Source organism: Castanea sativa, chromosome 10 (genome assembly GCF_040712315.1).
Source record: "Castanea sativa cultivar Marrone di Chiusa Pesio chromosome 10, ASM4071231v1".
In the NCBI taxonomy this organism is placed as follows: Eukaryota; Viridiplantae; Streptophyta; class Magnoliopsida; order Fagales; family Fagaceae; genus Castanea; species Castanea sativa.
In genome coordinates, this window is record NC_134022.1 from 40,345,163 (window position 1) to 40,417,251 (window position 72,089).

General features: G+C 41.2%; 2 protein-coding genes and 1 long non-coding RNA gene across 4 annotated transcripts; 1 reads left to right on the forward strand and 2 right to left on the reverse strand.

Annotated features, from left to right (window-relative positions):
* The first annotated feature begins 3,551 nt into the window (after positions 1–3,551).
* On the forward strand, positions 3,552–6,191 carry LOC142613730 (transcription factor bHLH3). The gene is made up of 2 exons (XM_075786202.1): positions 3,552–3,690; positions 3,788–6,191. The coding sequence occupies exon 2, from the start codon at positions 4,238–4,240 to the stop codon at positions 5,756–5,758; it is 1,521 nt and encodes a 506-aa protein (XP_075642317.1). The 5' UTR covers positions 3,552–3,690; positions 3,788–4,237; the 3' UTR covers positions 5,759–6,191.
* Positions 6,192–24,815: 18,624 nt separating this feature from the next.
* LOC142613815 (uncharacterized) lies at positions 24,816–26,914 on the reverse strand. The gene is made up of 4 exons (XR_012840312.1): positions 26,779–26,914; positions 26,410–26,482; positions 25,387–25,452; positions 24,816–25,090 (listed from the first exon to the last, which is right to left on the reverse strand). It is a non-coding gene; the product is annotated as an uncharacterized LOC142613815 (long non-coding RNA).
* A 311-nt stretch (positions 26,915–27,225) lies between these two features.
* On the reverse strand, positions 27,226–31,458 carry LOC142613814 (F-box/kelch-repeat protein OR23). 2 transcript variants are annotated; one of them, XM_075786321.1, is made up of 2 exons: positions 30,384–31,458; positions 27,226–27,805 (listed from the first exon to the last, which is right to left on the reverse strand). In XM_075786321.1, the coding sequence occupies exons 1-2, from the start codon at positions 31,379–31,381 to the stop codon at positions 27,514–27,516; spliced, it is 1,290 nt and encodes a 429-aa protein (XP_075642436.1). In that variant the 5' UTR covers positions 31,382–31,458; the 3' UTR covers positions 27,226–27,513. The 2 variants fall into 2 exon arrangements, with proteins under 2 accessions (XP_075642436.1, XP_075642437.1); XM_075786322.1 differs by having other exon boundaries at positions 27,226–27,777; positions 30,384–31,442.
* Between the last annotated feature and the right edge of the window lie 40,631 nt (positions 31,459–72,089).

Sequence of the window (72,089 nt, forward strand, 5' to 3'; positions counted from 1 at the left end):
GAGTTAAGTAATTTAAGACTTCTCTCATGATTAGTTGTTTTGTTGTGGTTTTGTCACGAATTGTCAAAGGGGGAGATTGTTAAGGACATATTTTATATAATTGGCTAATCCTTTGACAAAATGTACTTTACTTGTAATTGGATAGATCTAGAATGAGTTTAGTACTTCAAGAAACATGTTGTTCAAGCCAAGTATTAAAGCCATGAAGATTGGACCAAGAAACAAGTGAAGAAAAGCTATTTATTAAAGCTTAACAGATACCTCAACAAAAAATCTATCGAGACTTAATGAAGGAAGCTCGACAGAAGCTAAATCTATCGAGACTTACAAAATCAAAATTTCCAGATCTGATTTTCGGCCTATGCATGTATATTTGTGTAGGGTTTTTTTTTCTCACAAGCCTAAACATATATAAGGATTATTTTAAATGGTGTCACATATACATTGAGTGAATATACAAGGAGAACACAAGCAAAAAGTGACCTAGTGCCTAATTCTCTCTGCAAGAAGTTGCAGCATCTTTTGCGTCTTAGGGTTTTGTAACCAAGTATTTCTTGATTTTCATTGTTGATGAAGTGAAGAACTTTGCAGCCAACAACATCTTCTTCAAGTTGCTGGAGTTAGTCACCTACTGGATTCGTGTATCATTGGTTAGTCATGTACTGAGATTCATGCAAAAGGGTGGTGTTCATATATTGAAGAGTTCAGAGGTTTTGAAGTAGTAGAAGGTTTCTGTCGTAAGTTCATCTACGAGGATTGTAGAGTCTAGAGACAAAGGTTTTGTACTAAATATGAAACTTATCTTTACTATAGTGAATTGCTTTTTGAGAAGGTTTCCCCCCCAGGTTTTTTTTACTGCGAAACTAGTTTATTTCATTAGTTTTCCTAGGTCATCATATCTTGTCTTATTTACTATTCCGTTGTGCATGATATTGATGTTTGTTTGTTTTAACAAGGTTTATTCATAATAAATTTAATTAACAACTTGGGTTTAAAACTTGTTAATTCTTTTAATTAGGGTCTAAATTTCCTAATAGGTTCTGGTGGTTGGCATGGGGGTGGCTATTGTGGTTATGATGGCTGATGTGGTTTTGCGGTGGCGGTGCTAGCCAATGGTCGGTAGGTTTGCTGGGATGTGAGTGGCGGTGATTGCTAAGTTTGAAGTTTGGTTGTAGGTGGTGGTCTCTTATAGGAGGAAGAGAAAAAGGGATAGTAAATAAAATAAAGAAATATTAAATAATGAATATAAAAGTGTTGAGGTCCAAAATGTTACAAGTATCAAAATCCAAAGCAAATGGGCCTTCAAAAATAAAGAAGGCCCAATCCATGAGCCAAGGCCAATTTAAAATGGGCAAAAGGAAGTCCAAACCTATGAATGGGTAAGCCTTGGACCTTAGAGAAGAAAGAAAAAAAAAAGCAAAAGAAGTTTGGCCTATCCCTTTGTAAAGGGGGCTCTTAGGGAGCCTAGAGAGAAGAAAGGGACTAGACTAGGATATCTTGGAATTGCCCAAACTATGGAGGAGATTGTCGGGAAGTGCAGGAAAGAATCAATTAGGATTTGGATAGCTCAAGGAAGCATGCTCATGGACACAAGAAACAAAGAAAGCCATGTCTCATTAAGCGCCCACAACTCAGAAGCAAAGTCTTGAAAATAGATGTGACCTAGGAGTCAGCACCTGATAAAGGGAGCTTAGTATCTCGGGAAAAGCAAGAAGGTGAACTATGAAGGAAGGTGGCTGAGGATCTTTCAACATAATAGGGAAGAATCTGCCTATTTAAAGAAAAAGGATAAAGGGTGAGATAGCCAAAAAAGGGCTCTGATAAGTCTCTTTAGAAGCTTTGGAAAAAGGGATAAAAATCAGCCCCATTAGGACCCCCCAAAAAAGGATGGTTAGCTAGGGACTTTTTTGGAGGGTAATCTCAAAAAAAGAATGCAATGAAAAAAATAGGGAAAGAATCGGCCACTAATGTTGCTGACACAACATTGGTTCTGATACCCAAAGCAGCAAAAGGAGGGAATCAATGGCATACCAAAAACCCGAGGAATGTACTATAAAAGGGGGATTAAGTCATTAGCAAAAGGCATTGAGCAACTATTAATTAGAGCAAAAAAGAGCAATAGAAAGACTCATTAAATCTTAGAAAAATAGAGAAAATAGAAAGGCATTGTGAATGATCCTGTAATAAGTGTTGGAGGATACACTTGTATTTAAGGGGATTCAAACCTCATAAGTCTTAGAAGCCTACAAAGAATTATCTAAGTCTGTGACTTTTGAACTTATTTGAACTTTGTGGCATATCCCAGTGAGAAATAGAGTCCAATGTACCAAAAAACTTAATATAATGACACATTACTCTATTTTTTGAGAATCACTGATGTTCTTACTTGCATTTTTTAAAAATAATTCTTTAATTGTTCCTCAGCCACTTATTTTATAGTGTGTATATATTTGCACATATGAATGTATATGTGTTGTAGGACCTATGTTTTGTGCACAAATTGGTTTATAATCAGCTCAAATATAACTGCGGTGAACTAAACCCTGTCCATCGACCAACAAATATAATTTCTTTGGAGGCCCAAGATCCTCATTACCATTTGGGCTTGGGTACTGTCCAAAACAAGAACCCACAAAAAGAATATTTAGATAAAGTTGTAAAAAATAAAGCTTGAGATGTTAGGTGTGTTGTAAAATGATATAGTATAATAGATAAAGATAAAGTAGGTTTTTAAATAGTAAAATAACAAATTTTATATAATCTTGGATGCTAATGCTCTTATACTACTAATTATTATTAGAATAAGATTTTTTGATATGTACTATTTAAATTTACTAAAATACCGTTTATCCCTAAAACATTTAAAACATCATAAAAATGTAATTGCTTTAAAATTCTTTGCTTTTCTTAATGAATTTTTCTCATATTGTTCTATAATTCTATTATCACTATTTATTTTTAACATTTTTAAACTTTTCAGGTTTCAACATGCAACCCACTCAGAACCAGCTTGTACAATCAAATTTGTACTTAAATTTTGTCCTAAAATAAAAAGACATTATTTTTGTCAAAAAAAATTGCACATTTTCCAATAAACACATATTCATACCAAATAATCAACGCTATGTTTTCATTTATGAAAAAATGTTATATAAGCATGATACCAAACATTTTTGGTATTCAAAACACATGTTTTCAGCCTGCACACACATGTTTTAGATCACAATTCTCACATTGTTTTGAAAACTAATACCCCAATACTACTACCAAACCAGCCTTAGTTGAGTATAAACTTGACCTTGAGATTAGTTTGCTTACTAAACAAACGCATAAGCAAGTCACTTCACGAGATAAAGCTCGAGAGGTTGATAGACGCCTTGGTCCATTTACCGTGTGGTTTGTGGCACTTCCTTTGTTCATTTTGTTCACATCCGATTTTGTCGAGCTTAAAACGGCGACACATTAAAAAATAAAATAGAAATTATAGGACCATGTATAAAAAAATTTTAAAAGTAAAATAAAACATAAGAGGGGAAAAGACATGTGGGGCTAAAATAAGAAAGAAAGAAAGAAAGAAAATAAGCATTCAGATCTGAAACGAAAAGAATCCATGCTCCTTGTCTGGTGCGTTTGTGGCAAAACTGGAGGATCCAGATGCTTTTTAATCTCGACCAGCTCGTTAATTTTCAGGTAAAGTCTATTACTTCTAGTTAGAGCCCTCTTCAGAGTCTTGTTTCAAACTATTTCAGTTTGAAACAATCACAAACTGACTAGTTTTTGTATATAGGATCTCTTTTGAAAGATTTGTTAGCTGGGTACCACGCGGATTCCTGAATTTTGTTGAATTTCTTTGTCTTGAATTAAGCTTCAGAGAGAATTTTTTGTTTTCTTTAAGAGATTGTTTCGAAGGTCTGCTAGATGGGTAGAGCTAAATTTCTGAAATTTGCCGAGTTTCATATGGTGTGGTAATTTAGAAGACTTTTTAAGTGTAGAAGAACTGAAAATATTTGTTAACAGAAGCCCTCAAAGATGTTCCATCTGGGTAGACCTCAATTCCTGATTTTTGCTTAATCTCAGTGAAGTGTTTGTAGGAATTTGCTCTATAGATTTGTCTTTGTAAGGCCTTCATGTATTTATTTAATTGGCTGCACTTGACTTCTCTAAAGTTTTTTTAGTTAGTTTGAGAATTTGGGGGTGAGGGTTTGTGGAAGCGGAAGATAGTTGTAGAAGAAGAAACATGGATGACAAATTTTGGGTGAATGAAGAAGACAGGGCCATGGTGGCGTCAGTATTGGGTACAGAAGCATGTGAGTTCCTGGTTTCATCAGCTTCTGAAAATGTGTTATCAGATTTAGTTACACCGCGCAGTGAATTGGGTGTGCAGCGGGGCTTGTGCCAACTTGTTGAAGGGTCCTGTTGGAATTATGCTATTTTCTGGAGGGTTGTGAGCTTGAAATCTGGTGGGTCTGCCTTAATTTGGGGTGATGGGCACTGCCGAGATCCAAAAGGTGCAGGAGCTGGAGACAGGAATAGTAGAGGGGATGGAAGTTTGGAGGGGGTTGAGAAGGAGGAGGAGGTGAAGAAGCAGGTGCTCCAAAAGCTGCATGCGAGTTTTGGTGGGTTGGATGAGGATAATTTTGCAGCAAGGCTAGATGGTGTGTTGGATGTTGAGATGCTTTACCTCTCTTCAATGTATTTTACTTTTCGGTGTGATTTGCCGTGTCGCCTTGGGGAGTCATATATGTCTGGTAAATCAATTTGGGCTTCAGATATGCCTAGTTCTTTAAATAATTATCAACAGAGGTCATTTCTGGCTGGATTAGCTGGATTCCAAACTGTGGTGTTTGTACCAGTGAAATCTGGAGTTGTGGAGTTTGGGTCAATCAAATCAATTCCAGAAGAGCAGACTATCTTGGATATGGTTAAAACTGTATTTGGGGAACCTAATTATGCACAGTCAAAGGTGTTTCCGAAGATTTTTGGACATGAACTTAGTCTGGCTGGTACAAAATCCCGATCAGTCAATATTAATTTTTCCCCCAAGGTGGAAGATGATACAGGTTTTGCTTCAGACACTTTTGAAGTACAAGCAATAGGTACCAATCATGTTTATGGAAATTCTTCTAATGGATGTCAAAGCGATGAGAATGAAGCAAAACTGTTTCCGCAGTTGAACCAAATGGTTGTTGGGGGTTTTAGTGCTCAAACAAGAGTTTCTAGTTTGGAGCTGTCTAAGGATGACTCATCACCTCAGCCTGATGAGCGGAAACCCAGAAAGAGAGGGAGAAAGCCTGCCAATGGGAGAGAAGAACCATTGAACCATGTGGAAGCTGAGAGGCAGAGGCGTGAGAAGCTTAACCAGAGGTTCTATGCATTAAGAGCTGTTGTTCCCAATATATCTAAGATGGACAAGGCCTCTCTGCTTGGTGATGCCATCACCTATATCACTGATCTCCAGATGAAGATCAGGGTTTTGGAAACTGAAAAGGAACTAGAAAAAAATAAGCACAAGCAGTTACCTGCATCAGAGATTGATTTTCAGGAAAGGCCCGAGGATTCAGTTGTGAGGATGAGCTGCCCACTAGATGCTCACCCGGTTTCTGGAGTCATCAAAATGTTTAGGGAACATCAAATTGTAGCTCAAGAGTCTAGCGTTTCAATGGAAAATGACAAGGTTGTTCATACGTTTTCCATTCAGACTCAAGGTGGTGCTGCAGAGCAGTTGAAGGAGAAGCTAGTTGGCGTCCTTTCAAAGTGAATCGACTTAAGTTTGAGTTTAGGTGACCCAATGCATCTCTTTGAAGAAACAAATGGAATTTGTTGTTCTTGACTGACTCGTCAGATTGTCCTCTGCCATTAGTGAAATGTAATCTAACTTCAGATGGCTGAATGATGTTGCTTTGTTAAATTCATGGAGAGTTATTCATGTTCTGAAATTTGTTTTTGATTGCATAAAGACCACGAGTCAAGTAGGTTGGGGATTCGGGCTAAGCGAACTATTAGATGGCAAATGTTTGGTTTTTTTTTTTGGTGTACTATTAGATAGCAAATGTTAACCTAGTATAAAAATGAGCTAAAAGATAGAACTGTACTCATATATGATAAGTTCTCTTGTACACTACTTTTATTTTAATTTTTTTGGCCGAGTCTCTTGTACTCGTATTTTAATTTGTATATATAAATTCCAAGAACGTGATAGTGCTCAAACTAAGGAAAATTAATAATTTTGGTGGTTCTGGGACCATCTAGAGCCCAGACCATGACTCCTGACGAACGTGGTGGTGGGTGAAACCAGTTTGCTCTGTGGGACTGTATCTTGCTAGTTGGGTTTTCATCAATCTCTCGAGCAAAGATACGAGCGCCTTGGGAGGCACAGTGGTTTCATGGATCTCACTGCAGATCTGATGCAGAAAGTGGACAGTCCAGAAATGGAGCAGTTTAATAAGTTTGTACACGGGGACACTTAGAAAACCCAAGCAGCATTTTAGAGTATGCCACGTACAAACATGAATATCAACAAATCAAACCAAATTACACTTGGAATGTTATTGGTAGCGATGTCAAAAATACAGTTCTAGTTTGTTTAAATATCCGGGCGTCTTTAGAAAAATAAGTTATGCCTATATTATTCTGGTTCTAAGGGTTTGTTTAGAACTTGCTTATTTTGATGAAATTGAAAATATTTTATTGAAAATATTGTAGATAAAGGTAAAAGTTAGCTGAAATATTACAGTGAGACTTATGAATAGTGCCAAAAAATGCAGTGAGACTTATAAATAGTAGCAAAAATAAGCTAAAAAAAATAAGTTTTCTAAACGGACACATGATTAATTTTGCCAACTTATTTTACTATTCAGGCTTATTTTTACTATTATTCATGATTCTCACTATACTATATCAGCTAACTTTCACTTTTATTTATAGTACTTTCAGTAAAAAAATTTCAATTTCAACAAAATAAGCGGATTTCAAACAAATCCTTGGTGAAAAATCTTAAGCTTGTCATTGAGCCAATAAATCTCAATGTTGTTATTTTGATCGATCCTACTTTTTCTTTGTGTTTAAGGACGCGAAACAACCCCAACCTGCTAATTTGTAGGATTTCTTCAGAAAGCATTACTTGCAGCCAGCCTACAAACCTTGGGTTAATTATTCTGGATTTTGTGGCAAATAAAGCAGGCCAGATCAATTTTTTTATTTGTATTTGTGGTCAGCACATGGCCATGGGCTTGCTCATGGACCTTCATTTTTTTACAAGCGTTTCTAACTCACAATGAAAAGCCTAGGTTTGGGTTCATGGGTAAGCCCAAATAGGCTCACTCATTACCCTCTAAACCACACTCCTTCATAGCTTGTTTGGATGTAAGGGGAGTAGAATAGAGGGAGAGAGAGTAAATTAGTTATTTTATTTGGATGTTTTTAAAGGGATGAGGGGGAGGGATTTGGGGGGTTTTGGAAAGGTTCTAACTACTTTTAACCACTCACTTTTAGTTCTCCTAAATTGGAGAGATTTGGATGGAGAGTTGAGCATAAAAATACTTGACCAAATGAATTACTAAATTTACCCTTACCATATTAACAAAATTACAAACTATGAAAATGCTAATTATTCCCCCCCCTTAATTTTAAAAGCATACAAACAAGGTAGAAGATAACGATTCCCCTCTACTCTCCTTCTCACTACTCTCCTCCCCTCTACTCTCCCTCCCCCTACTCTCCTCGCTTTCCAAACTTCCAAACATAGCATTAATTCCTCAAATAAAATATAGGAAATGCTAACAGATGTTTTTAGGACAATGGTTAGCAATTTATTTAAAGAAGTTTTTAGGGGGAAAAAAGTAATTATGTTTTGACAGCTTTTTTTTATTTTCCATAAAAGTTGTGTCAAAACTTTCCTAAAATGAATTGTTAACCATTGTTCTAAGGGTACTTGTTAGCATGACATATAAAATATAAGGGGCTTGGGAAATATATGAAAATAAAATGCTGTACATAGAGATATTAGGCTTATAAGAAATTTGGGTTTTGCCTCATGTGAGCTTGTAGGGATTTTAACAAAAGTAGTCATTAACCCACTCTAATTCGTTCACTTCTATAAATAACACCCCTTTCATCAAATTGGGGACTTTTTGAGGGAGAATTCCAACCCATTTATCATATTAACAAAGTGGTGCTAAAATTTCTATTAAAGCTTAAGAGAGACATTAGGTTGCTTCATGCAAGATCACTATTCTTAAGCTACAAAAATCCTAACAAACTTAGTCTACATCCATCCCATCTACAATCATCCATCTCAACAACCATCTTTCTCAAATCAGACACTACAATCTCCTACATACATCACCACACACGACTCCCCTAAAAAATCAAGCAGAAGACTCATGGATTAAGGAATCGAGCACATTGAAAGAATTTCATTTTGATAGAAGAAATATGACATCACACCATTTGAAAAAAAAAAAAAAAATTATTCATGAAATTATAATTTATAAATCCCTAATCCTAACCTGATGATTTTCAACGATATGATTATTATTACCATGCATATAGTTATATGATCACGCAATTGGATGCTACCTCGTTTTCCAGATAACTATGTCGGACTGCGGTGGGAGTGAGACTTGTCGCGTGAATGAGTCCAACGCTCTGCACGACGATCTCGTGCAACTTGGAGTGCCTCTTGTCAATCATAATTCGCTCACTCTACCACGGCGAAACATGCACCAATGTAAGCGTGCAGTGACTAAAAAAAAAAAAAAAGAACAATCTTATGATACTTCGTAGGTCTAGGTATCACATGCTACAACTGGCGGAGGAGTTGGCCGCCGCAACGAACAGGCAACTCACTCCATCATAACGTAACAATATCCTCAACTACGAGGACTATATGTCAGAATGAATACCTATGTGGTGTGTGTCTTATGTCTACGGGTTAAGTTAATAATGTTAGTAGCGTTAGTGTTCAATATGCAATGCATGCATATTGGTGGCATCGTGTAAGAATATTTAAGTTTTTTGTGATGTCGTAGGTGCAGTCGCCACAGCCAACAGACAACTCACTTCGGCGGAATGTAACAATGTCCACAACTACGAGGATTACCTCTATGAGTGAATGCCTATGTGGTGTGTGTGTGTTATGTTTAGGGTTAAGTTAATAATGTTAGTAGCGTTAATATTCAATATGCAATGCATGCATATTGGTGGCATCGTGTAAGTTATTTTAAGTTTTCTGTTTTATGTCGTAGGTGCTTATTGAAAAACATCATGTGTGGGAATATTTAACTTTTATGCGTTATGTGGAAATAATCTAGATTACGAATAACGTGCGTGCTCCTCACAATCAATAATAAGGTTTACATGGTACAAATGCAACAACAGTGACACACATACATATAAAACATAGTTAAGCAAAATAGTTCTCCAACAAAGTCTAACTACACCACGACACGATTACTTTTCATCTGACATCTCCACGTCTAACTAATAAATGGGATTAGCAAGAAGTGATTACATGAATTGTGCGTGCTCGTACCACCCTCCCTCCACTAACTCTCGAATATCGACTTAGGTCCGATATCAATTAAGACGTATCTTCATTCGATTATTTTCTTCTCTTATGCAGTTCAATGCTTTACGAAGTTTGGTGATCGTGTCTCTAGGCATCTGCGATGCGAGTCGCCGAGGCACTGGTAACTTAAAACCAACCAACTCATCATAAAACATTTGTTGTTCACGAAATAACCAAGCCCACTCCTGTCTCATGGTATTGTGAACGTAAGCACTATTTCGCAGATTCAGATTGATTGGAAAGCTGAACACATCTTCCAATACTCAGCAACGACCCATAGCAGTGAACACATCGTGAGGCCTATAAAGTTATGGATTGCCAAAACCAGACATTGACGTTGAATACAATAACATCAAATGATCAAGTTAACAGTGTGCATCAACTATTGGTAAATAATGTAATGCTGCATAAGATGGTACACGACAAAGACATTCATAAATTTGTGTATTATTACGTGCTAAAAATGAAATACTAACACTAAAATTTGACCATAAACATTAGACGTTGTTGTTAATGTCTACACATTGTGTGTAATACAAAATGTTGTTGTTAATGTCTGACCAATGATTATGTACACGCCCCTATATGATTATGACCAATGATGATTATGTGCAATACAAAATGTTGCTATAGTAAAGATTTCATTCTCTTGTGACCAACGTTTACTACAACAAACAATCAAAATGACACCAATGTACGTACTTCACACTCATTCAACCAAAAAAATAAAAATTCAGTATAATATCAAATGAAAATACCATTGCCATAAAATTTTGGTGTGAGTTTTTTACTTGAGGTGATACAAATTTCAGTTGAGTATGGAAGCGGTTGTGGATCTGTGGAGCAGAGTGGAATTCAGTTCAAACGGAAAGCAAGCCACTCTGAATGGGAGGAGATGTGCAGCTATTATACAAGAATAACTCGATTTTATGGAGTTCGAGTACGATTTATAACTCGACATTCAAGTAATCAACTTATATTAAAAGACATGAACCCGTACACCTGACACCAAGACAGTCTGAAAACAGCTTTAACAAGAGTATAACTCAATATCTATATAGTCAGTTACATAACTCGATTTTAGAATAATCGAGTTATTCAAGGATTAATAAAAGAAAATGCCACGCTTGCTGTCTAGCCTGGCACAAAGCTAAAGCTAACTCAACTATTGTATGATCGAGTTCTTTGCAAAACTTGATTTTGCCATTTTCGAGTTACAAAAGAGGGGCATTTTCGTAATTAGTTTGGGAAAGGGGGCAAAAATCTGCTTTTTTTGCACGAAAAGGGCATTTGCCCATTTTGGCCCACTATGACTATTAGACTGGGTGCTTTTTACACACTTCACTTCACCTATCCACTTCACAAGTCGCACGGCATGGGCATCATTCTTTAGCATTTTTCTTTTCTTCTTTTCCTTAAGCTTTTCTTCTTCACTTAGCATGTCCCACACGCATAAGGCCACATCACTGACATGAAGTAAAGCTTGTGAGACAAGCACCTTAAATGAGTCTTTGACTTGTCGGTTCTAATGACCACACTTACTCCTAAAGGATGGTGTGATTTGACCAGTTTCAATTGAGGCTTGAGTAAAGACAATGAAATGGGAAAAGAAAAGGAGAGGTTCAAATTTTTAAAGTAACTCGAGTTTCATATTATAGGGAACTTGAATTCTTAAAACTTGAGTTTCACGTAAACTATCTAGACTCATAGCCCCCTATGCTGTAAGTGGTAAGGGGAGAGTCTTACTTAGATAAAAAAAAAAAAAAAAAAAAAAAGAAGAAGCCCTTTCCCTTTTCTCTATAAGGTAAGCTTGTTTCACCCTTTCACGAATTCTTTTGCAACAGCTTGAACTGAACCTGGGATATCAACGTGAACGAGAGAAAAACAAACCCCTTTTTCTCTCTCTAAAGATTTTTTCACGTAAACTTCTAAATTATAAAATGCTAGATCAGCTTCTACCACCGTGTCACATTTTTTTGGAACTCAATTTTCATAAACTCGAGTTCTATGTAAAACTCAAGTTTCATGAACTTGTGTTTCAAAATAGTGGTAAATTGTTAAATATTTCGTAAACAGTGATAGATTACTAAATATTTCAACAAAAGATGGTATTTGACCATTTTAGCCCCTTCCCATCTTCATAACCTAGCATTCATATTAAAATCTTAGTCTGAAGACCAAGTCCTTATAATTTCTTTTACTCTTCTCTTAGATTGTATCTAGGAAACAGATCAATGTATGAAAGATTGATTTACAGATCGAACGGATTGGGTGCCTGAAAATTCACATGTTCTTCTTACTTAAATGCTTTAATTTCTTATTGCAATAACATTCTCTTTAGAGCTTGACAGGTTTCTATTTAGTATATACATTGTGAAGCCAATAAATGTGCTTGAAAGTCAAGCTAACTTGGGAACCATGCTTTTCTTAATCCTGTTGTTTGTTTGGACAAACCCCATCTATACATTTTGTGTACTTATGCTGAGTCCAAGGACTATCAAGTCCTAGACTTATTACTACATAATTTGTGTTGTTCTTCTCTTTGTACTCATAAACATACACACGTACTAGAGTTTGAAACTTGTAGCATTTGCTTAAAACGTGATAATGTTTGACACGACATACGCACATAAAGCAAACATGAAACAATTTTTTACGGAAGAATTTTTAGATGTAAATCGATTCGTGTCAAAATGAGTAATAATGCTTGTAACAACATCAAAATCATTTTTAAATAAATTTTTAAATACAGACTATATCATAAATGATATAAAATAAGAAAAATGAAAAGTTAAATGATACAAAAAAGAATTAATTGGACACTTGGACTGTGGGGAGTAAAAAGATCCAAGTGGGCATATGAGCCTTTGGACTGTAGCAAGGAGGGCCGACCTGCTCTTGAGCTAAGAATTTGTTAGTACTGCGAATCGGCCCATACGCTGAGGATCCGAGGACACATCCGAGGGTAAGTTTCTCCTCGAATAGACCCAGGAGAACTCGGAGCTTCATTATGAAGGTCAAGGCAATATTCCGGAAAGACTGTTGGTTAAAAGGGGGAAACCCTGAACCTTCGAGGTACACCAATGTTAGAAAAATACCAAAAGTAAAGGCTGCCACCTCCACATTAAAGACTCTACACCTACCTCCCTGGCCGCATTAATGGGGAAGTGACCCCTGAACAGTAGAACTGAAACTTCTGGTCACTATTCAAAGGCACTAAGAAAAGAAATATCTAGGAGGGAGGGGCTTGGAGCAACACGTGGATAAAAGCATCAGGAAAAGAAGTATTTAAGGGGGATGAACGCCAAAGAAAAGGGGGGTGGGTAACTAAGAAAGAAATTAAGAATTGTAATCTTTAAGAAAGAAAGAGAAATAATACAGAAGTAGTCCTCGGCTTACGTCCGAGGAGGTTTATTTGCAATTATCGTTTGTTATATACAAGTGCTTGCACATCTTAGCCTGTTATTAAGTTCTCAGTACTTCTAATCTAGATTTCGAGCCCACACTCTACACATTTCATTGTTTAAGGCTCATTGGGCCTGAGCCCGTAGTTGTCTTAGGGTCCAGGTGCAATTGTGCACTTACAATTGGCGTTGTCTGTGGGGAATCTAGTCTGGAAGGAGCTGGGATACTATGGCAGGCCTAGGCTCTCACCATGCAGAATCACAGGGATCACAACCGGAGGATCATTTCGAGCGTCTTGAGCATCAAAGGGATCGTGAGGGAAGTGTTCATACAGAATACCCCAGGGCTAGCCATACTCATGGTGGGGGTAGCACCACCCACGAGGATGGTGCTAAAGCCATGCAGAGGGAGATTGGTTGTTTGAAAAGAAAGCTACGTCGCACTAGACGTAGGCCTTCACCGTCCTCATCTAATCCTTCCTCAAAGGAGGTCCGGGGAGGTAGTTATAGCTCAAGGTCATGCTCACCCCCCAGCGCAATGTCCTCTTGTGAGGAGGATGACCTGCCAGCTCGTAGACGCAAGAAGCTTCCTTCTAGGGGCTTGGGGAATGATGCTATGAGTCAGGCATTGCACCAACTCTCCAAATCTCCATTTTCATGGAGGCTTGAGAAAGGGAAGCTTCCCAGGAGGTTTACCCAGCCCACCTTTACCATCTACAATGGCCGGACTGATCCGGTGGAGCACGTGAGTCACTTTAACCAGAGGATGGCGGTGCACTCTCATAACGAGACCCTGATGTGTAAAGTGTTCCCCTTTAGCTTGGGGCCTGTTGCTATGATGTGGTTCAACGCCCTTAAATCAGGGTTTGTAGGTTCGTTTGGGGAGCTTACTAGAGCGTTCGCTTCGCGGTTTATCACATGTAGCAGAGTGCCTCGACGTTTGGATTCGCTGCTATCCATGACCATAAGGCAAGGGGAGACGTTGAAAGCATACTCCGACCAGTACTAGGAGATGTTTAACGAGATAGATGGTGATTTTGATGAGGTGGCACTCGATACCTTTAAGGTAGGTCTTCCTACTGATCACGATTTAAGAAAGTCTTTGACCAAAAAGCCCGTCCGTGACGTACGTCACCTCATGGATCGTATTGATGAATACAAAATGGTAGAAGAAGACCAGCAGCAAGAAAAGGGTAAGGAGAAGGTTATCCTACAAGATAGAAGGGATTTCAGGTTGGACAGATATCACAACAACAAACCGAGGAGAGATTACGTTGGGTAGTCCGGCTCGGCAGCACCTCAGGCCGTGAATACTGTGTTTCGAGAACTAGTACATCAGTTGCTGGAGAAAGTTCGTAAGGAGCCCTTCTTCAGATGGCCTGGTAAGATGGCAGGAGGCCCCGCGAAGAGGAATCAGAATCTCTTTTGTCAGTACCATCAGGACGTGGGTCACACTACCGAGAACTGTCGGACCTTTTGGAACCACTTGGAGCAGCTTGTCAGTGAAGGAAAACTGAAGCAGCACTTGTGTCAACTTAGTGGACAGGGCAGTCAATCTGGCTCGAATAGTCAGAAGAATAATCCATCCCGACCGGCATTGGGAACAATTAATGTTATCTTCGCTGCACCTGGCAGGACTGGCTCAGGTCCCACTAGGGTGATGGCAGTTTCCCATTCTCAGGCCGAGGAGGCAGGTTGTAGGCCGAAGAGGTTGAAGGTGACTTTACCCGTCTTGGGATTTTCAGAAGAGGATAAGGTTGGTACCATTCAACCCCATGACGATGCTCTTGTGGTCACTCTCAGGATAGGGAGTTATGATGTGAGGAGGGTGATGATTGATCAGGACAGCGGTGCAGATATCATGTACCCTGATTTATTTAAGGGGGCTAAGGTTGAAACTGGAAGATCTTACTCCTTATGACTCGCCACTCATAAGCTTCGAAGGAAGGGCCGTTGTGCCGAAGGGACAGATTCGTTTGCCCATTCAATCCGGCTCAGAAACGGTTGAGGTGGATTTCATTGTGGTCGACGCGTACTCCCCATATACAGCCATCCTCGCCAGGCCATGGTTGCACGCTCTAGGAGCTGTCTCCTCTACCTTGCATGTTAAGGTTAAGTTCCCCTCGGGGGAATGTGTTGAAGAGATCCTCAGCAGCCAATTGGTGGCCAGGCAATGCATATCGGCCACAGTGCTTCATCAGACAGAGGCTGAATCATCGGTTTTGCTCATCAAGGGTTCATAGTAATTAACAGCTCTGGATGTACCTGGAGCGGTGACAGAAGAGGAGGCTTTTTGTGAGGAGTTAGAGAAGTTTTTGATAGCGGATGACCCAGAAAGGTTCTTCCAAGTTGGCATACGTTTGCCGCACCAGGAGAAGATGGAGTTGTTGGAATTTCTGAAAGGCAATATTGATGTTTTTGCGTGGGATCCTTATGAGGCTCCAGGCGTAGATCCGAGCTTCATTTGTCATCATTTAAACGTCAACCCTGCCATTGTTTCGAGAAGGCAGCCACTTCGGCGTTCTTCCAAAGAACATTCCGAGGTTGTGAAGCAAGAGGTGCTCAAACTCAAGAGGGCTGGGGCTATTAAAGAAGTTTTCTACCCCGAATGGTTGGCGCATACGGTTGTTGTTAAAAAGAAGAATGGAACGTGAAGAGTATGTGTGGACTTCAAAGATTTGAACAAGGCTTGCCCCAAGGATTCGTTCCCAATGCCGCGTATTGATCAACTGGTGGATGCCACTGTCGGACATCCTCGGATGAGTTTTTTGGACGCCTTCCAGGGTTACCATCAGATTCCCTTGGCGTCGGAGGATCAAGAGAAGACTGCTTTCATTACTCCAATGGGTAACTACCATTATAAGGTCATGCCATTTAGGTTGAAAAATGCTAGGGCTACTTACCAAAGAATGATGACCAGGATGTTCGAACAACAACTGGGGAAGACCATTGAAGTATATGTGAATGATATGGTGGTGAAGAGTAAAATAATACCTTCACACGTGAAAGATCTGGCCGATACCTTCCAGATGCTAAGAAAGTACAAGCTGCGCCTTAACGCCTCAAAGTGCTCTTTTGGCGTGGGGTCTGGAAAGTTCTTGGGATATATGATTACTCATAGAGGTATAGAGGTAAACCCAGCGCAGGTTAAGGCTATTCAGGATTTGCAGCCGCCTCGGAACCCAAAAGAGATCCAGAAATTGACCGGAATGATTGCTGCATTGAATAGGTTTATCTCTCGGTCAGCTGACCGATGCCGTCCTTTCTTCCAATTGTTGAATAAGTGGAAAGGGTTTCAGTGGACCGAGGACTGCGTGTTAGCTTTCCAACAGCTTAAGCAATATCTTTCTCGGCCACCCACTTTATCTCGCCCCAAGGCAGACGAGGTCTTGTTTGCTTATCTGGCAATGGCCGCCCACGCAGTCAGCCTGGTCCTTATAAGGAATGAAAGCGAGGTGCAAAGACCGGTCAACTATTTTAGTAAGTCTTTGAATGAGGCCGAGGTGCGCTATCTGCTCTTGGAGAAAACACTTCTGGCCATAGTTCATGCCACGCGCAAGCTTCCTCATTATTTTCAGTCTCACACTATGGTGGTTCTGACCCAATTGACTCTTAAGGCGGTGTTACGCAGCGCCGATTACTCTGGCAGGGTGGCAAAGTGGGGAACCATTTTGAAAGCCGTTGACGTTAAGTACAGGCCTCGCACCTCCGTGAAGGGCCAGGTCCTTGCTGACTTAGTGGCAGAGTTTACCGAACCCTTGCTAGAAGAAACTTTGAAAGAAGCACACCTAGGTGGAAAATCAGTTGGCGTGATCGCAACCGCAGCACCTCCAACTTGGAAAGTCTATGTGGATGAGGCAGCTAATCAGAGAGAGTCTGGTGTAGGACTTGTCCTAATGTCTCCTGAGGGAATTGTCTTCGAAAAATCTTTGAGATTGGCATTCTCGGCCACTAATAATGAAACCGAGTATGAAACAGTCTTGGTGGGCATGAAGATGGTACATAGGATGGGTGAAAAGGAAGTCCATGTGTTCTCGGACTCTCAGTTGGTGGTCAGCCAGGTCACGGGGACCATGGAGGCTAGGGACCCCAGAATGCATGAATATTTGGCCCAGGTCAAGCGTCAGCAAGCCGAATTTGACTCCTTCGTCTTAGCTCACATTTCTAGGAGTGGAAATACCCATGCAGATTCTTTGGCTACGTTGGCAACGTCTTCGGCTCAGGGTTTACCCAGGATTATCCTCGTGGAGGATTTGCTAGAGCCAACTCTCACCATAGTTAGCGCAGTTCGCGTTCATCTGATAAGGCCGGGACCTAGTTGGATTGACCCGGTTATATCTTTTCTTAAGAATGACATCCTTCTTGAGGACAAATCTGAAGCAGATAAGATACGTTGGAAGGCGCCACGTTTCTGGTTGTCCGAGGACCAGAAACTGTATAAACGGTCCTTCTCAGGACCATACTTGTTGTGTGTACACCCTGAATCAACGGAAGCACTTCTGGAAGAATTGCACGAAGGGATTTGTGGGAGCCACACCGGGGGAAGGTCCTTAGCCCACAGAGCTCTGACTCAGGGTTATTGGTGGCCCAATATGCAGAGGGAGGCTCAGGATTATGCTCGAAGGTGTGATCAATGCCAGAGGTTCGCCCCTAATATTCATCAACCTGGAGGGGCTCTCAACCCTCTCTCTAGTCTTTGGCTTTTTGCACAATGGGGATTGGACATAGTGGGGCCATTCCCGAGGGCTGCAGAAAAAAAAAGATGGCTTCTCGTAGGGACAGACTATTTTACTAAATGGGTTGAGGCTGAGCCTTTAGCAAATATTAGAGACGTTGATTCTAATAATTTTGTTTGGAAAAACATTGTCACTAGGTTCGGAATACCACATACACTTATCTCAGACAATGGCGTTCAATTTGACAGCAAGGCTTTTAGGAAATATTGCGGTGATATGGGTATCATAAATAGATACTCCATCCCAGCTTATCCTCAGGGAAATGGGCAAGCTGAGGCCGTTAACAAGGTCATAGTTAGTGGGCTCAAGAAAAGGTTGGACGATGCGAAAGGCAGGTGGGTGGAAGAACTCCCACATGTTCTGTGGACGTATCGGACCACACCGCGCAGGTCTACGGGAGAAACGCCATTCTCTATGACTTATGGAGCCGAGGTGGTGATACCTCTGGAATCTGGTTTTCCCACCCTGAAAACAAGTACTTTTAGTCCAGAGAATAACGATGGCCTCTTGGAGAAAGGTCTTGATTTACTTGAGGAACGACGCAAGACAGCTATGGTCCAGATGGCTTATTACCAGCAGAAGCTTAAGCGAGGATATGATTCCAATGTGAAGCTAAGGCTACTTGCACATGGGGATCTTGTACTGAGAAAAGTTGTGGGCACTGCTAAGAACCCGGCTTAGGGTAAGCTAGGACCGAACTGAGAAGGTCCCTATCGCATTGTTTCAGTAGCTGGCATAGGGTCGTATCGTTTAGTTGATCTAGATGAAAGAATTGTATCACGTCCCTAGAATGTAAATAACCTTTGAAGGTATTATTATTAATACAATGTACTTTTGTCAGTTACCGATTCAAAGTTATTAATACTTCGTGGGCTTACAGTTACTATTTTTAAGTGTCAAACAGAAACTTGGTTAAGTATGGTCCTTAGACCACAAACCCTGTGAAAATTGATATCTTATTATTTGTTAAACAGAACCTTAGTGCTGGTTTGGATCCAGCTTATTGCTGCGTCCACGTTTTACTTTTTTTCTTTTTTTTTTTCTCTGCTGCAGGGGACAAGCGCTCAGTGCGCGCACTGTGCGTGCACTGTGCGCGCACTGTTCATGTACTTTTTTAATCATTTTTTATTAAAAATGGGTCCCGCAATACTATTCACACATTTAAAAATTATTTTGCTACAGTGTTTTCAGTTTTCAGCAATAAGTTCTATCCAAACGGACCCTTAGTTATGCCGGGTCCTCGGACCTTCTACTTTGGGAAAATTAACATTTGAAGTTACTATCCTTAAGTGTCAAACAGAAACCTGGTTAAGTATGGTCCTCAGACCACAAACCTTGTGGAAATTGATATCTTATTATTTGTTAAACAGAACCTTAGTTATGCCGGGTCCTCGAACCTTCTACTTTGAGAAAATTAACATTTGAAGTTACTATCCTTAAGTGTCAAACGGAAACTTGGTTAAGTATGGTCCTCGGACCACAAACCTTGTGGAAATTGATATCTTATTATTTGTTAAACAGAACCTTAGTTATGCCGGGTCCTCGGACCTTTTACTTTGGGAAAATTAACATTTGAAGTTACTATCCTTAAGTGTCAAACAGAAACTTGGTTAAGTATGGTCCTCGGACCACAAACCTTGTGGAAATTGATATCTTATTATTTGTTAAACAGAACCTTAGTTATGCCGGATCCTCGGACCTTCTACTTTGGGAAAATTAACATTTGAAGTTACTATCCTTAAGTGTCAAACAGAAACTTGGTTAAGTATGGTCCTCGGACCACAAACCTTGTGAAAATTGATATCTTATTCTTTATTAAACAGAACCTTAGTTATGCCGGGTCCTCGGACCTTCTACTTTGGGAAAATTAACATTTGAAGTCACTATCCTTAAGTGTCAAACAGAAACTTGGTTAAGTATGGTCCTCGGACCACAAACCTTGTGGAAATTGATATCTTATTATTTGTTAAACAGAACCTTAGTTATGCCGGGTCCTCGGACCTTCTACTTTGGGAAAATTAACATTTGAAGTCACTATCCTTAAGTGTCAAGCAGAAACTTGGTTAAGTATGGACCTCGGACCACAAACCTTGTGGAAATTGATATCCTAGTCACTGTTCTTATTCTTATCACATGCTTTGTGGAAATTAGTATCTTACCATTCATTAACTTAGATCTTAAGTTTCATATCTTTAAGTGTTAAACAAATTTTTGTAAGGAATAACCTTCGAACCTTACATCCTACTGAAAGTAATACCTCAAATTACAAAAGTTTAACTATCATATGAGTTGTTTTTTAACTAAGGCATTGTTTAATATCCAAACTAAGTCAATCTCTGTCAGGTTCTTAGGTATTCTACTTTGCAAAGCAAATATGAGCATGGCTTTATGGTGGTTATAATTGTGCAACTCCTAGAGTTAGATTTGTTTGTTTTGTTCTTCCTTTAACTATGTATTCATGAGAACTTTTACGACAAATACAAAAATAGTAAAGTAAAACAAATACAACATAAAAGAAAGTTGTACAAAAATTGGCTTTCATTAATAATTCTGGCATATTTTACACGCCAAGTTCGGATTACAAAGAAAGAGAAGTCCTACGCTGGTCCCTAAACTCTTGGAGGGGGGTTTAGCTGAGAAGTACTGGTTGCCTCGGTGTTTCTTAGCTCCAACTCAAAGGAAGACAGAACTTGCTTCCCTTTGTCTGCTACATTTGTTGGAGGGACATTGGGCTCCACAGTCTGGCTCAAGACTTTCTCGGCATCCCCACCCCCTTCCATCTCTTTGTTGGAACCTGAAGGCTCTGTAGGATCTGGAACGAGCTTTGGGGCCATAGGAGGAAGAGCAGGAAGAGTTACCTCAGGGGCAGGAGCAACAGCAGGAGCTTCTTCTATCTCCTGTATGTCCAAGGGAAGCCAAACGTTCTCGGGCTTTCTCAGCTCCGAGGCTGAAGGAATCCTTGCTACATTTAGAGCTTCCTTCCAGACTTGCTGACAGTACTCCCGGCACAAGGCAGCGAAAGCCTCTGTCAGCTACTCTTCTGTTGCAACTACCCCTTCCTTATAACTCGCCTGCTTGGCGGCCTCCAGAGAGTGTTTGAATGCGCCAGCCTCCTCCTTCATTTGCATAAGCTCCTTCTCCAAATCCGAGCGCTCCTTCTGGGCTTGGGAGAGCTCGTCATCCTTTTGGTGGAGAAGCTTGCACTGCCCTTCTATTTGGGTCTTCATAGTTTTCAGGTTGGCCTCGACACCGTTTCTTTCTCTTTTGAGATCAGCCACCTAAGAGACGAGTTTCTCATTTTCAGCGAGGGCCTGACCTAAGGACTTCTCAGTCTCCATCCGAATGTCTGCCTCCATTCTGGCCTTCTTCCTAGAGTCCTCAATGAACTTCTCGGCTACAAAGACTTCTTGGACAGCCTACCATGAAGTGTTAGAGAATTAGATATAGTCTAACACTCATTAATAATTCGATGTTACGAAAAATGAAATGTACATAAAAAGTTAAAACTTACAAGGGCCAGTTCCTTTTTTAAAGACAAGAACAGTTGAGGTTGGCTCATTTTTTCCAAGGTTTCCATGTCCTTGGGTAGCAAAAGAGGGCGTTCCAACACCTCGGCCAAGTGGTGGGCATGGCCTTGTTGGATTGCCCTAATACTGGACTGGCAGGAGATTGGTGCGCCATCCAGTCTTAAGTTAGGAGACCAGGTAGCTGGTGCTCGGCGCACTTCGGCTACGTCTCTGATCTCCCCACTCTCTACTGAACGAGCCCGTCCTTTGCCCTTGTCCAGCTTCTGCTGCTGAGCTGGTTGTGGTTGTTGTCGGGGCTTCTTTTGTTCTTTGCCGCCAGTCTCCTTGGCCTCCCCCTTTCTTTTCTTTTTGGGCTCCTCAGCTGGAAGTTTGGGCTCGGCTGGAGGGGGGGGGAGGCGGCAAAGATGGAAGAGCTTGGGACCCTCCCGCCCTCTTCTGAGCGACTTTTTCGCCTCTCTTATTTAGAAGGCCTTGAAGCTTGTCCATGTCCTCCTCGGAGTCGTCTTCTAGGTGGGCAACAACTAACCCTGCAATTCCGGAGGCCTCAGTGGGCTCTTCTTCCTTGTCAGAGAGTATGACGAACTGGTTTCCTTGGGATCTGTCGACGTCCTCGAGCTGGAAGTTATCTATTTCGTCGTCTAAGGTGTGTGAAGAGGACACCTGCTCCTCCGGGACAGCAGTTGCTTGGAAGTGTGTTGAGAAGGGGATCGTCGCAATAGGACGGCTGTACAGAATGGTGTTGGGGTCATCGGGAAGCTTGTGGTCGGCTAAGAAGTGTGGCCTGGCTACGTGAATCCTTCTTCGCCTCCGGTCACCCGCAATTATTGCGTTCTCGATCTCCTGGAAGTCCGAGGAGATGGGGGTATATCCTAGAATCAAATGAGCCGCCCTAAGTTGTAAGTCTTCGCTGACGAACACCTCAGAGTGTAGCACTCAATTCAAATCTGCAACGTTGCAGTGGCTTAAGCGTGGGCGCACGTGTTCTTTATCTGTAAAGAAAGGACACCAAACCAAACAAACGTGGTCAGATTCGGTGAACATGTAATAAACGAAACTCAAATAGTTTGTAAAGGCAAATAATATTTTAAGATGTTCAGATGGAGTTATAGGGCGGGAAGTTAGATCCTAAGGTGTCGTACCTGGATCTCCCCACTCAACTGGGCAGTGGGGTTCGTCGTGCCAGTTGCCTGAGACAATGAGGTAGTCATCCTTCATGCCTTTATTGGACTTGGGCAGACAGGAGATTAACCTAACTACGTTAGAGCGGGATTTGATATAGTAACCTACTTTAGTGAGTTTGTGGCATTCGTACATAAAAGCGACATCATGCCAGGTGAGGTTCAGACCCATCTGCTCGTTTAGAGCATCGACGCTTCCCAAGACTCTAAAAACGTTGGGAGCGCATTGATCGGGACACAACCGATGGTTACAGAGGTACTCCCTGGTTATAAGTTTCATTGGGAGGGTCATCCCACCTTCTACAAAGGCGACTATTGGGATGATGACCTCTTCGGTGTTCCTAAAATTGGCCACGGCTTCCGCCGAGCAGTATTTTAAACCTACATCACTGGGAATGTGATATTTGGCTCTAAAACCCTCCATCCCAGAGGCGGTATCAACTAGACACTTGAACTTTCCCATGGGAAAGGAATGAAAGACTAAGTTCTAAGAGGGAGAACAGTTAAGAGGGGAGCTGAGGATAGGGTCCGAGGAGAATGGGTTAAGGAAGAGAATAAGCACTTACAGATCTGAAGTTGTGCGAATTTCCACGGATTTCTACAGAGAAAAGGTGATTACTGATGTTTTGATGGGATTAGCTTCTGAAGAAATAAATGAAGGCGCAGGTTCCCAAAGCGTCACGACGTGCGGGAAAGCGGTCTCGAAATTGCATTCGTCCTGCCCAAATTTTCAGGGGGTAACAAGGGCCGTTGGATGCATATCTCACTGTTGAACGTGGGAGATAGGGTGTAACTTACGGTAATAAATGCGCGCGTTTTTGAAAATAAACCGCCAAGTGGCATCCTCTGGAACACGGAACGGTCTCCACACATGCAATTATTTGCAAAACGTGTGGGGTAAAGTCCTCATTGGATCAAAACCCTATTTTTCTCCTCGGATGATGAAAAATAGAGTTTTGAGGGGCTATTGTGGGGAGTGAAAAGATCCAAGTGGGCATATGGTCCTTTGGACTGTAGCAAGGAGGGCCGACCTGCTCTTGAGCTAAGAATTTGTTAGTACTGCGAATCGGCCCATACGCCGAGGATCTGAGGACACATCCGAGGGTAAGTTTTTCCTCGGATAGACCCAGGAGAACTCGGAGCTTCACTATGAAGGTCAATGCAATATTCCGGAAAGACTGTTGGTTAAAAGGGGGAAATCCTGAACCTTCGAGCTACACCGATGTTAGAAAAATACCAAAAGTAAAGGCTGCCACCTTCACATTAAAGACTCTGCACCTACCTCCCTAGCCGCATTAATGGGGAAGTGACCCCTGAATAGTAGAACTGAAACTTCTAGTCACTATTCAAAGGTACTAAGAAAAGAAATATCTAGGAGGGAGGGGGTTGGAGCAACACGTGGATAAAAGCATCAGGAAAAGAAGTATTTAAGGGGGATGAACGCCAAAGAAAAGGGGGGTGGGTAACTAAGAAAGAAATTAAGAATTGTAATCTTTAAGAAAGAAAGAGAAACAATACAGAAGTAGTCCTCGGCTTACGTCCGAGGAGGTTTATTTGCAATTATCGTTTGTTATATACAAGTGCTTGCACATCTTAGCCTGTTATTAAGTTCTCAGTACTTCTAATCTAGATTTCAAGCCCACACTCTACACATTTCATTGTTTAAGGCTCATTGGGCCTGAGCCCATAGTTGTCTTAGAGTCCAGGTGCAATTGTGCACTTACATGGACTATTCATGAGAAATTTAAATATTAAAATCACAATACAAAAGTAGACGAGCTAATTGAGAAATATAGCATTGTTATGGTACGATTGAGACACTGCTTGCAACACAAATTAGAAACAACTTCATGTTATTTGTTTCAAGTTACCAGAAGATAATAGAGCATGCTAAAGGAGAACTCATTAACTAAAAATATAAATCATGCAATGAAAATCATCTTGGCAAACTCTATCCTCTTAAATATTTTAGATCACCAAATATAGAAAAGTGCAGTGTTAATATTCTTACAAATCTTAATATTATTTTAAGAAAATTTAGTTTAATTTAATTTATTTTTTGAGAATAAGGCCAAATATTCCATTAATAAAAAATCATATAAGTTATTATTATAATATTAAAGTGTGAAAGAACATCTTCCATCCACACCAATCTTCTTGTGACATGTTTAGCATATCTAACAAGGCTGTGAGCCGCAAAGTTATCTTGTCATCTAACATGTAAGAAATTAATTTGCCTAAAAGACTATGCAAAAATCTTACCATCCTGAATCAAAAGACCAAGCGAAGCAAAAGAAACCTCATATGATATCAGGGAATTTATAATAAGCTGTGAAGCTCCCGCAACTATCACCTTGGTAATCCCTAAGTCTAGAGAAAACTGCAAGGCACATTTTGAATCATAGAAGCAATATTCAAACCTCCTTTTTTTTGGTTAACAACAAGTCTTATTAAAGCTAACCCGAAAGAGTGCGGGCATTGGATACAGTAGTTTCAGTAATTACATTAGGAGCGCTTCTACTAGCGCTATAAAAAGATAAGACATTCAACATAGATAGGGGAGGGGTTACATTAATAAACAAAAGCCTCCTGCTGCAAGCTACCCATCTTAGCTGAAGAGTCAGCAGCTTGGTTAGCAGTGATTGAGATGGACCTGATGGAAAGCTTGTAGAATGTCCTGCATTCAGCTACCAAAGGCTGGGTTAGTCTATTAGTGGAAGAAAGCGAAGTTATGAGATTAACTACTTTAGAGGAGTCCACATTAACTAAGACTGAATATTAAGTTGTTTTGCCATGCAAATCCCATCTCGCAAGGCCCAGAGTTCAGCCATTAAGCCTAAATATTCAAACCTCTACTATCTCAGACAATGACCCCTATACCAACCCGCTCTTCTTCCTTAAATACAATTCCATCATTTGCTCAAAAAAAAAAAAAAAAAAGAATTCCATTAAAACTTATTTTAAAGCAATCACCTGGGGGGATGCCATAAAACCCGAGCTCTGTTTTGAGGAAGGGAGAGGATCAGCAGATGTCCTAATCTGGTTCAACAGAAAAATAAAGAAAAACATATGAAGTTTTTTGGTTTGTTTTTTATTATTTTTTACATAAAAGAAAAACAAATAATTATCCAAATTGCTTTGAGGCCATTTCTCTCTGTAATGATATGCAGCTAAGAACATTCAGTCATTAATCTGCCAAGTAAAATATTCTAAGAACATTGAAAGCAATGGTCATCATCAATTAAACCTATAGACACCGCACGTATCTTTTTATCATGATTCAATAGACTTAATTCATTATTTTTGTGCAGTCATGGACCTTCCATCATGAATGCATTCAGAATATTACAATTCAGTATCACCACAATAGGTTAGAATGTTGAAGAGATACTGTGGCATGTATAAATTCACGTTAGTCATGTTCTCTAATAAGCTCGTCATATTTCTTCATTCATTAATGCTATTGCCGGAGTTCAATAAAACCATTGAGAGCTGAATTGGGATTTGCATTCACAAATACACAATGGTTAATTAAGAAAGACATAATACAGGGAAAACAAATAGAAGCATCACAGCCTACAAAACATTCCAATAGAACAAAATTTTAAAGCAGATCAAATCATTCATTAATGCTATTGCCATTGCATAAACTATAAAGTGCTCTGGGGTTAATAAACCCTGTATTGATATCTGATTAAAGCATGAAAGAGAAGAATGGAAGCTAATTAGGTAAGACTAAATGGTAGAATAAATAGCCATGTTAGTAGTCGTCACAATAATTCTGTTGTTGAAGAATGGAAGCTAATTAGGTAAGACAGAAGACTTGAGAGTAAGAGTAATTAAGGAAAAAAAGGAACTTTCTTTCTGGCTGAAAAACATAAATAAAATAAAAGCAAGTGGTCTTTAAAAAAGGCAAATCATAACCATCAACAAAACAACCAAAGAAATGACGGGAGGGAATTCCAGCTACTAGCATACAAAGGAATGGCATTTTACCATAATAATGTCATCATGCATGCACTTGAAAACTTCAGAAGCATCACAGTTCTTTCTGGTTAACAACAAACACCTGAAAGCCAGAACAAGAAGATCACAACGTTCAAAACTATTCCTAAATCTAAATCTGAATTTGTAAGCTTAATCCTTTCTTTCCGTACCTTTTTTCAGCTACCAAACAAACTTTAATGTAACTAAGAAAGAAAATTATTTCATACGAAGCATTTTATTATCATATAAATTACGAAGAAGAAATTCTTTAAAAAAAATCTCCAACCCAAGACACCAAAAGGAAAGAAAGGAACCTAAACTGGAGCTGAAATCTTGCAAGGGATGGAGAAAAAAAAGAAAGAAAAAGAGATGATTCACCTGTTGTGTTGAGCCAAAGTACCAAGAACCACAGAGAATCCCCTTTTATCATCTGCTTCCCTCTTTCACACTCTAATCTCAAAACCCATAAACAAATACCGAGCAGGTAGAAATCCACCTGCTTTTTGCTCCTATCATTTCAATCATCCTTGTGCCCTCAGCGACTCACTGTCCTTGCCTTCTCTTTCTCTCTCTCTTAAGTCTCAACGCATCCCCTGCTTGACATGTCTATACTCTATAGCAGAAAACCCAACACAAATGCAATAGATCATATATTTGAAATTAGTCAAAATACAAACTTACCTCCAGTTGTTTAGGCTTTCTAAAGCTGTTTCATTACACCACAAACAAAGGCCAAAACTAGACAAAATAAAAGCATAACTAGAAAAAAAAAAAAAAATATATATATATATATGTACAGAAAGTCAATAGGACTGAAAATTTACATAGACAATTGTTTTTTCCTGGACTGAATGAGTTGTTTACTCTATTAAGGTTACAACTGAGACATTATATAGCACTTACATCCATTCAAACAAACACGTAAAGCTGTACATTGAGGTCTATATAAATAAGCCAAAGGCAAACGACCACATCAATTAACATCAATCACTCACACATGAATCATTCTTTTTTTTTTTCCCTTGCTTTACCCTCTTTTTCTATCTGCTGAGATAGAGTAAATTTGTGGTTTGGTAAGAATACTTGCAGCACACAAATGAGAATTACTATAGTTCACAATCGAATGCTGCACATTACTGCAGTATTAAAATCTAAACGGTGAGGGAATGGTGACTTTGTAATGAGAGTTCTCCAGGTCTTCTTCTTGGGATGGTAGATCTGGATGTAAAGTGTTCCAGCCCTCTTATGATGTCGCTTCCTTCGGGTTTCTTGTGGATCAAATGCATTCAATAGGGTCAATACATGCAATTCCCCATCCAATTCAACAAAACCAAATGCTGAGTTATGAGGATTTTTTTTTGGAACATGCGACTCCTCCTGCCAACGGTTTGAAGCCATGTCATATCTGTAATGCAGTAAAGATAAAAAGAAAATGAGTGTTTCCAAGTAGATCAAAAAATGACTCTTGTTAATCATGTGGAACTAACAAAAAAGTGAAAACCATAAATGCAGGGTTCTAAACTGATCATTAACATATTAAAGGGAACAGCAATAGTTATAGCTACCATATCCCTAAACTTTGTGTAAAGAGTTTTTTGAATAGTATAGAGACAAAAATAACGATGAAAAAAGAACTTTTTCAATAGTTTAGGGATGAAAAACAAAACTTTTGTAAAGTTTAAGGACATAAATAGAACATTTTCAATAGTTTAGGGACGAAATATGAACTTTTCAATAGTTTAGGGACGAAATATGAACTTCTTAAATTTTAGGGATGAAAAACAAACTTTTGGTAAAGTTTAGGGACCAAAATAGTATTTTACCCAAAATAGCAAGTCCACAAAATCAGGTAAAGGCAAAGGAATAGAAGTGAGCACACCAAATGAACATGCAAGGATTTGGGTGTACATGGCTTATGATTTAAGAAATTGTATATTAATTACATTCAAAATGCTACCTTAAGCAAAATTAATCAAATAATGTAGTATGAAGTCCCATAAAATTGTGCCTCTTCTTTTCTTAGGTTATTTCAGGCAAGATTCCACTGCCATTGCATAATTTTGATTTTATTAATCAGTCAGATGCAAGACCCTAATAGATACAGTTAAAAAACTATCTTAGGCACAATAGGCCTTATAGTCCAATGGAATATCCACCAGCCAAAACACAATATCACATCCAGCACAAAATACGTCCAAACTTTTAACTCAGAAGTGACATTTATCTCTTTGGCAACTCATAAAGCTTGGATTCCTATATTCAAGAGAAACTAAGTCCATGGCATCAGGATGTCTATTTAACATTAGATTTAAATTAAAGCCACTTTAAAACTTTAGTAGCAATTTAAATAACAGTTATGAGAATATTTCACTTTCTACCATCCAGAGAGTGGGATAGTGAGTGAGAACAAACACATGTACTTGCATGCGTGCACATGCATGAGAGAGAGAGAGAGAGAGAGAGAGAGAGAGCTATTGTTTTGCATTTTTATATCTACACTTGATGGAGGACCATGGCAGCGACCATTGAAGACATATAAAAGGCATCCTAAGACTTTTAATTAGTTTTAAGTGGTAGGGGTATTTTAGTAATTTTCTGTATTCTGGAATGGGCTGTGTTATTAGTCCATCGGGTTTTGTTTTAGTTGTATTTAAGTTTAGTTATTTAATTTGGGTTTAGTATTAAAGCCCAAGGAGTATCAGTGTATCACAGCAACCAAAATCTTGATTTTCACCTTTGTTTCATTCCTAAAGCCCTATTAAACCCTGTTCCCCTTGTCCGACGTCAATACCCCTCTCTAAAACAAAATGATTCAATTCTCACAAACTTCAAAAGTTGTTTCCATTTTCAACACAAATCTTGATTATCACTATTTTAAAATAAAATAAAAAATTTTCAAAAATAAATAAATAAACAGAAGAAAGAATAGTAGATTAATGCTAAACAAAAGCACCTTTACAACTCCAAATTTCAAATTCCTTTTGCTTCTTCCATATTTTTACAAAACCATAGGTAGTAATGATAATCTCATCACCACATGTGCCTTAGTGTACAGTACAAGTATGTGATGAATGTGAATATATGGTTAAGAGCATGTAATATAAGCCACCATCCACTTTCCCAATATTTTACATAAATTTAACATCCTCACTTGCAAGCCAAAGAATTCTGGAACATATAAGAGAAAAGGAACAGATAAGGATTTATGGCAACCTGTTCTAATACATCAGTTTCTATCAACAATTTGAAGATCCAATCCAGTACCAAAATGATGGAAGAAGCGAGGAGGGGGTAAAGAAAAAAGGTACACTCAAAATAGTCCATTAAACTACGTTATGTAAAGACATTTAGTCTTCTGAGAAATAATTCAAAAATGTGCTCTGCTCTGTGCGTTCTCAATTACGTGGACTGGAGTATTTATTTAATTAAAATAAATTTTCATTTGAACTCAAATAATCAATATATTATAGGTGGGAGTGAATGATATAGACCAGAAAAAAAGGGGAATGAAATCATTAGAACAGTAGCTCTCCCTCACCAGTCTCCTCGTCCTTGGACCACCCCAGAGTCCAGAGTCCAGAGTCCAGAGTCCAGAGGGACTTAAAGACGCAAAGCATGAACTACTCCAACCAGAGAAGCATTCCAGCAGCAGAAACTTTCTAATTAAATCCATATAAATCATACTTCACCTTTCTACACTCTTCACTCACACATATTTAAAAGCTAATTCAAGCAAAAGGAAATAATCGCTAACAAGCTAGTATATGTATGTCATCAAACTGTGTTCACACCAGAACACAGTTAACAAAAACTAAACCTCAGCAGCACAAAAGTGCAAAATCAATATGATTACCACACATATTTAAGCAAACGCGCCACAGCCAAATTTACAAATGAGAAACAAAAACAGAAAATGTAATTGAAATGAAATGAAAATGAAATACTTGACTATAAATAAATAAAAACCGCATTGGAAAAAGAACCTGAAAATATGGTTGCCGTCGAGCATAAAGACCCCAGGATGACCCGATCTCTCGTGATCCTCGACAACCACAATCTTGCCAACCCTGACTCTCTCCCCTTGTTCCCACATATCCCCAACCTCTCTCCAGTTCCCACACCCAGTGCTGTTGTTGAACTGCATGACCACAGCGTCCCTGCAATACTCATCCACAGGGAACACCCCACCTATCGTCCTCTCCTCCCCGTACCCTCCCATCACCCAAAACCCGCTCTTTTCTTCTTTCTCCACAACGAACCCCACGCACCCGGCTCGCATACCAGGCAAACGCTCCAATTCCACCCACTCGTTCTTCCCGATATCGTATCGCTCCACCGAATTCATTCTAGTCCCGGCCGCACTGAATACCGGGTGGCGGGACCCACCTCCGGCCACCAAGATATGGTTGTTGGATCCAGCAGCGCAGGCGAAACTCCCCCGCGCGTGTATCATAGGGGCGAGGGATTCCCAAGAATGGGTGGTGAAATCGAAGCGGAAGGTGGAGGAGGAAGGGGAAGGGCGATCAATGGGGAAGGATCGGGTGTCGAAGAGGGACCCACCGAGGACGTAGAGGTGGGCTCCAATGGAGAGGGAGGTGAAGTTGCAAAGGCCGTAGGTGTGGGGGTTTGGGGGTGTGGTTGGGAGTGGGGCCCAGGCCAGGTTGTCCCTGTCGAAGAGGAAAGGGGACTCCAGTGATGGGTCTTGAGGGAAGATGCAGAGGAGGTGGGACTGGGAACAAAGTTCTCGGCGTCGAAGTCGGCGGAGGGTTTTCGATGAGAGGAAGAGGCGCCACGATTTGCAGGTGGCCTTCAGCCGCGCCTGGTGGGAGTAAGGTATCAACGACAGGATCAGCGCCGCCACATCCTTTGGGAGGCCAGGAATTAGGGTTAAGCTTTCATCGATTTCGACTTCGACTTCAACTACTGAAGCAGAAGCAGAAGCAGAAGCAGAAGAAAATGGAGGAGGTTCTGGTTCGGTCATTTCATTTCAACAACAGAACAAAACAACGCTAGTGTGATAACATGACGAATCTATCTGCATTTTAGCTTTACTATTCTATTTATTTATTTATTTACTCGTTTCCACTTTCTCAACGCCTTTTGCGAGCGAACAGTGCAGAATTTTCAACGTTTACACGTGGCATCTTCATGTGAAGACTTGGGGAATAAGCAAAACCAATCCCATTTTTTACAAAATTGTGGGTTTGTTTTGTAAGATTGTTTTAGTAATGTTGTTTATAATTTTTTTTAAATATATGTAAGTAAAAAAGTGTGTAAAGATACGTGTAAAGTTGTTTAAATATTAAAAATTGTTGCTCAAAATACCCTACTAAACAGGCCCTATATTGCTCAAAACTTCTTAATCATTTAGTAGCGTTTGATAATGTTGTTTTGGTAATATTTTTCACTATTTTTGTTTTTTGTTTTTACATGGTTTTGATCACAAACTTATACTAGTGTGTACGCTCGGGTTTTGCGCAAGTTTATACGTGGTTCACCATTAGAAGCAAACACAAAGATAACACTAATATGTGTTATCGAAGAGGAAATCGAAGAACTCGGCGAAAAAGTTCTATACCGCCCGCCAAGTGGTAAAATGATCCACTAGAAAATCAGTTGGGATATATGAATAGCAATAGAATCTCTAAGCCCTTCAAGTTTCTTACTCCAACAAGGTTACGCCGAACTGTGTCTTTTTTATGTTTTCGAATTCCACAATAAGCTTCATATTGCATCCGCCATCCTTTGCATCTTCTATTGCTTCCCAAGCTCCAAAAACATTCTCAACATTTTGAATTAGTGTGGATAGTGTTTGGTTACAAATATCCTCTCAATGGGTATAACAATGGGAGAGAGAAGGAGAAGAGACTACAAAAATTTCTTTCTAAGAATGAGTAGCTCTCTTTCTAACAAGGTGGGTGTGTTGTAGAAACCTCTCTTAGGGTTTTTCTCTCAATAAACTCCTTACAATTTCTATGGGTAATGAGAGTATATATAGTATGAGAGGTGGAAATACAAAAAGTCACAATTTTCAGTAAAACAGGGGAACTTCGTGGGTTACTCACGACTGGTGCAAGTCACAAATCCAAGTCACAAGTTAACCTCCTGGATAGGCTATACTAAGCTGGACACCTGACCTGACTGTTCATCTTCTTGCATGTGCTTCTCATGTGACCTTCAGCTGTCTTGATCAAATTTTCACCACTTCATACTAAACTCATTACAAATAAATCCCATAAAAATACAATGAGATAAAATAATTATATTACAACACCTTTTTTGTCATGGAATAAGCCAATGCAAATGTTATGAGAAAAATCATAACTTAACAATCTCCTCCTTTGACTATTCCGTAACAAAACACCCTAAAACAGACTCTAAACTTAAACGTGAGTTTGGGAATAGTGACAAAACTCATTCACACCTAAATCTAGAAGCTGTGATGAACTTGAAACATATATACCTGTAACCTGAAACACTTGCACAAAACACATTAGACTCTCAAGGTAAAACAAGTAATAAAAAGACAAGTATAATGTAACAAGTAAATTGCAATCAAGTAAACATGATGTGAAACATATGAGCAACTTGATCGTACAACAAAACAGTCATATAGAAACGACTACAATGATTACATAGCAAAGGAAATGATCATCCAAACATTAAGCACAATAGCATAAGGATGTATGCATGTTCAACACACAAATACAATGCAATGAAAACAACAAAGTATAGATACTAAATATAACTCAAAGCACCATAAAGCAAACAAGAAAACAAACATAAAGAAAAACAAACAAAATAGAGTTTTCTTATTAACACAATGTCTTCTTCCCTTGATATACGTCTCTCTCCTATAGAGTATCTCTCCCCCTATGAATGTGCACAAGAAATAAAATTTCTCCCCTTAAAGATGTGCACAATAGTAATATAGAAATGACAAAAACTCTTCGATATACTACACTACTCTAGAGTATACTCTCTCCCTTTTTTATACGAATAGACAAAGGGATAAGGAGAAATGAAGGCAAGAGATAAACGTATGAACAAGGATATAGATGCATGTAGGGTGCAAGATAAATGAGAAATAAAGTTAAAACAAAAGACAAAATAAAATGCTACAAAGCATAAGGTAAACATGACATGTTAGGATAAGGCAACAAGGTATAAACCAATGCATGACAAGGATAGCAAGGTGTGTGCAAGAGGTTGCTATGTGCAATGCATGACCAAAGCATGGCAAATGCACATGTGGGGTGTTAATGTTTTAAGAAATAAGGTTTCAAGTTCAAGTGTTAAAACTATACAAGTTTGTCCAAGAATCAAGTGAAGAAGTGTTGTTCATTAAAGCTCAATAGCTTACTTGACAGCTAGTATCATCAAGGTTTAAAAGAGTTGTTTCAGCCTGAGGCTCGACAGCTGCTCGATAGATAGGGTATCTGTCGAGATTTATGAAGTTCAATTTTTCAAAGCTGATTTTCATTCAATCCGTGAATGTATGTTTGGGCTTTATTTTCTCACAACCCTAAACATATATAAGGATAATTTTAAGAGCCATCACAGGTAGCACAATTGCACAAAAATACAATTCCACAAGTGTGAAGAAGTGTGACCGGAAACCTAGTTTGCCCTAATTCTTCTTTCTCTTAAAGAAACTGCTGTGTTTGTACACCATAGGGCTTTGTGACCAAACAACTTCATGATCTTCATCGTGTGATGAATAGAAGAACTTTACAGCTAACATCCTTCTCAAGTTGATGATCAAGTCACGTACTAGGATCCGCGCATCTTTTGGTTAGTCACGTACTGGGAGCCGTGCATTAAAAGGAGAGATTGTTACTACAGAACAAGTCCAATTAGGTATTAGGGTAAGGGTTTAACTGTAGGTTGGTATAAGGTACTAGTATTCCTTAACTTGTAACCGCTTGTTTTGATAATAGTGGATTATTCGGAGTGGTGACCTTAAAATCACTTGGTGGGGTTTTTGCTTCGAATGTTTTCTCCATTCGTAAACATATCACCGTGTTAATTTATTTTCTGTTGCATATTAATTTAGTTGGTGATTTGTTTGTGCTGTCACGTACATTGCATATTAATTTGATTAATTAATTAAACTTGGCTAATTAACTAATTAATTCATCACAAGAAGATCAATACATTTTTGGCCTATTATGGGGCAAAGTGTGTTAAATACACAACCAATGTACCAAACATGTTCCTAATGAGGAAATATGAGAAACCCCAAAGTTTGGTATTCATTGGAGTTCAAACAAGTAAGAATGTGCCTAATAAGCATTTTATTAAACACCTAGCATGCACACTATGAATAACAATGTGAAACAATACATAAATATCATGAAATCCACCCTTAATACATGTTCTTTTTGCTACAAGGGGCCAACATCCAAAGAAAATCATCAAAAGAAACAAATCCCATACAAAAAAATTTGATAAAAATTAAGTTTTCCCAACCCCTATTATGAAAATCGCAACCAAGAGCACAAAAACTTTTCAAATCATAATCTAAGGATCAAAATCAATGAAAAGAGTTTAGAATTACCTAAGAGATGTTAATGGAATGACAAACCATTCAAATTGGTTGTGTTTTGATGTAAAAATATTGAAAGAGGGGTTTTAGAGAGGATGGGAGAGGTTTAAAACAGGTTTCTCACGAAAAGCCTTTCAAAAAGCTGATTCTGGGTGTTTTGCGACTAGGCGAGTCACGATTGAGTCGCCAATGAGTTGCGAAAGCCTCTAGATGAACTCACAACTTGTGAATGAGTCGCCAAAACTCATGACTCGTGAGTGAGTCACCAAACAAGTAGCCAAAACTCACTACTCGTGAATGAGTTGCCAAACGAGTAGCCAAAAATTCTGACACCTATTTTTCAATACAAAACATGCTTAAAACAATGAAAAACAAAGTAAACACTAAACATGAACACAAAGAGTGATAAAAATCACTTCCAAATACATATAAAATGATTAAATTTTTTTTTTAGTTTGGTCAAACATGTAGTTGAGCACACATATAACACATTTAATCAAGTACAATCGAACAAATGAATAAAACATTTATTGAACATTAGACCTGTGTGTTGTGTGTGTGTATCAAATGTGGAATAGTCCTTAATCTAGAGTGAAGCTTTAATGATCAATTCAATCAAGTTATACACAATTAGTACTAAGTTAAGTGGTCTATCTCAATTATAGAAATGAACATATATGACCTCCCACAAGAAAATGATTACATATCTTCGAAACTTTTCATTTGGCTTCTTTTCTTGTGATCATTTTTTATCTTTACATCTCATTTTGAGATTGATGCTTAAAATTTTTTATATTTGAATTTGATGAACAAGCTTTTGGCTTTTGGCACCATACATTTTAAATATATGTCACTTTCCCTTTTTCCTAGTCAAATACTAGTTTGTGCGACAGCTTTTCAGCTCATTATCTCTTTTCGAGATTTAACATTAGTTGAGCTCTTAAGAAAAAAAAAAAAAAGTGGGAAGAGATATAGACACAAGTCTATGCATATATCAAAACCAACATGACTGTTGACTAATCATTTATGACAAGCTTGAAAATCGATTTACAACAATCATACATAGATGTCAAGATTTTTCTTATATTAATAGATGTGCATACATTACAAGCTAAGAGCAACCACATTAGTGGTTGCAAAAATGTGCAAAATACAAAAAGTGCTCAATTTTGCACATTTTAACCCTAAAAAACACCCACATTAGTACTTGTAAAAATGTGCAAGTATACACAACTGCTTTGCAAATGAACAGTAACCATGCATATATGCACGGTTACTATTCATGTGCAAATGATTTTTTTATTCTTTTTTTCTCTCTCTTCTATCAAACTACTTCTCTTCCTCTACGTCTACAACAACCAGTAACTTCCCCAACGTCTACAACAACCTAGCGTGGCAAAATAGGAAGAAGGAAGAAGAAAATAACCACCCAACCACCAAACCTAGCACCACCACCAAACACTGCAACCTAGCATAAAAAATTAACCTAAAATCTAGATGAAATCAAGCAAAACCCAAAAGAAATCAAAGCCAAAATTAACCAAGCAAAACCCAGATGATCACCACCACCCAACCACCACCACCATATCAACCCCCAGATGATCACCAACACCCAATACCACCACCACCACCAAACCTAGATGATCACACCGTAATTAGAGAACCAAGCAAAACTCAGATGAAATCAAAGCCAAAATTAACCAAATCAAACTCAGATGAAATCACCACCACCCAACCACTACCACTATATCAACCCAGCACCACCTAACTATCACCAGTCTATCACCACAACCCATTTCAACATTTGATAATCCAAACACAAAATCAACAAAATCAAACAAAAAATAACTCAAATCAACACAAAAAAACATAAAATCAACTCGTTGTTGGAGTTGTCTCTGGAGTTGTTACCAATGTTGCTAGAGTTGCCGATGTTGCTGGAGCCGTGTGTAAGTGTGTAGGCGCATGGGGTTTGGGATGAGAGAGGGGTAGAGATTTGAGAAAGATGAGGGAGATAATGAGAGAGGGGCAGAGATTTGAGAAAAATGAGGTATATAATAAAAATGATTATCAAAATAAATTAATGTGTATAATAGACAAACTGGCATAGGTGCTTTGTAAAAATGGGAGTGTAAAATAGAAAAAGTAGGTTTTAGATGTGAAAATTTACAAAATTTTTGCATTCATTGTTGCGGATGCTCTAAGATTATAAATGCACTAAGCCATTAGTACGGAGGTACAAAATTAAACTTACATGTGATATGTGTTCAAATATATACAATCAATTTTTTTTGAATTTTTCACTTTTTATGTGGTTTTAAATTTTTTACTCACACAAAACTAAAACATAAATGTAAGATATAAAATAAAAGCAATGCATACAAATAAATGCAAAATTCAAAAATGCATGAATATATAGCATCTAATACATGAAAGGTCCTACAAAGGTTGAAAGAATTAGATCACGAACCAAAAGAGCAAAAGCTCAACCATAGGAACCTTTCCTCATCCAAATAGAACAATTTTTTGGAATGAGTGTCTCATAAGAAGAGAGACGAAAGTTGGAAGAATGAGAACCCGAGAGCCACATAGACAATGAGTTAAGAGCATTAAACACTTTCTTTAACAATATGCTATTTTCACTCAAATCTGGCTTACCCTTTTTATCACAACTTCTAAGAAGCTCAAGTTTCTCTTTTCTTTTAATTCTTTTAAAAACTTGAAACTTAGAGCAAAAAGGTCTTAGATAACCAAAAGCACCTTAATGGTGACAAATAATGTGTTTAGGTCCACTAGGCTTTTTGGGAAGGGATCTAGCAACATGGTTTTGTTCTCTCTATAAGAGACCACTAAAGTGCCTCTAAAAAAAGAGAGATTTTTGGAGTGCTTTTTAGGGCACTTCTCTTTTTGGGTAAGTGGTGTGGAGTCGCCACTTATTTTTTATGCCAAAAAAAGAAAAAGAAAAAGAAAATACAACTTTACATGACTGAATTGTTCCATTCTCATTGACTGAGTACAAATAAAAACAAGTTTGATAAATTGAAGATTACATGGCTTTGGGTCCTAGTTACAAACTACCAAAAATATATGGCTTTTTGTCCTAGTTACAAACTACCAAAAATACATGGCTTTTTGTTCTAATTACAAACTACCCAAAACAAAATAAAGACAAGATATAGATCTGCCGATCTAAAAGAACTAGATTCGGAGGCTAAATTACGGAATGAGAAGGTGTTAGACACTCATTCTGCCTAGACAGAGTCTGGTCTTCTAGATTCTTGTGACCAATGTACCATTTTTATGTATGACATGAATGATATGTTGAACAAAATTAAATCACATGAATCTATTTTATGAATATGCCCTCTTCTTTGTAAAGAAATTTAGATCTATTTTTGTGATTAAAAAAGAAGTGTCTGCAACCTTGATCCGGACTGAACATCTGCGACCTCGATCTGGACTAAAGAGATGTCTACGACCTTGATTTGGATTGAACGTCTACGACCTCAGTCTGGCTAAAGAAGTGTTTGGGACCTCGATCTAGATTGAATGTTTGCGACCTCAGTCTGGGCTAAAGAAATGTCTACGACCTTGGTCTGGACTGAACGTCTGCGACCTCAATCTGGGCTAAAGAAGTGTCTGCGATCTTGATCTGGACTGAACGTCTACGACTTTGATCTGGACTAAAGAAGTGTTTGCGACCTTGATCTTGATCTGGACTAATGTCTGGGACCAAAGGATCTTGATTTGGACTAAGAGTAATCAAGGGACTTCTCAACCTTGAAACCAAGTTGCTTCCTACAAAAGTCAAAATTTGGAATTAGCCTTTAACTGATGAGTGCTTTGTTGTTCCCATGTTTTTCTGAAATGTGTGATTTTCTTGATTTGAACTTTTATTTTTGTCAATTTTTTTTTTTTTGAGTTTTGAAGTTTTTTAATTGGACATAGGAAATTTTAAAATTCAAAGTTTTGAGACTTAAGATGTGGGGAGTAAAAGAACCCAAGTGGGCATATGGGCCTTTGGACTGTAGCATGGAGGGCCGACCTGCTCCAGATTTAAACTCTACGAATTGGCCCATATACCGAGGATCCGAGGATACAGCCGAGGGAGAATTTCACCTCGGACAGATCCAAGAGAACTCAAAACTTCATTATGAAGGTCGAGGCACAACTCTGGAAAGACTGATGGTTAAAGGGGGACATCCTGAATCTTCTAGATGCACCAGTATTAAAGAAAATATCAAGAGCAAAGGCTGCCACCTCCGCATTAAAGACTCTGCACCTACCTCCCTGGCCGCATTAATGGGGAGGTGACCCCTGAACAGTGAGGTGGAAACTTCTAGTCACTGTTCAAAAAGTATCAGGGAAAGAAGTATAAAAGGGGGGTAAAGGCCAAAAAGAAGGGGGGATCGGTAACGAAGAAAGAAATTAAGAAATTGTAATCTTTAAAGAAGAAAGAGAAATAATAAAGAAGTAGTCCTCGGCTCGGGTCCGAGGAGATCCATTTGCAATTATCGTTCGTTATTTACCTGTATTTGTTTATAAAAGCCTGTTATTAAGTTCCCAGTACTTCTAACCTAGGTTTCAAGCCCACACTCTACAAATTTTATTGTTTAAAGGCTCGTTGGGCCTGAGCCCGTGATTGTCTTTGGGTCCAGGTGCAATTGTTCACTTACAATTGGCGCCGTATGTGGGAAATCTAGTCTAGGAGAAGTAGGGATACTATGGCAGGCTTGGGTTCTCACCATGCAGAGTCACAGGGATCACAACCGGAGGATCTTTTCGAGCGTCTTGAGCGTCGAAGGGATCGTGAGGGAAGCGTCCATACAGAATACCTCGGGGCTAGCCATACTCATAGTGGGGGCAGCACCACCCATGGGGATGGAGCTAAAGTCATGCAGAAGGAGATTAATCATTTGAAGAGAAAGTTACGCCGCGCCAGACGCAGGTCTTCACCATCCTCATCTAATCCTTCCTCAGAGGAGGAACGGGGAGGTAGCTACAGCTCAAGATCATGCTCACCCCCCAGTGCAATGTCCTCTGGTGAGGAGGATGACCAGCCAGCTCGTAGACGCAAGAAGGCTCCTTTCAGGGGCTTAGGGAATGATGCTATGAGTCGGGCGCTGCACCAACTCTCCAAATCTTCGTTTTCACGGAGGATTGAGAAGGGGAGGCTTCCCAGGAGGTTTACTCAACCCACCTTTACCATCTACAATGGCCGGACTGATCCGGTGGAGCACGTGAGTCACTTTAACCAGAGGATGGCGGTGCACTCTCACAACGAGACCCTGATGTGTAAAGTTTTCCCCTCTAGCTTGGGACCTGTTGCTATGAGGTGGTTCAACGGCCTTAAATCGGGGTCTATAGGTTCGTTTGGGGAGCTTACTAGAGCATTCGCTTTGCGGTTCATTACGTGCAGCAGAGTATCTCGGCCATTGGACTCGCTGTTATCCATGACCATGAGGGAAGGGGAGACGTTGAAAGCATACTCCGACTGTTACTGGGAGATGTTTAATGAAATAGATGGCGACTTTAATGAGGTGGCTCTCAATACCTTTAAGGTGGGTATTCCTACTGATCACGACTTGAGAAAATCTTTGACCAAAAAGCCCGTTCGCAGCGTACGTCGTCTCATGGATCGTATTGACGAGTACAAGAGGGTGGAGGAAGACCAACAGCAAGGAAAGGGTAAGGAGAAGGTTATCCCGTAAGAGAGAAGGGATTTCAGATCGGACAGGTACCACAATAACAAGCCGAGGAGAGATTACGTTGGGCAGTCCGGCTCGGCAGCACCTCAGGCCGTGAGCACTGTGTTTCGAGAACCAGTACATCAGTTGCTGGAAAAGGTTCGTAAGGAGCCCTTCTTCAAATGGCCTGGTAAGATGTCTGGGGACCCTGTGAAGAGGAATCAGAACCTCTTTTATCAGTACCATCAGGATGCGGGCCACACTACCGAGAACTGTCGGACCCTTTGGAACCACTTAGAGCAGCTTGTCAGTGAAGGAAAATTGAAGCAGCACTTGTGTCAACCTGGTGGACAGGGCAGTCAATCTGGTTCGAATAATCAGAGGAACGGTTCATCTCGGCCGGCGTTAGGAACAATAAATGTTATTTTTGCTGCACCTGGCAGGATCGGCTCGGGTCCCACCAGAGTGATGGCAGTTTCACATCCTCAGGCCGAGGAACCAGGCTGCAGGCCGAAGAGGTTGAAAGTGACCTTACCCATCTTGGGATTTTCGGAGGAAGATAAGGTTGGTATCATTCAACCCATGACGATGCTTTTGTGGTTACTCTTAGAATAGGGAGTTATGATGTGAAGAGAGTGATGATTGATCAGGGCAGCGGTGCAGATATCATGTACCCTGATTTATTTAACGAGCTAAGGCTGACGTTGGAAGATCTTACTCCTTATGACTCGCCACTCATAAGCTTCGAAGGAAGGGCCGTTGTGCCGAAGGGACATATTCGTTTGCCCGTCCAATCTGGCTCAGAAACGGTTGAGGTGGATTTTATTGTGGTCGACGCGTACTCCCCATATACTGCCATCCTCGCCAGGCCATGGCTGTATGCTCTAGGAGCTGTCTCCTCAACTTTGCACGTTAAGGTTAAATTCCCCTCGGGAGAGTATGTTGAGAAAATCCTCGGCAGCCAAATAGTGGCCAGGCAATGCATATCGGCCGCAGTGCTTCGTCAGTCAGAAGCTGAGTCATCAACTTTGCCCATCCAAGAGTCATAGCAATTAACAGCTCCGGATGCATCTGGAGCGATGACAGGGGATGAGGCTGTTTGTGAGGAGTTAAAGAAGTTTGTAATAGCAGATGACCCAGAGAGGTTCTTCCAAGTTGACATACGTTTTCCACACCAAGAGAAGATGGAGTTGTTGGAATTTCTAAAGAACAATGTAGATGTTTTTGCGTGGGACCCCTATGAGGCTCCAGGCGTAGATCCGAGCTTCATCTGTCATCGTTTAAACGTCAATCCTTCCAATGTGCCGAGAAGGCAGCCACCTCGGCGTTCTTCCAAAGAACATTCCGAAGCTGTGAAGCAAGAGGTGCTCAAACTCAAGAGGGCTGGAGCTATTAAAGAAGTTTTTTACCCCGAATGGTTAGCGCATACGGTTGTGGTTAAAAAGAAGAACGGCACGTGGAGAGTATGTGTGGACTTCACAGATTTGAACAAGGCCTGCCCCAAGGATTTGTTCCCAATGCCATGTATTGATCAACTGGTGGATGCTACCGTCGGACACCCTCGGATGAGTTTTCTGGACGCCTTTCAGGGTTACCATCAGATTCCCTTGGCGTTGGAAGACCAAGAGAAGACTGTTTTCATTACTCCAACCGGGAACTATCATTATAAGGTTATGCCATTTGGGTTGAAAAATGCTGGGGCTACTTACCAAAGAATAATGACCCGAATGTTCGAACAGCAACTAGGGAAGACCATTGAGGTATACGTGGATGATATGGTAGTGAAGAGTAAGACAATACCTTCACACATGAAAGATCTGGCCGACACCTTCCAGATGCTAAGAAAGTATAAGTTGCGCCTTAACGCCTCAAAGTGCTCTTTTGGCGTGGGGTCTGGAAAGTTCTTGGGATATATGATTACTCATAGAGGCATAGAGGTAAACCCAGCGCAGGTTAAGGCTATTCAGGATTTGCAGCCGCCTCAGAACCCAAAGGAGATCCAGAAATTGACCGGGATGATTGCCGCATTGAATAGGTTTATCTCTCGGTCAGCTGACCGATGCCGTCCTTTCTTCCGGTTGTTGAATAAATGGAAAGGGTTTCAATGGACCGAGGATAGCGTGTTCGCTTTCCAACAGTTTAAGCAATATCTTTCTCAGCCACCCATTTTGTCTCGCCCCGAGGTGGACGAGGTTTTGTTCGCTTATCTGGCAGTGGCCGTTCACGCGGTGAGCCTAGTCCTTATAAGGAATGAAAGTAGGGTGTAAAGACCGGTCTACTACGTTAGTAAGTCTTTGAATGAGGCCGAGGTGCGTTATCTGCCATTGGAAAAAGCGCTTCTGGCTGTAGTTCACGCCACGCGCAAACTTCCTAATTATTTCCAGTCTCATACTGTGGTGGTCCAGACTCAATTACCTCTCAAGGCAGTGTTACACAGTGCCGATTACTTTGGCAGGGTGGCAAAATGGGGAACCATTTTGGGAGCCTTTGATGTTAAATACAAGCCTCGCACCTCGGTGAAGGGCCAGGTCCTCGCTGACTTGGTGGCAGAGTTTACCGAACCATTGCTAGAAGAAATTCCAAAAGAAGCACACATGGATGAAAAATCAGTTGGTGTGATCACAGTTGCAATGTCTCTGATTTGGAAAGTGTATGTGGATGGGGCGGCTAATCAGAGAGGGTCTGGTGTTGGACTTGTTCTAACGTCCCCTGAGGGAATTGTCTTCGAAAAATCTTTGAGATTGGCATTCTCGGCTACTAACAATGAGGCCGAATATGAAGTAGTCTTGGTAGGCATGTAGATGGTACGTAGGATGGGTGGAAAGGAAATCCATGTGTTCTCGGACTCTCAGTTAGTGGTCGGCCAAGTAATGGGGACCATAGAGGCTAGAGACCCCAGAATGCAGAAATATTTGGTCCAGGTCAAGCGTCAACAAGCTGAATTTAACTCCTTCATCTTAGCTCATATTTCTAGGAGTGCAAACACCCATGTAGATTCTTTGGCTACGTTGGCGACATCCTCGGCTCAGGACTTGCCCAGGGTTATCCTCGTGGAGGATTTGTTGGAGCCAACTCCTACCATCGTCAGTACAGTTCACATTCATCTGATAAGGCCTGGACCTAGTTGGATCGACCCGGTTACAGCTCTTCTTAAGAATGATATCCTTCCTGAGGACAAATCTGAAGCAGAAAAGATACGTCGAAAGGCGCCACGTTTTTGGTTGTCCGAGGACCAGAAGCTGTACAAACGATCCTTCTCAGGACTGTACTTGCTGTGTGTGCACCCTGAATCAACAGAAGCATTACTAGAGGAACTGCATGAGGGAATTTGTGGAAGCCACACTGGGGGAAGGTCCTTAGCCCATAGAGCTCTGACTCAGGGTTATTGGTGGCCCAATATGCAGAGAGAGGCTCAGGACTATGCCAGAAAATGTGATCAATGCCAGAGATTCGCCCCTAATATTCATCAACCTGGTGGGGTTCTTAACCCTTTCTCCAGTCCTTGGCCCTTTGCCCAATGGGGATTGGATATAGTGGGGCCATTTTCGAGAGCTGCAGGAAACGAAAGATGGCTTCTTATGGGAACAGACTATTTCACTAAATGGGTTGAGTCCGAGCCCTTAGCAAATATCAGAGATGTTGATTCCAAGAAATTTATCTGGAAAAATATTGTCACTAGATTTGGTATACCACACACGCTTATCTCAGACAATGGCGTACAATTTGACAGCAAGGCCTTTAGGCAGTATTGTGGTGACATAGGTATCATAAATAGATACTCCACCCCAGCTTATCCTCAGGGAAATGGGCAAGCCGAGGCCCTTAACAAGGTCATAGTCAGTGGGCTTAAGAAAAGGTTGGACGATGCAAAGGGCAGATGGGTAGAAGAACTCCCTCATGTTCTGTGGACGTATCGGACCACACCGCGCAGGTCCACGGGAGAAACGCCATTCTCTATGACTTATGGAGCCGAGGCGGTGATACCTCTGGAATCTGGTTTTCCCACCCTAAAGACGAGCTCTTTTAGCCCAGAGAATAACAATGGACTCTTGGAGAAAGGTCTTGATTTACTCAAGGAGCGACGCGAGGCAGCCATGGTCCAAATGGCTTATTATCAACAGAAGCTAAAACGGGGATATGATGCCCACGTGAAGTTAAGGCCATTGGCACCTGGTGATCTTGTACTAAGAAAATTTGTAGGCACTTCTAAGAACCCAACTTGGGGTAAGTTAGGACCCAACTGGGAAGGCCCCTATCGCATTGTTTCAGTAGCAGGCATAGGGTCATATCGGCTAGCTGACCTAGATGAAAGAATTGTACCACGCCCATGGAATGGAAATAATCTTAGAATGTATTATTATTAATAAAATGCGCTTTTGTCAGTTAACATTTCAAAGTTATGAGTACCTCTGATGTTTGAAGTTACTATTCCTAAGAATCAAACAGAAACTTGGTTAAGTGTAGTCCTCGGACCACAAACCTTGTGGAAATTGATATCTTATCATTTGTTAAACAGAACCTTAGTTATGCCGGGTCCTCGGACCTCCTACTTTGGGGAAATTAACATTTGAAGTTACTATTCCTAAGAATCAAACAGAAACTTGGTTAAGTGTAGTCCTCGGACCACAAACCTTGTGGAAATTGATATCTTATCATTTGTTAAACAGAACCTTAGTTATGTCGGGTCCTCGGACCTCCTACTTTGGGGAAATTAACATTTGAAGTTACTATTCATAAGAATCAAACAGAAACTTGGTTAAGTGTAGTCCTCGGACCACAAACCTTGCCACTGTTCTTAATATCTTATCACTGTTCTTATTCTTATTACCCATTTTGTGGAAATCATTACCTCACCATTCATTGATTTGGGTCTCAAATTCATCATTTTTAAGTGTTAAACAAATTTTTTGTAAGGAATAGTCTTCAGACCTTACATCCTACTGAAAGCAATACGTCAGGTTACAAAAGGTTTAACTATCATGTGAGTTGTCTAACTGTGACATTATTTGAAGTCATAGTGGTTTGCATGGTGGAGTTATACTTATTTATTCTGTTTTCCCTTTAACTATTTGTTATTGAAAACTTCCATGGCAAGCACCAAAAGAATAAAGTAAAACAAAGACAACATGAACGAAAGTTAAATAAAAATTTTCTTCATTAATTATATACAAAAAAGGGGAGTACAGAAAGTTCCTATACTAGGCCCTAAACTAGGGAAAGGGGGTCTTGAAGGGAGCTGTTGCCAGCCTCAGTACTCTTCAATTCTAGCTCAAAGGTGGACAAGGCTTGTTTCCCTTTGTCTGTTGAAGGAATGGAGGGCTCCACGCTTTGGATCTGCTCCTTCTCGGCACCACCGCACTCGTCCTTCTCTTTATGGGAACCTTCAGGTTCTGTAGGAGCAGGAACGAGCTCTTCCACCACAGGAGGAAGGGCAGGAGAGGCAGCAACAAGAGGGTCTTCAATTTCCTGTATGTCTAGGGGAAGCTAGATGTTCTCGGGCTTCCTCAGCTCGGAAGCTTGAGGAACCCCTATTGCATTCATGGCCTCTCCCCAGACCTGCTGACAGTACTCTCGGCACAAGGCCGCAAAAGCCTCTGTCAGCTCTTCTTACGTTCTAGTCACCCCCTCCTGATAACTGGCCTTCTTCGCAGCCTCCAGTGCGTGCTTGTGGGCGCGAGCCTCCTTCTTAGCCCGCGTGAGCTCCTTTTCCAAGTCAGAGCGTGCCTATTGGACTTGGGCGAGCTCGTCATCCTTTTGACGAAGGAGCTTACGCTGTCCCTCCACTTGGGTCTCCATCGTTTTTAGGCTGGCCTTGTCACCATCTCTCTCTCTCTTTAGATCGGCCAGCCTTGATGTGAGCTTCCTATTCTCAGCTAGGGCCTGGGTCAAGGACTTTTCTGCCTCTTGCCTTAGTTCTTGCTCTATCCTAGCACGCTTCCGAGAATCCTCCACGAATTTCTCAGCCGCGAAAACTTCTTGGATGGACTGCAAAAATGTTGGGAGGTTAAATATGCTAGAGTATTTACAGGTGAATATAAGGTACGAGTGCAAGGTGGAACTTACCAGAGCTAAACCCCTCTTTAATGAGAGGAACAATTGCGGTTGGCCCATCTTCTCCAAGGTCTCCATGTCCTTGGGCAGCAGAAGAGGGCGCTCCAGCACCTCGGCTAAGTGGTGAGCGTGGCCTTGCTGGACCGCCCTAATGCTGGAACGGCTGGTGCTCGGCGCACCTCGGCCACGTCTCTGATCTCCCCACTTTCAACTAAGCGGGCGCGCCCTTTGCCCTTGTCCAACTTCTGCTGTTGGGCCGGCGTGGGCTGCTTCACCTTCTTTTGCTTCTTACCTCCAGCCCCCTCAGCCTCCGCTTTCCTTTTCTTTTTGGGATCTTCGGCTGGAGGCTTAGGGTCGGCTGGAGGATGAGGAGGTAGTGGTAAAGCCGGGGGAACCCGGGACCCCCGTGTCCCCTTCTTTGCCACTTGGGCGCCTCTATCGGTCATATGATCCTTTAGCTTGTCCATGTCTTCTTCAATGGAACTGTCGTCTGGACGCGCTATCACTAGACCTGCAATCCCAGAGGCCTCAGGTTCTTCTTCTTCCTCGTCGGAAAGGATGAAAAACGGGTTTACGGGAGGTCGTGGAGAGTCCTCGAGCTGAAACTGGTCTATCTCCTCGTCCAATGTGTTCGAAGAAGATACTCGCTCCTCTGGGACGTCAATAGCCTGAGAGTGCACAGCGAGGGGAACTGCCGCTATGGGCTGTGTGTACAACACTGTATTTGGGGCGTCAAGAATGTCGTGGTCAGCTAAAAAGTGGGGTCTGGCTACGTTAATTTTCCTACGCCTTCGGTCACCCGCGATTATGGCATTCTCGATCTCCTAGAAGTCCGAGGAGACGGGATCGTACCCCAAAATCAAATGGGCCGCTCTAAGTTGGAGGTCTCTGCTTACGAACACCTCGGAGCGTAGCACTCTGTTCAAATCTGCAACCTTGCAGTGGCTTAGGCGCGGGCGCATGTTTTGCTTATCTGCAGAGAGAAACATCAAAATAAGAGAATACGGTCAGATACTTAGAACATATCATAAATCAAAGTCAGACGCTCAAGTAAATGCCAATACATATTCCTAGATGATTTAGGAAGTTAGGGGAAGTTAAATCCTAAGGTGTCGCACCTAGATCTGCCCACTCAACAGGGCAGTGGGGGCCGTCGTGCCAATTGCCAGAGACGATGAGGTAGTCATCCTTCATGCCTTTATTGGACTTGGGCAAACAGGAGATCAACCTAACTACGCTGGAGTGGGATTTGATGTAGTAACCTACTCCAGTGAGTTTATGGCATTCGTACATGAAGACGACATCATGCCAGGTGAGGGTCAGACCCATTTGCTCGTTTAGAGCGTCGACGCTACCCAAAACTCTAAAAACTTTTGGGGCGCACTGATCGGGACACAACCGGTGGTTGCGGAGGTACTCCCTGGTTACAGGCTTCATTGGGAGGGTCATCCCACCTTCTACGAAGGCTACCATTGGGATGATAACCTCTCTAGCCTTCCTAGAACCAGCCACGGCTTCCACCGGGCAGTATTTTAAACCTACGTCGCTGGAAATACGATACTTGGCTCTAAAGCCTTCCATCCTAGTGGCGGTATCAACTAGACACTTGAACTTTCCCATCAGAAAGGAACGAAAGGCTAAATTCTAAGAGGGAGAATGATTACAAGGGGAGCCGAGGACAGGGTCCGAGGAGAAAGGGTTAAGAGAAAAAAGGAATAGGAACTTACAGACTTGGAGTTGTGCGAGTTTCCACGGATTTGTGCAGAGAAAAGGTGATTGCTGATGTTTTGATGGGATTAGCCTCTGGAGAAATAAATGAAGGCGCAGGTTCCCGAAGTGCCACAACGTGCGGGAAGCTGCCTCGAAATTGTATTTGTCCTGCCCGAATTTTCATGGAGTAACAAGGACCGTTGGATGCTCATCTCACCGTTGAACGTGGGGGACAAGGAATAACTTACGGTAATAAATTCGCGCGTTTTTAAAAATAAAACCGCCAAGTGTCATCCTCTGGAACGCCAAACGGTCTTCACACGTGTAGTTATTTACAGAACGTGTGGGGAGAGTTTTCGTTGGATCAAAACCCTATTTTTCTCCTCGGATGATGAAAAATAGAGTTTTGAGGGGCTATTGTGGGGAGTAAAAGAACCCAAGTGGGCATATGGGCCTTTGGACTGTAGCATGGAGGGCCGACCTACTCCAGATTTAAACTCTACGAGTTGGCCCATATACCGAGGATCCGAGGATACAGCCGAGGGAGAGTTTCACCTCGGACAGATCCAAGAGAACTCAAAACTTTATTATGAAGGTCAAGGAACAACCCTGGAAAGACTGATGGTTAAAGGGGGACATCCTGAATCTTCTAGATGCACCAGTATTAAAGAAAATATCAAGAGCAAAGGCTGCCATCTCCGCATTAAAGGCTCTGCACCTACCTCCCTGACCGCATTAATGGGGAGGTGACCCCTGAACAGTGAGGTGGAAACTTCTAGTCATTGTTCAAAAAGTATTAGGGAAGGAAGTATAAAAGGGGGGTAAATGCCAAAAAGAAGGGGGGATCGGGGACGAAGAAAGAAATTAAGAAATTGTAATCTTTAAAGATGAAAGAGAAATAATAAAGAAGTAGTCCTCGGCTCGGGTCCGAGGAGATCCATTTGCAATTATCGTTCGTTATTTACCTGTATTTGTTTATAAAAGCCTGTTATTAAGTTTCCAGTACTTCTAACCTAGGTTTCAAGCCCACACTCTACAAATTTTATTGTTTAAAGGCTCATTGGGCCTGAGCCCGTGATTGTCTTTGGGTCCAGGTGCAATTGTGCACTTACATAAGATTTTAGCATTTGAAACCTTGAGATTTTGAGATTGAATTTTGAAAATTTAAACTTGATATTTTCCAAAGATTTGAAACTTGAAATTTTGAAACTTAAGCCTTGAGCTTTAAAACTTGAAATTTTGAAAAAATGAAACTTGGAGTTTCGAAAACATTGAAACTTGAAATTTTGAACATGAAATTTGAACTTTGAACTTTTTGTAACTTAAAATTCTGGAAATTGAAGATTTGAAAATTTTGGGATTTAGGAAAAACTTGAAAATTCTAAGATTTAAAAAAATTTGAAAATTTGAACCCGAAGTTTTATCATTAATCCGTTCCAAAAAAAATTCATAATTTCTTTCTCTTTTTTTTTTTTTTTTTTGAAAATTTGCTTTTTTGATTTTTCTCTCTTTATGATGTGATTTTGATTTTGATTTTTTTAGGAGTGGAAAAGAAAAGGAATTGAAAAGAAAAAAGAATTTTTTTTTAGGAGTTGGCTTAGTCAACTCAGTCAAACTAAGTTGACTCAACAACTCTGATAGGCCAAGAAAGTATTGACCTATTGTGATGAATTAATTGGATAATTAGCTAAGTTTATTAATTAATCAAATTAACATGCAAACGCGTGGTAGCACAAACAAATCACCAATAAACTAAAGTGCAATTTAAAATAAATTGACACGGTGATTTGTTTACGAATGGAGAAAACCAACACGGCAAAAACCCCACTAGTTGATTTTAAGGTCAGTACTCTCGAGAATTCACTATTATCACAACAAGCGATTACAAGTAAAGGAATTCTAGTACCTTATACCAACGTACAGTTGAACCCTTACCCTAATACCCAATTGGACTTGTTTTGTAGTGACAATCCCTCATTTTCAATGCACGTCTTCCAGTGCATGACTAACCAATTGCGCGCATCCTAGAACATGACTTCAATCACCAACTAGAGAAGAAGGTTGGCTGCAAAGTTCTTCTGTTCTTCAACACAGGAAGGTCACGAAGTTGCTTGGTCATAAAACCCTATTGTGTACAAAACATAGCAGTTTCTCAAGAACTAGGGCAAATTAGGTTTCTGGTCACACTTGATAAATTATGCTCTTGTGCAATTGTGCTCTTGGCTGTGTAACCTGATACGACCCTTAAAATAATCCTTTCATATGTCTAGGGTTGTGAGAAAAGAACTCCCAAACACATAATCACAGATTGGAGGAAAAACAGGCTCGAAAATCTGAATTTTATAAACCTCAACAGATACCCTATCTGTCGAGCTGCTGTCGAGCCACGGGCTGGAACAAATTTTCAGGGCTTGATAGATGCTAGCTGTCGAGTTTTAATGAAAAACTTTTCACACTTGAATCTTAGATAGACTTGCATGGCTTTAACACTTGGTCTTGAAGCAAGGTTTCTTGAAGTATTAAACACATCTTAGATTTACTAAATTACAAGTAAAGTGCGTTTTGTCAAACGATTAGCCAATTACATAAACAGTGACATATGTTCCTAACATTTAATCACATATGTCCAAACAAACTCAACTGAACTAAAGAGTAGGGGCTGAATTTTGGCCCCCTATTTCCTTTATTTCTCTCTTTTTGCTTCTTTCTCCACCACCTTCTCCTCCTCCATTAACACTATTTACCTTCATTTTCACCTTGATTTTCCTTCTTCCTTTCACCATTTTTTCTCAAAACAAACACTTTTCTAAGCTTCCTAACCTTCCTTTATTCATCTCTCAATATTTTTTTTAGATCATTGTGTTCTTGAGCACTTTTGCTACACGCCCATTTTTGGTGAAACCCATTTTTCTTTGCACCAAAATATCTTCTTCTTCAAATGGACCCTCTTTTCTTATTTTTCATGGCAAGAAATATGATCTCACATTTGATTGGAATGATGAGGAGGGACTTCTCCAAGACCCCAAGACCCATGCTTCATATTCTCACATGGATATCAAGGTGAGTTTTTCTTTGGTTTCTTTGTTTAGAAAAATGTTGTTTCATGTTTCATTGAAAGTTTGGTGGTGAGACATTTTCATTTTGTTATGTGTTCTTGTTGGAATTTGGGGGATTGTTTGATCGATTATGTTGTAAAGTTGGCTTTGGAGCATTCTTGAAGTGTTTTTTTTTTTTGGGTGTAATTTGGACAATGTTGGTAATTTGGGAAATGTTGGTAATTTGTGATGTGGTAGGAGGAATTTTGTTTGGATTTTGGAAGCATTGATATTATGAAAAATTTGTGTTGTGGGCTTGCATGAACACGTTCATGATGTATGTGAGAAATTTTTTCGGCATGAGTAAATTTTGTTTCATGAACATGTCAAAATTTTGTGAGTATTAGTGTGTAAAATTTGCGGGTATGGAGGGACTTTAATAGGCATGAGATTTTGGCTATGGAAACATTTGTGTTGGATATGTGATGTTAGATCATGGAAAATTTTGTGATAGGCCAAGAATGTATTAACCCCTTGTGATTAATTAATTGATTAATTACCCAAGTTTATTAATTAATCAAATTAACATACAATGTACGTAGTAGCATAAACAAAATACCAACTAAAGTATAATGCAGCGGAAAATAAAGTTGACATGGTGATTTGTTTACTAATGGGGAAAATCTTCGAGGCAAAAACCCCACTAGGTGATTTTAAGGTCGTCACTCTTGAGAATTCACTATTATCAAAACAAGCGGTTACAAGTAAAGGAATCACAGTACATTATACCAACCTACAGTTGAACCCTTACCCCAATACCCAATTGGACTTGTTCTGTAGTGACAATCTTTCCTTGTATTGCATAGCTCCTAGTACGTAACTAACCAATAGATGCTCGAATCTCAGTATGCGACTTGATCACCAACTTGAGAAGGATGTTGGCTGCAAAGTTCTTCAGTTCATCACAAATGAAGATCACGAAGTTGCTTGGTTACAAAACCCTACAGTGTACAAACATAGCAGATGAATTAGGACAAACTAGATTTTTGGTCACACTTTACTTCACACTTGTGCTCTTGTGCAACCTATGATGACTCTTAAAATAATTCTTATATATGTTTAGGGTTGTGAGAAAAGAAATCACAAACATATATTCACGGATTGAATGAAAATTAGAATTGAAAATCTGCTTTTCATAAACCTCGACAAATACTCTATTTATTAAGCAGCTGTCGAGCCTTGGGCTAAAACAACTTTTTAAATCTCGATAGATACTAGCTGTCGAGTTTTAACGAATAGCATTTCTTTACTTGATTCTTGGACAGACTTGCATGGCTTTAACACTTGAACTTGAAACCTTATTTCTTGAAGTAAAGTGTGTTTTGTCAAAGGATTAGCCAATTACATAAAATGTTGACATATGTTTCTAACATGAATCACATATTTTCTAACATTTTGTGATTAGTTTATGGATATGTGGGGGTTTATTTGTGCATGGTCATGAATATGTAGAAACTTTTTTTTTCGATGACTATCTTGGGTGTGTGGGAAAAGAAATTTTTGATGGTACAAAGTTATGGGAAAAATTTAGGTTATGTTTGATAACAATTTTTGTTTTCTATTTCAAAAACTTATTTTTGAAAATATAAAGTGTGGGGGGCGGGGGGGAGGGGGTAAAAGCTATGAAATAAACGTTTGGGCTTTGGGCCTGATCAGTTAGTACCAGTCTATTTTGATCAGGGCTTTTAGGCCCACAAGTCAATCCGCACTGTAGTTGTTCGAGGAGGAGTGTCTCCTCGGACAGGTCCAGCAATGACCATAGACTTGCTAAATGGATTAAAGGCAGAATTTCTGGAAGAACTGATGGGTAAGAGGGTGATCCAAGCACCCTTTAGAAGCAGGGACATGTGAGAAATATCTAAGGAAAAAGCTGTCACCACCACATTAAGGGCCCTGCATCTACCTCCCTGGCCGCATTAATGGGGAAATAACCTCTAAACAGTAGAAGTCAGTCTTCTTGCTATTATTTGAAGACTGGAAGAAGGTGGTGGATGGGACAAGTATCTAGAGGGGGGAAGATTAATATGACTTGAGGATGGATCAGTGAAGAAAAGGAGAAGTATATAAGGACACGAGAGACGAAAGAGAAGGGCACGGGTCCCTTAGCTAAAAAAGAACAAGGAATTGTAAACTTTGGCATATAAGGAGAATATTTATACAAATCGTTCTCGACTTACGTCCGAGAAGGCCTTTTTGTTACATCTGTTTGTTATATGCACAGATTGTGGTACTCTAGCCTGTTAAGTAAACTTCCAACATCCCAAACCTAGGTTTCAAATCTATACTCTACAAATTTATTTGTATAAGGCTCAGTGGGCCTGAGCCCATCACCTGCTTTTGGGTTCGGGTACAATTGTGCGCTTACAATTGATGCCGTCTGTAGGAAATCTAACGTTGAAGGAATTGGAACATCATGGCAGGCTTAGGTCCACATCATGTGGAGTCTCAGGGATCCCAGCCCGAAGATCTTTTTGAGCACCGGAAGGATCGAGAGGGAAGTTTTTATACTGTGTATCCTGGTGCGAGTCATACACGTGGCGGAGGCAGTGCCACCCATGAGGATGATGCCAGGGCTGTGCAGAGGGAGATTGACTACCTCAAGAAAAAGTTGCGTTATGTCAGGCGAAGGCGGGCTTCACCCCCATCTAATCTTTCTTCAGGGGACTCCGGGGGAAGCAGTTACAGTTTAAGGTCCAGGACTCCCCCTAGCGAAACCTTCTCTTGTAAAAGGGATGACCCACCAGGTCGTAAGCATAGGAAGCTTCCCCCTAGGGGCTTGGGGAATGATACTATGAGTCGAGCGTTACACCAACTCTCCAAATCACCCTTCTCACGCAGGATTGAGAAGGGAAGACTCCCTAGACGGTTCACCCAGCCCACCTTCACCATTTACAATGGTCGGACAGACCCGGTAGAACATGTGAGTCACTTTAATCAGAGGATGACGGTTCATTCTCAGAACGAAACCTTGATGTGTAAAGTCTTTCCTTCTAGTCTGGGACCTGTTGCTATGAGATGGTTTAATGGACTAAAGTCGGGGTCTGTCGATTCGTTCATGGAACTTACTAGGGCATTTGCGTCTCAGTTGTAGCAGAGTTCCTCGCCCGTTGGACTCGCTATTATCTATGGCCATGAGAGAGGGGGAGACATTGAAAGCATATTTAGACAGGTATTGGGAGATGTTCAATGAGATAGATGGAGATTTTGACGAAGTGGCGATTAATACTTTTAAAGTGGGCCTTCCCACTGACTATGATTTAAGGAAATCCCTAACCAAAAAGCCCGTACGGAGTGTACGTCGCCTCATGGACCGCATTGACGAGTACAAAAAGGTTGAGGAGGATCAACAGTAGGGTAAGGGTAAGGCGAAGGTTATCCCGCAGGAGAAAAGGATTTCAGGTCGGACAGATACCATAATAGTAAGCCGATGAGAGATTACTCTAGGCAGTCTGGCTCAGTCACTCCTCAAGTAGTTAATACTGTATTCCGAGAACCAGTACACCAACTCCTGGAGAAAGTCCGTAAGGAGCCCCACTTCAAATGGCCCAGCAAGATGGCGAGAGACCCTACAAAACGGAATCAGAATCTTTTTTGCCAGTACCATCAGGACGTGGGTCATACCACCGAGAATTGCTGGACCCTCTGGAACCATTTGGAGCAGCTTGTTAGTGAGGAAAAATTGAAGTAGCACATGTATCAACCAAACGGGCAGGGCAGTTAGTCAGGTTCAAATAATCAGAAGAACAACTCATCTCGGCCGCCCTTGGGGATGATTAATGTCATCTTCACTGCACCTGGTAGGACGAGTTCCTGTCTTACCAGGGTGATGGCAGTGTCACACTCTCAGACCGAGGAGTCAGGCTTGAAGCCGAAGAGGATCAGAGGGAGTGCGCCTGTCTTAGGATTCTCTGATGAGGATAAGGCTGGGACTATCCAACCCCATGATGACGCCCTGGTGGTCACGTTGAGAATATGAAATTACGACGTCAAAAGGGTGATGATCGATCAAGGCAGCGGTGCTGATATTATGTACCCTGACTTATTTAAGGGGCTTAAGTTGAAGCTAGAAGATCTCACTCCTTATGATTCGCCATTAATAAAAGGGAAGACTGTTATACCAAAGGGACAGATTCGATTGCCTGTACAGTCTGGCTCGAAAACGGTTGATGTGGATTTTATTGTGGTTGATGCATATTCCCCATACACGGCCATCCTTACCAGGCCTTGGCTGCACGCTTTGGGTGCGGTCTCCTCGACTTTGCATATTAAAGTAAAATTCCTTTTGGGGGGATTCATCGAAGAAATTCTTGGCAGCCAATCAGTGGCCAGGCAACGCATATCGGCTGCAGTACTGTATCAAGCCAGATCAGAGTCCTCGGCCTTGGCTAGGAAGGACCTATAACAATTAACAACTCTGGATGCGCACAATGCGTTGACAGCAGAGAAGGCCACGTGTGAAGATTTAGAGAGGTTTCTAATAGCCGATGACCCTGAGAGGTTCTTTCAAGTTGGGATACGGTTACCGCACCAAGAGAAGATGGAATTGGTGAAGTTTTTGAAAGACAATATCGATGTCTTTGCTTGGGATCCCTATGAGGCTCCAGGGGTTGACCCAAGCTTCATTTGTCATCATCTGAATGTCAACCTTGCCGTTGTTTCTAGGAGGTAACCACCTCGGCATTCCTTCAAAGAGCATTTCAAGGCTGTTAAAAAAGAAGTGCTCAAGCTCAAAAGAGCTGGTGCTATTAAAGAAGTTTTCTACTCGGAGTGGTTGGCACATACAGTTGTGGTTAAAAAGAAGAACAGAAAGTGGAGAGTGTGTGTGGACTTCACGGACCTAAACAAAGCCTGCCCGAAGGACTCATTCCCGATGCCATGCATCGATCAGCTTGTGGATGCTACGATCGAGCATCCTCGGATGAGCTTTTTAGATGCTTTCTAGGGTTATCACCAAATACCGTTGGCATTGGGTGATCAGGAGAAGACTGCTTTCATAACTCCAATGGGGAATTACCATTATAAAGTGATGCCGTTTGGATTGAAAAATGCCAGGGCTACTTACCAAAAGATGATGATCAGAATGTTTGAATCGCAGCTTGGAAAGACCATTGAGGTATATGTGAATGATATGGTAGTAAAGAGTAAGGTAATACCTATGCATGTAAAGGATCTGGATGACACCTTTGAAATACTTATGAGACACAAGCTGCGCCTTAACGCCTCAAAATGTTCTTTTGGGGTGGGTTCCAAAAAGTTCCTAGGCTACATGGCGACTCATAGAGGGATAGAGATGAATCCAGCATAGGTCAGAGCAATTTAGGGCTTGCAACCCCCTCGGAATCCAAAGAAAGTTCAAAAATTGACCGGGATGACTGCTGCTCTTAGTAGATTCATCTCTTGATTAACAGACAGGTGTAAACCTTTTCTCCAACTATTAAATAAGTGGAGAGGATTCCAATGGTCTGAGAAATGTGCTTTGGCTTTCCAGCAACTTAAGGAATATCTTTCCTAGTTGCCCATCATGTCTCGGCCGGAGGTCGATGAAATCCTGTTTGCATACCTAGCCATAGCCATTCATGTAGTCAGCCTGGTTCTTATAAAGGATGATAGTGGGGTACAAAGACCGGTTTATTATGTTAGCAAATCCTTGAATGAGGCTGAGGTGCGTTATTTGCCTTGAGAGAAGGCAATCCTGGCTATAGTCCATGCCACGCGGAAGCTCCCTCATTATTTTCAGTCCCACACCGTAGTGGTTTTGACTCAACTACCCCTTAAGTCGGTGTTGCGAAGTGCTGACTATTCAGGGAGGGTAGCCAAGTGGGGAACTATTTTGGGAGCCTTTGACATCAAATACATGCCACGCATCTCGGTGAAGGGCCAGGTTCTTGCGGATTTAGTGGCAAAGTTCGCTGAACCATCATTAGAAGAAACTGCGAAGGGATCACGCATGGATGAAAAATCAGTTGGCATGATCACGGACAAAGGACCTCTGATTTGGAAAGTGTCCGTTGATGGGGCAGCTAACCAGAGGGGGTCTGGTGTTGGACTTGTTTTGGTATCTCCCGAGGGAATTGTTTTTGAAAAATCATTGAGATTAGCGTTCTCGGCCACTAATAATGTGGTTGAGTACAAAGTGGTCTTGGTTGGTATGAATATGATACAAAAAATGGGGGGAAAGGAAGTTCATATGTTCTCGGATTCTCAGTTAGTTGTGGGCCAAGTGATGGGGACCATGGAGGCTAGGGATTCAAGAATGCAAGAGTACCTGACCCAGGTCAAATGTTTACAATCCGAGTTTGACTCTTTCACCTTTTCGCATGTTTCTAGAAGTGGAAACATACATGCGTACTCGTTGGCCACTTTGGCGACATCTTCAGCTCAATGTTCGCGTAGGATAATTCTTGTTGAAGACTTGCTAAAACCAACCCTGACCACTGCAAGTGCCGTTCGCATCCATCTCATAAGGCCTGGACCAAGCTGGATTGACGATGTGGTCTCTTTTCTAAAAAGTGATATTCTTCCCGAAAACAAGCTTGAAGCAGATAAGATCCATAGAAAGGTGCCTCGTTTCTGGTTGTCTGAGGACTAGAAGTTGTATAAACGCTCTTTTTTTGGACCGTACTTGTTATGTGTGCATCTTGAGGCAACAGAAGCACTTTTGGAAGAATTGCATAAGGGAATTTGTGGAAGTCATACTGGAGGAAGGTCTTTAGCCCACATGGCTCTGACTCAAGGATATTGGTGGCCCAATATGCAGAGGGAAGCTCAAGACTATGCGAGAAAGTGTGACCAATGCCAAAGGTTTTCTCCCAACATTCATCAGCTTAGGGGTGTCCTTAATCCTTTGTCTAGTCCTTGACCATTTGTTCAATGGAGACTGGATATAGTTGGGCCTTTTTCGAGGGCTGTGGGAAACAAAAGATGGCTACTCGTGAGAATCGATTACTTCACTAAATGGGTCGAAGTTGAGCCCTTAGCAAATATTAGGGATATTGACTCCAAGAAATTTATATGGAAGAATATTATCACTAGGTTTGGGGTACCTCACACACTTGTTTCAGATAATGGCATCCAATTTGATAGTAGAGCTTTCAGGAAATATTGTAGTGATATGGGCATCACAAACAGATACTCTACCTTAGCATATCCTTAGGGAAATGGGCAGGCCGAGGTCGTTAACAAAGTCATAGTCAGTGGACTCAAGAAGAGGTTGGATGACGCGAAGGGTAGATGGGTAGAGGAGCTACTACTTGTTTTATAAACGTATCGAACTACGCCGAGCAGATCCACTAGAGAAACACCATTCTCTATGACCTATAGGGCCGAGGCGGTGATACCTTTAGAATCTGGTTTTCCCATGCTAAAGACGAGTTCTTTTAGCCCAGAAAATAATGATGGCCTCGAAAAAAGCCTGGATCTATTTGAGGAGCGACGAGAGGCCACTATGGTCCAAATGGCTTATTATCAGCAGACGCTTAAACAAGGGTATGATGCTCATGTGAAGCTGAGGCCCCTAGTGTCTGGGGATCTGGTGTTGAGGAAAGTTGTGGGTACTACCAAAAACCCAGCATGGGGAAAGCTAGCACCAAACTGGGAAGGACCCTATCGGATCACCTTTGTAGCTGGCATAGGATCATATCGATTAGCCGATCTAGATGAAAAAATTGTACAACGTTCCTAGAATGTAAACGGCCTACGAACTTATTATTATTAATAAAAAGTACTTTTATCGTTCGTTGTTCAAATTTTCGATATGTACTTAGGATTATCTCTTACAATTTCTAAGCATCAAACAGAAACTTGGTCATGCATGGTCCTCGGACCACATGCCTTGTGAAAATTGATGTCTTATCATGTGTTAAATAGAACCTTAGTTATGTCAGGTCCACAGACTTTCTACTTTGGGAAAATTAACATTTCAAGTTACAATTTCTAAGTATCAAACAGAAACTTGGTCATGCATGGTCCTCGGACCACATGCCTTGTGAAAATTGATGTCTTATCATTTGTTAAACAGAACCTTAGTTATGTTGGGTCCACAGACCTTCTATTTTGGGGAAATTAACATTTCAAGTAACAATTTCTAAGTATCAAACAGAAACTTGTTCATGCATGGTCCTTGGACCACATGCCTTGTGGAAATTGATGTCTTATTATGTGTCAAACAGAACCTTAGTTATGTCGGGTCCACAGACCTTCTACTTTGGGAAAATTAACATTTCAAGTTATAATTTCTAAGTATCAAACAAAAACTTGGTCATGCATGGTCCTCGGACCACATGCCTTGTGGAAATTGATGTCTTATCATGTGTTAAACAGAACCTTAGTTATATCGGGTCCACAGACCTTCTATTTTGGGAAAATTAACATTTCAAGTTACAATTTCTAAGTATTAAATAGAAACTTGGTCATGTATGGTCCTCGGACCACATGCCTTGTGGAAATTAATGTCTTATCACGTGGTAAACAGAACCTGAGTTATGTCAGGTCCACAGACCTTCTACTTTGGGGAAATTAACATTTCAAATTACAATTTTGAAGTATGAAGTAAAAATTTGGACGTGTATGGTCCTCGGACCACATGCCTTTTAAAAATTAACATCGTACTCGCTGTAGAAAGGAAGTTTGGTTATGCTGGGTCCTTGAACCCTCTACTTTGAGAATATTGGCAAAAACCATATCACATTAGTATTGAGGTGTTGATGATACATTTGGATTGCTTTATGCCCCAAATCAAATTCTAGGTTAAGTTTTTTATTGTATATTGCTGTGTCACATATATTATGCTCTTGAGGTGTGATTGGCAAAGTATAAGCCAAGTATATGTACTTCTATTTAAGATCATAACAAATTGAAGTATTACAAGTAGAGTTAGCTGTTCCAATCATTCATTTTTGTTATGATGGGTATTCTTATACTAGAAATTGCAAGTCAAATGAAAATTAAACCGGACAGTTTCTCATTAATTACTGTTAATGTACATTCCAAGCCAAAAATTTAAAAATTTGTTACATAGGAGAAATCCTAACTAGCCTAGACCCTAAGCTTTTGAAAGGGGGTTTTGCTCGGAAGTGCTAGTAGCCTTTATGCGTTTTAGCTCTATTTCGAATGAGGACTGGGCTTGTTTTTCCTTATCTATTGCCACTAGTGGTGGGACATTAGGCTCGGCGCTTTGGCTTGTAGCCTTCTCGGCACCTTCACCCTGTTCCTTTTCTTTATTGGAACTCGTAGGTTCTGTAGGAGTTGGAATGGGCTTTGGGATTGTAGGAGGGAGCATGGAAGACGCTGTCTCAGGGGTAGGGGCGACAAGAGGGAGTTCTTCTATCACCTGGATGTCTAGGGGGAGCCAAATGTTTTTGGGCTTCCTCAGCTCTGAAGTTGAAGGAATCCCTGCCACATTTAAGGCTTCTTCCTACACATGTTGGCAATATTCTCAGCACAGCCCGGCGAACTCCTTAGTTAGCTGGCTTTCTGTCGCCACCACCCCTTCCTCGTAAGCAATCTTCTTTGTGGCCTCCATGGAGTCCTTGAGGGTAGGAGCCTCGTACTTCATCCTCGCAAGCTCCTTCTTCAGGTCAGAATTTTCCTGTTGAGTTTTGGATAAGTCTTCGTCCTTTTGACGAAAAAGCTTGCGTTGCCCCTCCACCGGAGTCCTCATTGTCTTTAGGCTGGCCTCGGCACCGTCCTTTTCTCTTTTTAGCTCTGCCAGCTGCGTGGTAAGCTTCTTGTTCTGCACAAGAGCTTGACTTAAGGATTTTTTGGTCTCTTGCCTTAGCTCCAATTCAAGTCTAGCTTTCTTCCAAGAATCTTCCACCAACTTCTCGGCTTTAAAGACTTCTTGGATGGCCTGTAGTGAAATGTCAAAATAAATGTATCATTAGTGGCACGACTCTAAAGAACGTAAAGAGCATTTTCCTTCATTAAGGTATAAGGAAAGTGATGGAGTGAAGGTACTTACTAGTGCCAATTCCCTTTTTAGCAAAAGGAACAGATGTGGCTGGCTCATCTTTTCTAGGACCTCCATGTCTTTGGGCAGAAGGAGGGGACGTTCCAAGGCGTCGGATAGGTGGTGGGCGTGACCTTGTTGGAACGCCCTAATGCTGGATTGGCAGGAGATTGGTGGCCTGTCCAGCTTAAGTTCGGGAGACCAGTTAGTCGGTGCACGGCGCACCTTAGCAAGGTCCCTGTTCTCCCCGTTTTCTACTGAGGAGGCACATCCCTTGCCTTTGTTAGTTTTTGGTTGTTGTTGTTGTTGTTGCTGCTTCAGCTTCTTCTGCCTCTCCCCTTCAGCCTCCTCAGCCTCACTCTTCCTTTTCTTCTTAGGCTTTGGAATGGGAGGCTTAGGATCAGAGGGAGGAGGAGGTGGGGGCAAGGACAGAGGGACTTGCGATCCACCCGTTCCCTTTTGAGAGACTCTCGCACCCCTCTTGTGCATCAGCTGCCTTAGAGCATCCATGTCCTCTTCTTCCTCAGAGCTAGAGTCAGGCTGGGCAATCACCAGACCTTGTATCCCCGAAGTCTTGGTGGGCGCGGGTTCCTCGTTCGAGAGAATGACAAGTGGATCTCCTCGAGGCCTTTCAACGTCCTCTAGTTGAAATTGGTTTATCTCTTCGTCCAACGATAGTTGCGAGGATGCTTACTTTTCTCTGACGGCAGTTGTCTGGGAGTGAGCCGAGAGAGGAATTGCTGCGATGGGGTGCGTGTATAGAATGACGGAGGGATCGTCGGGGAGTTCGCGGTTGGAAAGGAAGCTGGGTCTTGCCATGCCTATCCTTCTGCGTCGCTTATTGCCCGCAATGATCGCGTTGTCAATCTCTTGGAAGTCCACTGATATGGGGTCGTATCCCAATATCAGGTGGGCAGCTCTCACTTGTAGGTCCTCATTGACGAATACTTCGGAGCGGAGGACACGGTTTAAGTTAGCAACGTTGCACAGGCTGAGGCGTGGGCATACGTGTTGTTTATCTGTGAGAAAAAGCATCCGAGAAGACAAGCATGGTCAGAGTAGTGGTAAACATCAAGACAAGAAGTAATAATGTGTAATAAAAATTAAAAACGGAAAAGGCAACGGGATTGAATCATGGGTTAAGAAATTTAACTCCTAAGGAGTCATACCTGGCTCCCCCCATTCGACTGGGCAGTGAGGACTATCATACCAGTTTCCTGAGGCGATGAGGTAGTCATCCTTCATGCCTTTGTTGGATTTAGGAAGATAGGAAATCGGCCTAACCATGCTAGACCGGGATTTAATGTAATATCCTACATTTTTGAGTTTATGGCACTCATACATATAGGCCACGTCGTGCCATGTGAGGTTCAGACCCATTTGCTCGTTTAGAGCATCGACACTACCTAAAACTCTAAACATGTTTGGTGTGCACTGATCTGGGCATATCCTATGGTTGCGAAGGTATTCACTGGTCACGTTTTTCATGGGGAGGGTCATCTCACCTTCTATGAAGGCAATCATAGGAATAATAACTTTTTCATCTCTCCTAGCGTTACCTACAGCTTCTACTGGGCAATATCTTAAGCCTACGTTGTTGGGAATTTGATACTTGGCCCTAAAACCCTCTATATCGGCCTCAGTATCTATCAAACACTTAAACCTACCCATCTGGGAGAAGTGAAAATGAGAGTTTAAAGAAGAAAAGAGGTTTAGATAGGAGCCGAGGACAGAAGCCGAGAAGGAATGAGTAAAGAAAGTAAGAACTTACGAGAGTTGGTTATGCAATTCTTCACGAGCTTTTGGAGAGAAAAGGTAATGATTGACACTTAGATACGATTGATTTCTGAAGAAATGAATGAAGGCGCGGATTTCCAGGCGTTTTGACGTGCGGGAGGCGGCCATGAAATTAAAATTGTCCCGCTTAAATTTTTAGAGCTAATCTAGGCCGTTGGACGTGCATCCCACTGTTAAACGTGGGGAACAGGATGTAACTTGCGATCATAAATGTGCGCGTTCTGGGTTTCGAAGCGTCAGAGGCGTTTTTAGGGAACGAAAGGACCCCTACACTTGTGGCGGTTTACAAAGTGTGTGGAAGATGTGCTGTTCGGTTCAAAACTCTATTTCTCTCCTCGGATGGGAGGGGAAAAATAAAGTTTTGAGGGGATATTATGGGGGGGGGGGTAAAAGCTATGGAATAAACGTTTGGGCTTTGGGCCTGATCAGTTGGTACCAGTCTGTTTTGATCAGGGCCTTTAGGCCTACAAGTCAATCCGCACTGTAGTTGTCCGAGGAGGAGTGTCTCCTCGGACAGGTCCAGTAATGACCCTAGGACTTGCTAAATGGATTAGAGGCAGAATTCTAGAAGAACTGATGGGTAAGAGGGTAATCCAAGCACCCTTTAGAAGCAGGGACATGTGAGAAATATCTAAGGAAAAAGTTACCACCACCACATTAAAGGCCCTGCATCTACCTCCCTGGCTGCATTAATGGGGAAATGACCTCTGAACAGTAGAAGTCAGCCTTCTTGCTATTATTTAAAGACTAGAAGAAGGTGGTGGATGGGACAAGTATCTAGAGGGGGGAAGATTAATATGACGCGAGGATGGATCAGTGAAGAAAAGGGGAAGTATATAAGGACACAAGAGAGGAAAGAGAAGGGCACGAGTCCCTTAGCTAAAAAAGAACTAAGAATTGTAAACTTTGGCATAGAAGGAGAATATTTATACAAATCGTTATCGGTTATGTCCGAGGAGGTCTTTTTGTTACATCTGTTTGTTATTTGCACAGATTGTGGCACTCTAGCCTGTTAAGTAAACTTCCAACATCCTAAACCTAGGTTTCAAATCCATACTCTACAAATTTAATTGTATAAGGCTCAGTGGGCCTGAGCCCATCACCTGCTTTTGGGTTCGGGTACAATTGTGTGCTTACATAAAGAAAAAACAATTTTCTTATATATTTGAAATAAAAAAAAGATGTTTGTTTAGTTGAAATTAAAAAAATAGTTTTTGAAAAAAAAAAAAAAAACTAAAATATGTTATTACTAGGATTTAAACTCTAATGCTAACTCATTAAATGAGATAGATTCAAAAATAAATGTATGTTTTCATTGACATTTGAAAATTAGAAACTGAAAACAGCATTTTGTGTGTTTTCAATTTCTTTCACTAATTGAGTTTGAAGAGCAGCTTTTGGTTTCAGCCCATTTTGGGTTGTCAAACAAGTTTTTTAGTCTTAAAAATAGAAAATTGTTTTTGAAAATAGAAAATAAGGAAAAAAAACAGTTACCAAACATACACTTAGTAGTTGTACATGGGTATGTGAAAATTTTGCTTGTAGTAAAATTTTTGTGGGGCATTGATTTTTTTTTTGGGCAGGACATTTTTGAACATTTGATTTTTGTCATGAAAAATTTTTGGGCATGTGATTTTTCGTTATGGAAAAATTTTGGACATGTGATTTTTGGTTATGAAAAATTTTGGACATGTGATTTTTGGTTATGAAAAATTTTGGACATGTGATTTTGGTCATAGACAAGTTTTTGGGCATGTGATTTTGGTTATGGAAAATTTTGGAGATGTGATTTTAGTCATGGAAAATTTTTGGACATGTGATTTTTGTCATGGACAATTTTTTGGGCATGTGATTTTGGTTATGGAAAATTTTTGGAGATGTGATTTTAGTCATGGGAAATTTTTGGACATGTGATTTTTGTCATGGACTGATGAGATAAATTTTTGTGTTGTAGAGCCTTAAGAGTCGAGGTAGTCTCCAAATGTTGAAAGGCATGTGGGAAGCATTGTCTCCTGATATCAAAAATATCATTAATGATGTGGGCTTTGACACTTTCTTTGAAGCCTTACATACTCAAGAGACACATGAATACAAGGACCTTCAGCTACTCCTTGCCTTGGCATAACGCTTCTGGGACACCACATGTACTTTCCATTTCCCAGGTATTGGTGAGGTAATGTTGACACCTTTCGACTTTTCCATCATCACTGGCCTGAAATTAGGTGGTGAGAGAGTCCGTGTCCATGACTCCCTTACTCCAAATAAAATCAAGAAACTCCTAGGCGTAGTGCCTTCCAAAATGAAGAGTAAAGATGGTCCTTTGTCCTAGCTGTGAGAATATTTCGAAATGTGATACTGTGGCCAAGGGTACTCGCATGTTCATACTTATTTTCATTAGGACTTTCTTGTGCCCAGACCTAGGTAGTATAGTGAATCTGCGTTATTTATGGAGTTTGAGAAACATTAGGTAAATCAAGAATTATGACTTGGGTGGTATGGCTTATGCTACCATTTTTTAACTCTCTAGGTCTAGCCTTTCAAGCTTGGGTGGAGCTCCATTTGTATGGCACGTGAGGTTTGGAATTTTGGCTATTTGTGAGTTTTGGAAAATTATTTTGGCTATGTGGTAATGGTTTTGTGGCAATTTTTCAAGTTTGGATGTATGAGTACTTTGGAGTGGGTCATCAAGTTCGGGAGGAGGTTAATGGTATTTTCCCCTAGGTTCCTCCGGTGGTTACCCAATTATTGTTTATCAGTGACTTCTAGGCTTTCTTTGGAAATTTGGCGCTTAGTGATTGATAATCTGACTGTTGATGATGTGAGTCCTTCTTCTCCCTCTCTTTTTTGTGTGTGGGGGATCTTTGGTGCTTAATTATGGTTTGGTCTTTTCTCATTCTAGGTTCCTTTGTGATTTTTCAGATGTCTTTAGATCCTTGGGCTGGATGTGAGGTGTATGCAGAGTGTGAGCAGGCTTTGGAGTTGCATGGTTATCAAGCATTGTTTGAGAGTGGGCATGGAAGGTATTGGTATCTTGGTGATCGAGTGTTACCCCAAGTTCATCACGTGTATCCTCTTACAACAATTCTAGTTCCTCATTTTCCCTCTGTTTGGTTAGCTGACCTTCTAATTGATGAAGAGATTGCTCAGGCCCGTGCGGGATGCATTATTCCAAGAAAAGTAGGAACTTATTCTGAATTTGTTCAAACTCATCTGCAAGGTTTCTTGGCTGGCATATTGGGACTTGTTTTCCTTTTCTTGAAGTCAAACTTTCACCTTGCATATTCCTTTCTATATTTTTTCTTGGTGACAATATTTACATGTCAGATTTTTAGGCTCCATCTTTTGAAGGGGAGGAAGAAGAAGGGATTACCTCTCCCCACCATGCTAGTAATTCTTCTAGTTCTTTCATGGAGACTTATCCCCATTTTTCGGCATGGCAGTATGATGTGATGAATCTTGATGGAACGTATAGTTCCATGCCATTGAATAGGCCAGAGCATACTCCAAATGTCCCTTGGCCTGATCCAGTGTGTTCTTGCACTTTTATTTCTTTGTCCTTATCATTTCTTGGCTTATTAAATGACTTATGATCTAGCAGATTTATGCTTCAGGTCGATGTTGGAGGATTACTTTGTAAGGTGCAAGGTAGAGCATAAGAGTTTTTAGGCGACGCAAATAATGCTTGAAGCCTTAAAGGCTTTTTAGTCATTTTTATTCCGCTTCAGATTTTATAGTATTTGGAGATTATTTTTAAATTTTGAATTTTAGATATTGTGAGAGGTTTATTATGAGCATTTTTTATTTGAAGTTTTATTCAAATTTTAAATTAATTATGTTTATTGTATTTTGCAAGATCAGCAAGTTAGTCATGCATCTGAATTCATAGTCTATGGATTTGGGTCGTGATAGTAAGAATAGAGGGTGGGGCCACACACAAAAGGAAAATTGGAAAGAGTAATATTAGGATTACAATTAAAGTCCTAATTGTGTATCAATTTGTTCATGTGGCGAATTTTAGACAGTAAAGTTGTGAATCCAAATAGATCCACAACTTTTATTTCACAACTTATAACTCGTTATATGGGCAACTTGTGACAAAAAAATGTAACTTTAATTGTAGCATTTTTAAAATGAAAAAAAAAAACTAAAACTAATTATACACTACAAGAAAAATCCCTATTGCAATGAAATTTTTTGTTGCAATAAACTCAAAATTGTTGCAATAAATACCTATTACAACGATAAAATTTTGTTGCCCACTATTGCAATAAACTCTATGGCAATAGGTTATCACAACAAAATTTTCATTGCAATAGTGTTACGTTGCAAATAAACTTGTTGCAATAAATTTTTTTTATTATTATTAAAAATATTTATTACAACGAAATATATTGTTGCTATAACTTATTGCAATAATTTTTTTTGTTGTAATAGATATTGCGGGGCACACCGGCAAATGTATTGCACCAAATTTTTTTTGTTGCAATAGTTTACCACAACAAATTTTTTGTTGCAATAGGTTACTACCACCTTTGGAAACATATTGCAACAAACTCTTTTGTTGCAAGGAATGGTCAAGTTGCAACTTGAGTGGATCAGTCAAGTTGCAACTTGAGTGGCATGTGTGAAGCATCAAGTAACTTTCGGCTTTTTGTCTATTTGTTAAGTCTGAATTGTAGCCCATTGAACCTCATTTAGTTTCCTTCTATCTAACAAAACCATATTGTAGATAAATTAAGTCATGATCTCTTCTATTCCTAGTACACAAACGTATGCAACTGGTCCCACCTATGTCCTTTAGGATGTGTCAATTGAGTGGTTTTGGAGGTTTCCAGTGGAGTTCTAACTAGGAACTTATTAAGCTCTTGAAGCTTCCATGAAATGTATGATGGTGCAGCCCTACTTCATCTAAGCATATTCAATGGTGACGAGGTAGAAAAGACTCCATTTAACAACCCAAATGAGAGTAATAATTTTGCAATGATCAATAGGCTTCGAGCATGTTGCCATCAATCCTACGATGGAATGTAAAGGGCACCAAACAAGCAAACCCATTTAGGCAACCAAGGGTAAATGTGCCGTATGAATGAATGACATTTGCTCATATATTATAATAAGAATATGTGGAAGATGCTCAAATTCCTACCTGCATAAAACAAACTACAGATTGTAAAGTTGTGACTTACAATTATGATTTATGTTTGCTTTATTCCATGACAAAAAGTGTTGTAATTGCGTTAATTTTGTTCCTTGTATTTAGTGGGATTTTATTGTATTGTGTTTAGTATTAAATTGGTGAAGAATCGAGCATAAAAAGGAAGAATAATTGGATTTCGCAAGAAGCTCGCGGGAAGCTAACCAGCGAAAGAGCCACGCGAGAAGCACATGCTAGAAGCTGAAGAGCCATGCTAGCCTAGAGGATTTCGTGAGTGTCTCGCGGGTAAGGCCTTCTCGCGAGATACTTGCGAAACTCTCTGCTTGGAAGATTTTTAAGTATGCCTTTCTTACCCTTCACCCATACTACATATACCCTCATTACCCACAAAAGTAAAGGAGGCCATTCAGAGAGAAAAACTCTAGATAGGTTTTCTAAAACACATACACCCATCTTTAAGAGAGAAAGCTACTCATCCTTAGTGATAAATCTTTCTAGCCTCTTCTCATTCCCTCTCCCATTGTCATACCTTGAGAGGAGATTTGTATCCAAACACAACCCACACATTTTCAGAGTGCAGAGAGTGTTTTGGAACTTCGAAAGCTTTGGAAATTTGCCAAAAGAAGCTAGTGAGGTTTAGTGGAGGCAATCGGGCGTATTGCGGGATCCGGAAAGCTAGACAAGATACGGTTCCAAGAAGCCTTGTTGGAGTAGGAGCTTGGAGGGCTTAGCTGCATTGGGTAGATTAGGTTTGGAGGGTCTCTAGCTATTTGTGTATCTCAAATTATTGTCTAGTAGATCAATTTACCACTTGGAGGGCGTCGGAGAGGTTTTTTGCAGAGTTCTTAAGTTTCCTTTTCGACAACACATCGGCGTGTTATTTTGTGTTTGCATCTTTCTTCTCTTACATTTGTGTTTACTTTTATTATTTGTTGTTCACATTTATGCATTGGAGTGGTTATCGGTTTATAGCACTTCATTTACTCTTATTCTGCATTCAGAGAAGTTAGAGTAAAAGCAATCTAGCCATAATCTTTTAATAGGGGGGGTCTAAATAAGCTCTTGTGTATTCACACAAATCCGAGCTTTCAATTGGCATCAGAGCAGGTACACTTGTTTTGGTTTCATTACCTAAGTGTGATCCTTGACCCCTTGTTTATATTGCCATGGATAGTATTTTGTATGCTTCTATGGATGTTGTTGATTGTAACATGCCATGTGTTTGTAAAAATGCTTATACGAGTGTTAATCCTAATACTTGTGACGACATGTTACATGAATCTATGAGTGTTGTTGTTGATTTTCCAAATGTCAAACTTTTGAAGAAAAAGGCAAACAAGTTTTATGAGAATTTCAGCAAGTGTATTTTTGAAAAGGACGATTTGATTGCAAAGCTCAATGAATACAATAAATTAGTTGAAAAGTATAAGAAACTTGCAGAACATTCTCTTGAAAAACTAAAGGAATTTGAATGTTTGAATATGGACTTGAATGCTAAACTTGTTTTGTCTAACAAACTAGTTGATGATCTTAAATATGAAAATGAATCCCATAAGATGCATGTCAAGTATTTGATTGCTGAGCCTCCTGCTAAAACGGATGAAAATAGTAGTTGCAATAATGTTGTGGTATCTGATTTTGTGCTTAGTGTTAGTTCTACCTCCTAAGAAAAATCACTGTACGAATTCCACAACACAAAAGAAATAAAAAAGTGGACCGAAAGGCTCTTAAGCCATTCTCTCAAACAAAGGTTTTGGAAGTATCTAAGTTTCTTCCAACTTAGCACCATTGCTGCTTACGCCTAGGGCATAGGGGTTTAGGGATTAGGGTTTTAGGGTTTTAGGGTTTAGGGTTTAGGGTTTAGGGTCTTAGGGTTTTAGGGTTTAGGGGTTAGGGGTTAGGGGTTTGGGGTTTAGGGTTTTTCGGTTTAGGGTTTAGGGTTTAGGGTTTGGGGTTTGGGGTCTGGGGTTTGGTTTTAGGGCTTAGGGTTTAGGGTTTAGGGTTTAGGGTTTAGGGTTTAGGGTTAAGGGTTCAAGGGTTCAAGGGTTCAGGGTTCGGGGTTCGGGGTTCGGGGTTCGGGTTTAGGGTTTAGGGTTTAGGGTTTAGGGTTCAGGGTTCAGGGTTTGGGGGCTCTGGGGGTTGGGGTCTGGGGTTAGGGCATGTGGCATAGGCATGTGGCAGGGTTGTGGGTTAGGCTCAGGGCTCAGTGGCCTAGGGCCTAGGCCTAGGGCTCAGGCCTGTGGCCTCAGGGCTCAGTGGCCTAGGGCTTGTGGCCTTGTGGCTCAGGGCCTCAGGGCTCAGTGGCTTGTGTGGCTCAGGGCTTGTGGCCTAGGGCTCAGGGCCCAGGGCCTGTGGCTCAGGGCTCAGTGGCTCAGGGCCAGGGTTTAGGCCTTAGTGGTTTAGGGCTCAGGCCTAGGGCTCAGGCTCAGGCCTAGTGGCTCAGTGGCTCAGTGGCCTCAGGGCTCAGGCCTGTGGCCCAGGCCCAGGGCTCAGGGCTCAGGGCTCAGGCTCAGGGCTCAGGGCCTGTAGTGGCTCAGGCCTTTGTGGCCTGGTGGCTCAGGGCTCAGGGCTCAGTGGCTCAGGCCCAGGCTCAGGGCTCAGTGGCCTGTGGCCCAGGGCTCAGGGCTCAGGGCTCAGGGCCTCAGGGCTCAGGGCTCAGTGGCCTCAGTGGCCTGTGGCTCAGTGGCTCAGTGGCCTGGCTCAGGCCCAGGGCTCAGGCTCAGGGCTCAGGCCCAGGGCCTGCTGGCTCAGGGCTCAGGGCTGGCAAGGGCTCAGGGCTGGCGGGTCAGGGCTCAGGGCTCAGGCCCAGGGCCTTGGGCTCAGGCCTGGGCTCAGGCCTGGGGCTGGGCTCAGGGCCTAGGCCCAGGGCTCAGGGCTCAGGCTCAGTGTGGCTCAGGGCTCAGGCTCAGTGGCCCAGGCTCAGGCCCAGGGCCTAGGCCTTGCAGGGCTCAGGCTCAGGGCCTAGGCTCAGGGCTCAGTGGCCTGTGGCTCAGTGGCCCAGGGCTCAGGGCCTGTGGCCTGTGGCTCAGGCTCAGGGCTCAGGGCTCAGGGCTCAGGCTCAGTGGCCTGTGGGCTCAGGCCCAGGGCTCAGGCTCAGGGCCCAGGGCTCAGGGCCCAGGGCTCAGGCTCAGTGGCTCAGGCCTGTGGCCCAGGGCTCAGGCCTGTGGCTCAGGGCCTGGGCCCAGGGCTCAGGCTCAGGGGCTCAGGTGGCTCAGGCTCAGTGGCTCAGTGGCTCAGGCTCAGGGCCTGTGGCTCAGGGCTCAGGCCCAGGGCTCAGGCCCAGGCCTGTGGCCTGTGGCCCAGGGCTCAGGCTCAGGGCTCAGGGCTCAGGGCCCAGGGCTCAGTGGCCTAGGCCCAGGCTCAGGGCTCAGGCTCAGTGGCCTAGGCTCAGGGCTCAGGGCTCAGGCCTGTGGCTCAGGCTCAGTGGCTCAGGGCTCAGGGCTCAGTGGCCTGTGGGCTCAGGGCTCAGTGGCTCAGGCCCAGGGCTCAGGCCCAGGCTCAGGGCTCAGGGCTCAGTGGCCTGTGGCCCAGGGCTCAGTGGCTCAGTGGCTCAGGGCTCAGTGGCTCAGGGCTCAGGGCTCAGGCCTAGGCCTCAGGCTCAGGGCTCAGGCTCAGGCTCAGGGCTCAGTGGCCTAGGCCTGTGGCTCAGGGCTCAGGGCTCAGGGCTCAGGGCTCAGGCCTGTGGCTCAGTGGCTCAGGC

What these genes read in the sequence shown, in the direction of transcription:
- LOC142613730 (XM_075786202.1), top strand. Translation starts at nt 4,238, where the DNA reads ATGGATGACAAATTTTGGGTGAATGAAGAAGACAGGGCCATGGTGGCG.
- LOC142613814 (XM_075786321.1), bottom strand. Translation starts at nt 31,381, where the DNA reads ATGACCGAACCAGAACCTCCTCCATTTTCTTCTGCTTCTGCTTCTGCT. An exon ending in GACGGCAACCATATTTTCAG is followed by an intron (nt 27,806 to 30,383) that starts GTTCTTTTTCCA and finishes ACTGCATTACAG; the next exon opens with ATATGACATGGCTTCAAACC.